This window comes from Helianthus annuus, chromosome 14 (assembly GCF_002127325.2).
Source record: "Helianthus annuus cultivar XRQ/B chromosome 14, HanXRQr2.0-SUNRISE, whole genome shotgun sequence".
NCBI lineage: Eukaryota > Viridiplantae > Streptophyta > Magnoliopsida > Asterales > Asteraceae > Helianthus > Helianthus annuus.
The window spans coordinates 117,076,043-117,148,131 of NC_035446.2; the positions used below are offsets into that span (position 1 = coordinate 117,076,043).

Below are 72,089 nucleotides of genomic sequence, written 5' to 3' on the forward strand. Positions count from 1 at the left end.
AATATAAAGTACTTGTTGATTATGCGTGACGTATTTTGTAAAGAACGTAAATGCTACTCTTATATTAGAAGAATTTACGTAAGTTGAAGATTGTCGGTCCCTATGGAGTTTTCTTGCCCACATGTTTTGAGATCTTCATGACGTATTGAGTGATCTATGAAAAGGTTCTAGAAGATAGTAAGTTTGCATCGTTTTAAAGGATCTTGCATCAAAAGAAGAAATTTGAAGCTTAGAGGTTCTCGTGAAAACGTTGATTCTTTAAGAAGGAATTTAGCATAAGGAACTTAGTGATCTTCGAAAAGAGTTTTAGTAAACGATCGAATAATATTCGTAATGTTTTGTAAGTGTGTGCGAAAAGTTGTTTGATTTCCAGTTGACAATAAAAAGTCTTTAGTATAATGATATGAGGTGAGCGTGTTCTAGCGATTACGTTGAGTACAAATTTTGTGGGCAAGAGATTCATTAGACCAACTAAATTGATATGTAGCATTTCGTAAAATTTTGAAAACCGGTAAACAAAACGTTTACGGTATGATTAAGAATTTCGTGTATGGGATTTATGTGAAATAGGTTGTAGGGTAAGAAATACGTTTCATAAAACCATGTATTTTTTGGAATTGATATAAGTAGGGATTTTTGGAAGGATGATAAACGATTTAGGTATAAAACATGATCATGTTTGCTTTATAAAGTCCGTTTGAAGGAAAATTTTGGTAATGATCACCTAGGTAAGAGAATCACCCCTAACCCGTTGGTGAGGTCATTTTAAGAAAAGGAAGAGCGGAGTTAACCGTCAAGGTAAGGAAACCACTCCTATCTCGATGATGGTCTCCATTTTGGGGTTATAAGAAATGTAGATCGAATTGCAATTTGAATTTGAAAAGAGAGAATTGCATCGTATAAGATCGATAATAGTAAAACATAGGTTTGATTAAAACTTTGATTGTTCCAAAACGAAACTTTGACTAAACCAAGGTGGTCGAAAATTCTTTTGAGTTTGAGAAACATTCTTTGGCCTAATAGGTGGAATACTCTCATCGAAATTTCGGTTAACGGTATTCACCCTTCCAGTTACTACATGTTCCAAATCAATCACTTGGTGGAATTTTCGAAAATCAAGGAATGAGACTAGTCGACAAGATGCGAGTTTCACCCCTAACTTGACAATTTCGTACCCTAAGTGTGGTTGGTACTCGTCGGGTCAAAATCAAATTTTGACACTTTGGCGAGGGTCCACTAGAATTCGAAATGGAAATTCTTCACTAAGGTGAGGATTTCACTCCTAACTTGATGGCGAATTTCATGTAAAACGAATAGGTGGATTGAGAGTGTTTTCGTCTCGTTTGGTGAAGTCGTCTCGTTTGTGTATTACGAGTGTTTTCGAGTTTAGTATTAATCGAGTAAAATGCCTTAGGAAAGGCGTATGTTCGAAATAATAAAACAAGTATGAGCACATAAAGTATTTCAAGAAATTAACACATAAGAGACGTTTCAAGAAATTAGAATATGAATCAAGTATGGTCGAATTTGGTACTTAACTATAGACTAGGTCAAAAGCATAGAAATTTTCCCAATTCCCTATAGTTATGGCTCTGATACCAATCTGTCACACCCCAACTGATGGCGGAAACATCGGAGTGAGACGAAGATAGATTGCTCATCATATATAACACTAGAATTTGCGACAAATAATTAAATAATAAATTTCATTTTATTTCGATAAGGATTCGATTACAACATGGAAAGGAAAATACAATTACAACAACTTGAAATGAAAGGATTACATTACAATAAGTGTACAAAATTTAAAATGAGCATCTATGCATCCTACTATATTCTATGCATCATCAACATCATCGTTAAACCTGTAACATGTTTAAAATAAAGTGTCAATGCGAAAGCATTGGCGAGTACACAAGGTTTGTATAAATATATCATAAGTATAAAAGCATTTTCTCGAATCCACATGACAATTTGTAAACAAGGTAACTAGCAGGCATCACAATATGTCAAACCCAAGTGTCCACTAGTATTTAGCATCCCTCGCCACAAAAGTGACGAGACCGTTTTAGAATAAAGACTTAACAAGGCCCCGACGGGCAGCGTGCTACTCCTATAGCGCTATATTTGTTAAGTTAGGGCTTAGCAAAGTTAATGACATAAAGCATGTATAATCTAGCATGAACCTTAGTAAACAAGTAGCATGCATATAGGATTGAGAGTATAAAGCATGTTTAAGTGTGTGAATGTGAAGTTTGTATATTAACATGTTACAACCCAAAGTGTTTTAAAAGTAAAAATGGTCAAGTGTACTCTCAAAATAGCTAAGTCTTCCGATTATCTAAGTGTTAACGAGTTAATGAGATTAGGAGATTGAATGTGTTTGGATTGGAGTTCAAGGAATATTTAGAGTCGGAATTTTGGTAAAGTAAAATACACCAAAAGTATGTATACGAGAAAATAATCATCTAGCACTTAATACTCGTTTTTGACACTATGAAACCCATAGGGGTTAGAATGATTTCATGAGTTTAATACCTATTAGAATCGTAACGGGGAACTAAGCACTTAGGTGATGTAACTTAGTAACTTGACAAATAACCATTTGGTTATCATCAAGGGTTCGGTTTCTTACATGTATTATATGTATTTTATATATGTCATATAGTATATTATAAGTTTAGTCCAACAATATGACAAGGATTATCATAGAAGTAATGCATAGAGGTAGGAGGATGAATCTTCCATTTTAAAACCTCTTTTGTATATTCACCAATGCACAAGTTTTCATAAGACAACAAGGATGGTCATGAATGAACGATAAGGAATGAAATATACATACTAACTAAGAGAAATCATCAAGTGAAGTGTGGAATGTAAGTAGGATAGCCCAAGCTATCCAAGTAATCACACATACACAAGTTCAAGTCTTGTTCATCACTTGTGGGTTATAACCCTTTTAAAAACAGAAAGTTTAGAGGATTTAAACCTCTGAATTTGTAAGTTACATCCTTGTTTTTAAGCACACTTAATCATAGTCATGATTAGTGGCATAAGGACAGAGGAATGTATGGTTTAAACATGAGTTTAAGTAAACAGAAAGTTGGGCCTCAAAAATGGGATGTTTCACCTTGGATTTCCATGGAAAACCTTTTGAAAACAATCCTAGAGGTATTCCACACTTTGTAGAGGAAGAAGAAGTGAAAAAGGATGAAAGAAAGTGAAGAAAAGTGCTCATTTAGCACTTAGAATAAACTGCCAAGAACTTGTATTTCCAGCTGAAATTAGAGTGTTTTGAGAGTGTAAATGAGTTGGAAAAATGAAAATAAGTGTTGGGAGGCTTGTTTTATAGTTGATTTTAGGGTTTGAGGTCTTAAATGTAAGAAACACCACATAAAGCACCAAAGTTTGCCCAATAGATGGAGCTGATTAAGTATTCTGCGGATCGCACTCTCTCATGGGGCACGAGAGGAATGGTGGAGGGGGTTATGGCCCGCGAGCCACCCTGGATGTTGTAATTGTTTGTTATTTTGACACTTTTGGCTCCCTAAAGTTTCATATATCAGCGTTTTAAGGTGTTTTAAGTAAAAAAGGCAAAGTGTAGGGGTATATAATGTAATTAAAGAATAAAGTATGTATAAGATGAGTATGAATAAGTATGTTTGTTGACAATAAGTATCGTTTACGCATGAATTGAGCATGTATTTCAAGTATTTGTAAGTTAACGCATTTTGCAAGAATTACGAATAAGTTATCATATGTATAATGAATCCAAACATATGAACATGTATGAAATATGTAGAACATGAATTTAAAGAAATACAAATTTTATTTATGATCCAAGTCTCGGATTTTACAATGATACAACGAAAAGGCGATTACAAGAAATACAAGATTTCCAAAAATAGCTTTACGAGACAAGCTTTCTAATTATGGAAATTTACCAAAAAGCAGGGCATTGCAATTTGTGTGTCATGCCGAAAATGAAATTAAAATTTTTCTTTTAAAAATCAATTCATATTATAGAAATGACCCAAACTATCTTCCTGATGACATGTTGGTGTGTGTGTGGAAGAATAGAAATGACAAGCTCTTCAAGAATAGATCGACTTCTATCCCTAAGATGGTGGAGGAAATCAAGGAGGTGTCTTATGTGTGGATTACAAATCGATCGAAGTTATGGAGTATCAATTGGGATTTTTTTTATTGAAAGGAAAACTTCATTAAAAAAGATCCGAACCCGAAAACCGGGACGGGCACCAAACCAAACAAACTACAAATTTACAAATTTACACCAATCTCTAACTTCGCTAAAAACACTATCAACCTTAACATCGGCATTCGAAAAAACCGCTCTATTTCGAGCCAACCACAAACACCAAACTGAGATAAACATAATGCCTTGAACCACATGTTTAACCCCTGAATTTATATTCCTGTCTTTATGGACATCCAACAAATCCTTGACAGAGAATGCATAAATGGGAGCCATACCGCACCACCAAGAAACTTTTTGCCAAAGAATTACGGCCACAATACAAGAAGTGAAGATGTGCTCCACAGATTCGTCATCCGTCTTGCACAAAGGACATACCCCGTTACCAACTTGGATACCCCTCTTCCGCAACGCATCGGCCGTGGGGATACGGTTCAATTCTACTCTCCAAACAAAAACATTACATTTGATAGGGACCCATTTGCACCTTTCAATCACGTACCTGTTATTATCTACCTCGGCGACCTCAAAAAGTTTCTTAACGGAGCGAACAGAGAACAAACCCGAGCGGTCAGGCAACCACTTCCAATCGTCCTTCCTATCCCTCAACGAAACAGCCGCAACCTCTGCAATTAGAGCATCCAGCTCGATGATTTCATCCTCCATAACGGGGTCATGCTTCCACAGCCACTCGCCAGTTAACCGATCCCTAACCGAACAGTTCTTGACAGTCTCCAGCATAAATAATTTGGGAAAAACTTCCATCAACGGGACGTCTCTCAACCACGGATCCAACCAGAATAGGATATTCTCGCCATTCCCAACATAGCCCTTAAAGAAATTGCGGAGCCGAGGGTGACCCGACATCGGTCTATTAATCACTGATACAATATTAGCCCTAACACCGCCAAGGGACTTCTTCAAAAGGAGAAACGCCCAACCCGACCCGTTCGAGTGGAGAGCTTCCACCACCTTAACCCAAAGGTTGCTTTTTTCTTTCTTGAATCTCCATCCCCAGTTGCATAAAAGCGCGATATTAATATTTTGAAGCTTACTTAATCCCAATCCTCTAGATTTCTTAGAAAACGATACTCTATCCCAAGCCACCCAATGCGTTTTCCTCACGTCTTCCGATCCACCCCAAAGAAATTTTCTAATTGTAACATTTCGTATTTTCAAACTTTCCATTTTTGGAAAGTCTACTTGTACTTTCTACTTTTGTAAGTTGTACCTTTGTTGTACTTGATTCAAATTCCAAAATTTTACTCGAGACTTGAAATCATAATGAAATTGCATGATTTTATCCATATTTTGTGTTTGAATACTATGAATCATTGAAACTATGAAACTATGTTAAACACGTTGAAACTATGTTAAACACGTTGAAACTATGTTAAACACGTTGAAACTATGTTAAACACGTTGAAACTATGTTAAACACGTTGAAACTATGTTAAACACGTTGAAACCATGTTAAACACGTTGAAACTATGTTAAACACGTAAAAACAGAGGAATTCCATCTTAATTTCGACTCTTTAATTCATCGTTGCCAAGAGATTACCCTAAACCGTACAAAAATTGGGAATTTATACGCTAATTCGGTAAAATATTGAAGTTTGGGTTAAATTTGATTTTTATATTATTTTATTATTATTTTAGATGAATAAAATAATGATTTAAATTAAATAAAGAATAATTTTCGAAATTTTTATTGATTTTTAAGCAATTCCGTTAGCGAATCTAACCCCGTTAGTGAAAACCGGGTTAAATCAGCCTAACCCGGTTAGTTTTATAAAGGGCAGCACTAACTGAGTTAGAAGACTCAGTTAGTGGCTAACCCAGTTAGTCAGGCTAATTAATAACAAAAAGGTGGTTTAAATGCATCAAACAGGATTCGAACCCGCGACCCTTCACTCAACAAACGCGCACACAACCAGCTGGGCTGGGTCTTGGACTGGTGATAAGTTTGAGATCCAATTATATTTAACATGTAATTAAATGCTGAATTTAAATCAAATGGTAACCGCCATGTCTGTTCTTCTTCTTCGACCCATGACATACCTACCGGAAAACCTTTGATCTTTCATGTTCTGTAACCGACAATCGTATTCCCCCTTATAAATCCGAACACCCTCATCATATTTCGGTCCTTCACTCTCGATCACCGTAACAAACCGAAACCACAACTCGACTCGAACACGATTCGTCTCCGGCCGTCACCTCGCCTCACCGGAACCACCGCCTCACCACCGGACCACCGCCGTCTGCCGCCTTCGCCGTCGGTACCCCTTCGCCGTCCGGTAACCTTCTCCCGATCCCGTTTTCTTTTTTTGTTTTATTTATCATATTTCATGTTATATTATTATTATTATTATTATTATTATTATTATTATTATTATTATTATTATTATTATTATTATAATTCAGAAATAATTATTATTATTAATATCAAATAAACAGATTTAAATAGTCATATACATATATTTCAGAATTTTATTATTTCAGTTTTATAAAGTCCAATCTATTAAAATCAGATTTATTTATCAGATTTATTCACTATAATTGTTGATTAATAAAACTGAATATTAATGTAAATATTATTATTAAAAACAGAATTATATTTTATAAAACAGTTTTGTTTATATAATGAAAACAGAATTATTTATATAAAACAGTTTTATTTAAGCAATTTATAAAAAAAAAAACAGAATTATTCATTTTAAATCTGAAATATTATTTTGAAATCAGATTTATAATTTAAAATCAGAAATTTAATAAAACAGATTTATTTATTAAAATAATCAGATTTATAATTATTATCTATTTATTAAAACATATTTATTATTTCGGAATTTTATTTAAATATTTCAGTTTTATAAAATCAGATTTATTAAAAATCAGTTTTTGTTTATTTATTTATTTCAGAATTTATTTCTGAAATTTAATAAAATCAGATTTGATTTATTTATTTATTTCAGAATTTATTTCTGAAATTTAATAAAATAAGATTTTATTCAGTTATTTATTTCGGAATTTATTTCTGAAATTTAATAAAATCAGATTTTATCTATTTATTTATTTCAGAATTTACAAATCAGAATTATTATTTAATAATATTTAGAAATCATATTTTTGTATATTTTTTTTATTTATCAGAATTTTATTTCAGAATTATATTTTAAAATCAGGTTATTTATTTATTTTCAGAATCTATAAATCAGAATTATTTATGTATTTCAGAATTATTATCATAAAAATCAGATATATTGTTTTTATTAATTCAGATTATTTATTTTAAATGTTGTTTAAATTATAAATTAATTCTGAATTACTATTTAATTATTATTTGATCATATTTATTAATTTCAGGATTTATATTCTTTAAATCAGAATTATTGTTTATTTAATAAAAATCTAGAAATTTTATTTATTTTATTTTCAGATTTATTTATTTGTTTTATAAACTAGAAACTTTATAAATAAGTTATTTGTTTATAAGATTATTAACTAATGTTGTGGTAATTATTTTAGATTGTTAAAATAATTATTTATCTATTTAAATTCCTATTTATTTTATTGTTCCAACACTTTAGGAATTTTGTATTATTTATGTCTTATTATTCAAATTATTCTATAAATTCCCAAATAATTAATCAAATCCTCAAATTAATAGGGTAATTCTCTTGTGCACGATCTTCTTGGAAAATCCCTGATTCTATTATCTTTTTCCAATATACGCAACGCAACCTAAGGTGAGTATACTTGACCCATTTTCTTTTTACACGTTTGGGTGTAGTATGCATTTCCTTATCAAAAACACAATGATAAACACTTTCATTGCACAATCTATCCATACTATTGTGAAACTACTTGATCATTGATTATCTATGTTGTGCTGATGTTAACATCTATGGCTACATGTTCATTAACATTGCAAGCCTCCCCTATCAATGGCAGCGCTGTAGGTTGTAACGCCCCTCCCGTATATACGGGTATTGTTAGGTTTAATCTATTAACTCTATTACCACCCTTTCGAGGGTTAGGCTATGTTAATTGCGTAACTATGGTTTGGACATGTGGATTTCATCGTTACGAGTACAACAGTTAATTAATATCAGTTGTTCACATGGAATAGATTTGATAAACTATTTAACTCTATTATACTATATTCAAACCTGTATACTCGCCAGCAATTATTTGTTGATTGTATTTTAAATGCATACTGCAGGCCGAGGATTCAAGAAAACAAGAAAAGGCTAGGATGGCTTAGAAACCCATCAACTATTTAAATTTACAATCTATGTTATGTACTTTTTCATTTCCATGTATTGTATGAAACTTATGAATATCAATGAAATAAACTTTAATTATTGTCACAACTAGTGTTATGATGTCTTTGAACAGTTTGTACGTCTCATCTCGATGTTTCCGCCATCGGTTGGGGTGTGACAGATTGGTATCAGAGCCATAACTATAGGGAATTAGGATTGCCTTGCTTTACCTAGTCTATAGTTTAAGAGCTTTCTCATTTACTTGCTGTTAAAGACATTATCCTTTGCTTTCTTCTTTGCTTCTCTCTATTCTTTTGGACTTCTAATATACAAGCCTTTCCTAAGGCTAACACAATACACACTTGGAAGCTTTGAAGACACTCTTATAACACAATCGAAATGATTCATCAAGATAGGGGTGATTCCCACACTTGGTGATGATTTTCACTCAGCTATACTTTGATTTTGCACGAAATCTACCCTCAAGTTAGGAGTGATATCCAAATCTTGATGGGAGTTTTCCATTTCCTAATCTAGTGGACCCTCATCTTTGGATGGGTACTAACCACGTTAGGGTACGATGTTATCAAGTTAGAGGTGAAACTCGCATCTTGTTAACTAGTCCCATTCCTTGATTTTCGATCTCGCCAAAGTTTCGATTTACCCAATCGATTAAGGACGTGTAGTAACTGGAAGGACAAACATCGTTAGTCGCTCCTCGATGAGAATGTTTGTCTATTAGGCCAAAGCCCGTTTCCTTAATTCGAAAAGGACTTCGATTCACTTTGGAATAGTCTATGTTACGTTCCGTGACACTCCATATTTATTGATAAAATCTCTTTTTATGCTACCTCAATTATCATGTGATTTATATTTGAGCGTTATCTTCAATTCAAATTTGGGAACACGAAGCACGTTATTATCGCAATCCAAAACAATTAATAACTACTCTCTTTCGTGAACAAACTAAATTTATATTGCTTTCATTATTCTATGTGAAACATCATTCTATGTGTAATACTATGTTAAACTATGTGAAACTATTTGGTGATTCATGTGAGAAACTATGTGCTATGTGATGCATACATGAAATCAATTTTCCTAAACAAAAACATTATGATTAAAAGTCTCATCCATTTCTTGTTTTGAATTTCTAGATATCATCATCTCGTCAGTACTCTCACTCTCCCAGAAAATCCAAGTTCCTTTTTATCAGATGTACACTTTATTATCTTCGATCTTTTATGATGAAACTCTTCCTTGTCAATTTTGAACCATTTTTAGGATTTCACTTTTGCGCATACATCATACGATTATACATCATTAGCATGCATAATTTCACTTAATTTTAATTACACTTTCGTAACAACGAGTGAAGACATATCATCGAGATAGGAGTGATTTCCTTACCTTGACGATTAACTTCGCTTCTTTTCTCATCTTACAACGACCTCACCAACGGATTTGGGGTGATTCCCTTACCTAGGTGATCGTTACCAATACTTTCTTTAATAGATTATATTGCGTAAACACGATCATGTTTATACCTAAATCATTTATCATGTATTTCAAAATGCTTCAGTTATTTAGACGTATCTCCTATTCTATAATCTATTTTCACATCGCTCGCATACACAAAAATTTTCAATGTTACCAAAAACGCGTATTCCTCGATTTCAAAAATTTCACAACATACTACTGTCACCCTAATCAGTTTAATAAATCTATTGCCCACAAAATTTCGTATTCCACGTAATTACTAAAACGCACTCATCTCGCATCACTATACTAAAGAATTCTAAATTTCCAATTGAGAATCAAACCAACTTTTCATACAGAATATTACAAATATTATCCGATCAGTTATCAAAACTCTTTTCAAGATCAACAAAAACATTTTATTAAGGACACCTTTCACGATCACCAGGTTCATATACCAAAATTCCTTTTCCTAAGGTTAAACCTTTTCACTAGAATCTGTAAACTTCGAAGTTAGTAATACAAAAAAAAAAAAAAACTTCTTAAAACGATGCAAACTTTTTAATTCAAAGAACTTTTCAAAACCTCGCTTTATACGTTAATTAAATTCAAAACACGTGGGCAAGGAAACTTTATAAGGACGACAAATTTTCAGCTATGAAAATTTTTTTTAAAACCATAATAGCACTTCCCTTCTTTTACAAAGTATCCTTTCGCATAATCAAAAGATGTTTTCCTTTATATTCTCTTTACAATTCACAAACTAGATTCTACATTCCTGACAACTCAATCTAATTTAACTTCACGTTTTGCACAGACAACTATATATGTATATCATTTTACACGTTTTAGTCAATATCTCACAACAATCTCACGCGTGTCACTCGTTCTCTTTTTCCTTTCATATTCAAAACTTTAAACCTTTTATGCGCATAAACTCATGTATTTTAATTTTATATTATAAACAAAATCATTAATCCCTACGTCCATACTTATACATTTTATGCTTTCACTTATGTTCACACTTACGCATTTATGTTATACTCACGATTCAAAACTCATACGTTTTACGTTTATACACACACTCACAATTATACATTTACGTGATACTTAAATTCATATTCATACACCTTCGTTTTACTTATAATCATATACACATTCATACGTATGCAATTTGCGTATACGCTTATACCGCTATGTTTATACTTGTATTTATATTCAGACACATTCTCACGTCTGTTATGATCCTCGTATTTATATACTCATAACTACCACGACACGTTTCGTGTCTATACTTTGACTCTTATTTACACACGTACTCCCCACAATACGTTCGTATGCTTACACTTGTACTCATATTTATACTCATAGTCGCAACAACATACTTGTACTTGTACTTATACGATCACGTTTACACTCATATATATATATATATATATATATATATATATATATATATATATATATATATATATATATATATATATATATATATATATATATATACTCATACATTCCATTCGTACTTAAACATTCATGTTTTACACTTAATTTTCACATTTACAACCATACTCATGCATCTTATGTTTATACTCATATTTATACTCGTATTCACACTCGTACTTGTGTTCATACTCTCATTTATACGATTTATGTTATACTCGTACTTTTGTTGTACTCTCATTTATACGAATTTTGTCCATACTCACGTCATTCGTTTGTGCTCAAATTGTGCTCACATTTATGCTCATTTTAATACACGTTATGCTTATACTTTTGCTCACACTCCTGGCATGCGTTTTATGTTTATACTCACGTGCGTGTTCAAATTTAAACTTATACTATGCTCATGCTTTTTACTCAAAATTTATACATTCGCACATGTACACGGGCGAAACCCGAAGGATTCGTTTACGTTAGTCTTATACTATTTGGAACGCGAACATGCTTACATGTTACATTTTTATACGCACACAATCTTATTTTCAAAATTTATGTATACCTTGATTCATACGCAAATTAGTACAAGCTATGCGGATCATGCGACGATTGGTATAATCGCGGGTGCACACGGGATTATAGTAATAAGCGCATGAAAACCATAGAGTGTACTACTGTGTATGGTAAGACATGGAACGTAACATGACACGAATAACGAAACGGACGTAACATGGTCAAAACATGGTGGATACACCGCTGGTACATCCTATATATAAGTGTTTTCACCACGTTACCAAACTTTCGTGAAACGTGCCATGAGAAATTCAGTGTTTTGCACACCTTTTTGAACCTAATGCAAACTTTAAACAACTTACAAACGCATTATGTCCGATTATCCAAGACGAAACTCCATTCTTACTACGCAACTTTTGTATATCCAATACTTATGCCATTCTTATACTTGCATCCACTTAGAGTCAATCGTTCACTCCCATACTCCCACTATTCTCTATTATTCCATGTCTTTGATATGACTCCCATTCACAATCAAGTTTCATCTATTCTCTCTGTGGAATCCTTGGATGCCATCTTTTCAACAGTCTTCCTCTTAGATTTCGAGGACGAAATCTCCTAAAGTAGGGGAGACTGTAACATTTCGTATTTTCAAACTTTCCATTTTTGGAAAGTCTACTTGTACTTTCTACTTTTGTAAGTTGTACCTTTGTTGTACTTGATTCAAATTCCAAAATTGTACTCGAGACTTGAAATCATAATGAAATTGCATGATTTTATCCATATTTTGTGTTTGAATACTATGAATCATTGAAACTATGAAACTATGTTAAACACGTTGAAACTATGTTAAACACGTTGAAACTATGTTAAACACGTTGAAACTATGTTAAACACGTTGAAACTATGTTAAACACGTTGAAACCATGTTAAACACGTTGAAACTATGTTAAACACGTAAAAACAGAGGAATTCCATCTTAATTTCGACTCTTTAATTCATCGTTGCCAAGAGATTACCCTAAACCGTACAAAAATTGGGAATTTATACGCTAATTCGGTAAAATATTGAAGTTTGGGTTAAATTTGATTTTTATATTATTTTATTATTATTTTAGATGAATAAAATAATGATTTAAATTAAATAAAGAATAATTTTCTAAATTTTTATTGATTTTTAAGCAATTCCGTTAGCGAATCTAACCCCGTTAGTGAAAACCGGGTTAAATCAGCCTAACCCGGTTAGTTTTATAAAGGGCAGCACTAACTGAGTTAGAAGACTCAGTTAGTGGCTAACCCAGTTAGTCAGGCTAATTAATAACAAAAAGGTGGTTTAAATGCATCAAACAGGATTCGAACCCGCGACCCTTCACTCAACAAACGCGCACACAACCAGCTGGGCTGGGTCTTGGACTGGTGATAAGTTTGAGATCCAATTACATTTAACATGTAATTAAATGCTGAATTTAAATCAAATGGTAACCGCCATGTCTGTTCTTCTTCTTCGACCCATGACATACCTACCGGAAAACCTTTGATCTTTCATGTTCTGTAACCGACAATCGTATTCCCCCTTATAAATCCGAACACCCTCATCATATTTCGGTCCTTCACTCTCGATCACCGTAACAAACCGAAACCACAACTCGACTCGAACACGATTCGTCTCCGGCCGTCACCTCGCCTCACCGGAACCACCGCCTCACCACCGGACCACCGCCGTCTGCCGCCTTCGCCGTCGGTACCCCTTCGCCGTCCGGTAACCTTCTCCCGATCCCGTTTTCTTTTTTTGTTTTATTTATCATATTTCATGTTATATTATTATTATTATTATTATTATTATTATTATTATTATTATTATTATTATTATTATTATTATTATTATTATTATTATAATTCAGAAATAATTATTATTATTAATATCAAATAAACAGATTTAAATAGTCATATACATATATTTCAGAATTTTATTATTTCAGTTTTATAAAGTCCAATCTATTAAAATCAGATTTATTTATCAGATTTATTCACTATAATTGTTGATTAATAAAACTGAATATTAATGTAAATATTATTATTAAAAACAGAATTATATTTTATAAAACAGTTTTGTTTATATAATGAAAACAGAATTATTTATATAAAACAGTTTTATTTAAGCAATTTATAAAAAAAAAACAGAATTATTCATTTTAAATCTGAAATATTATTTTGAAATCAGATTTATAATTTAAAATCAGAAATTTAATAAAACAGATTTATTTATTAAAATAATCAGATTTATAATTATTATCTATTTATTAAAACATATTTATTATTTCGGAATTTTATTTAAATATTTCAGTTTTATAAAATCAGATTTATTAAAAATCAGTTTTTGTTTATTTATTTATTTCAGAATTTATTTCTGAAATTTAATAAAATCAGATTTGATTTATTTATTTATTTCAGAATTTATTTCTGAAATTTAATAAAATAAGATTTTATTCAGTTATTTATTTCGGAATTTATTTCTGAAATTTAATAAAATCAGATTTTATCTATTTATTTATTTCAGAATTTACAAATCAGAATTATTATTTAATAATATTTAGAAATCATATTTTTGTATATTTTTTTTATTTATCAGAATTTTATTTCAGAATTATATTTTAAAATCAGGTTATTTATTTATTTTCAGAATCTATAAATCAGAATTATTTATGTATTTCAGAATTATTATCATAAAAATCAGATATATTGTTTTTATTAATTCAGATTATTTATTTTAAATGTTGTTTAAATTATAAATTAATTCTGAATTACTATTTAATTATTATTTGATCATATTTATTAATTTCAGGATTTATATTCTTTAAATCAGAATTATTGTTTGTTTAATAAAAATCTAGAAATTTTATTTATTTTATTTTCAGATTTATTTATTTGTTTTATAAACTAGAAACTTTATAAATAAGTTATTTGTTTATAAGATTATTAACTAATGTTGTGGTAATTATTTTAGATTGTTAAAATAATTATTTATCTATTTAAATTCCTATTTATTTTATTGTTCCAACACTTTAGGAATTTTGTATTATTTATGTCTTATTATTCAAATTATTCTATAAATTCCCAAATAATTAATCAAATCCTCAAATTAATAGGGTAATTCTCTTGTGCACGATCTTCTTGGAAAATCCCTGATTCTATTATCTTTTTCCAATATACGCAACGCAACCTAAGGTGAGTATACTTGACCCATTTTCTTTTTACACGTTTGGGTGTAGTATGCATTTCCTTATCAAAAACACAATGATAAACACTTTCATTGCACAATCTATCCATACTATTGTGAAACTACTTGATCATTGATTATCTATGTTGTGCTGATGTTAACATCTATGGCTACATGTTCATTAACTTTGCAAGCCTCCCCTATCAATGGCAGCGCTGTAGGTTGTAACGCCCCTCCCGTATATACGGGTATTGTTAGGTTTAATCTATTAACTCTATTACCACCCTTTCGAGGGTTAGGCTATGTTAATTGCGTAACTATGGTTTGGACATGTGGATTTCATCGTTACGAGTACAACAGTTAATTAATATCAGTTGTTCACATGGAATAGATTTGATAAACTATTTAACTCTATTATACTATATTCAAACCTGTATACTCGCCAGCAATTATTTGTTGATTGTATTTTAAATGCATACTGCAGGCCGAGGATTCAAGAAAACAAGAAAAGGCTAGGATGGCTTAGAAACCCATCAACTATTTAAATTTACAATCTATGTTATGTACTTTTTCATTTCCATGTATTGTATGAAACTTATGAATATCAATGAAATAAACTTTAATTATTGTCACAACTAGTGTTATGATGTCTTTGAACAGTTTGTACGTCTCATCTCGATGTTTCCGCCATCGGTTGGGGTGTGACACTAATCATACCCTCGAGAACCTTTATCACCTTCACAGGAGCCTTATAGAGCGAAAAATAATAAGACGGGAGACTTTCGAGGACCGAACGAATGGGGGTAATTCTACCACCAATAGACAAAAGAGCGGACTTCCAAAGAGCAAGTCTAGATCCGAAAATTTCAAAAACTGGCTCCCAATTGCTAATGCGATTCATATTCGACCCAAACCTAAGCCCAAGGTACTTGAAAGGCAAAGACTCTTGCTTACATCCAACAATATCCGCTAGGATCCTAACCTCCTCGCTATTAACCCCTAATCCGAACATGCAAGACTTACCCAAATTTATTCTCAGGCTGGAACACAGTGAAAACACCTTAAAATTCTAACAATATTTAAGGCATTATCCTCATTCCAATCTCCAATGATGAGTGCATCGTCAGCGAAGAATAAGTAGGAAAGCACCGGCCCCCCATCTAGGAGCTGAATGCCAGAAAAAATACTCGCCTCCTTAGCTTTATCAAGAAGGCAAGACAATGCCTCCATAACTACCATGAACAAAAAAGGAGAGATAGGATCCCCCTGCCACATCCCTTTACCACACTTGAACTCAAAGGTAGGAGCCCCGTTGACCAGGACCAACGCCCGAGCAAACGCGAGAAACCCCACATCCAGGAACACCACCTCGGCCCAAAGCCCATTTGGCGGAAGACATCCACCACTATTGATACATATTATGTGGATACGGCTCGACTCGGTTCGACTTGACTACGAAGTGAAGGCCGTAGTCAAGACATCCTCCTGTCTTGACTCGGTATGTTATCTACTTTGTAACATTTGATGTACATTCAACTACGTGTGTGCAGTATGCATGATTAGCTTATGTAGTGTATTGTCTGTTTGTGTTTGGCCCACCATTGAAGAAGCCCAACATGACAAGGCCCAACATGTGGCTGATGGCGAAATCCAATAAGTGGCGAAATCCCCTTGTTGTGAAATCCCCATTTGGGACAAAATCACTTAATTTCGTCTGGTCCTTGAATGTTCGTCGCTGGGATTTCGTTGGCCACTTGATTCCGTCGAGGTGTTACTATATATACACAGCAGAACAGACATAAACACTTAGGGAACACAGAGAGAGCGAAGTCTGAATAGATATCGGAGCGAACACACTGTAAACACACACACACTGAGAGTTTATGAGAGCATCTTGTAAACATTGCTTTGTAACAGTTTTCTAGATTAATACATTGGAGTGTTAATCGGTGAATCTTGTGTTTTACGTGTTCGTAACTTGGTTTAACTTACCCGTTTGGATTCCGCACTCACGGGTTTGTCGGAAAACAGGAAATAGAGGTTACTCGATCCTCTAGGTGGACCTACAATTGGTATCAGAGCGTTTGACTCGATTCCTTGTTAAAACCAAGTAGATTTTCATGTGTTTCCAGATTTGTTCTTGATTTTTGAAACAGAAAGTTTGTATTTTCAGAAAAATCAGGTTTAAATCTTTGAAAATCTTGTGTTTTTGCTGATTGTTCTTATAAAAACCTTGTTAAATCTTTGTTATACATGTTGTATTAAGGTTTTTATTGAAGTTTCTCACAAAAATTTGATTTTTGGAAAATTTATCAGTTGCCGGAAAAGTCATATTTTCATCAGATCTTTATAAAGTTCTTTGTGGCCTTCAAACTGTTCTTGAATATTATCTATGTTTGATCTGATTTGTGATTGAATTATTGTGTTGTTATTATTATAATACAATTGTTTGAATATCTTGTACATTGAAATGATGTGTTGTTGAAAAACAGGTTAGAGTGTTTGACAATTTGGCCATTTGAAGGTTTGTGTCAGTGGATAAGGTTTTAATAGATAAAGATAAGTTGGTGTTTGACAAATTGGGCTTATTGTGTCAGAAGGATAAGATTTAGATTTGATTTGATAATATCTTTTTGTCTAGTCAAAATTGTCAACGAAATCACTTGTGCAACTTGTGCTGGACGAAATCCCTTGTGAACCATATGCTGGACGAAATCACTAGTCTTGAACGAAAACACCCTGGACGAAATCCCAGCTGGACTAAATCCCTCAATTTTCTTCATATGTGTTCAGCACCGAAAGCACACTAATTTCGTCACACAATCCTCGACGAAATCCTCCTTATTTTCGTCACACAAGTCCTCGACGAAATCACTTCTGATTTGGACGAAAACATCTTACAATTTCGTCAAACATATTTGTGATATTATTATCAGAAGCTTTCAAATTCATATTTAACAGTTTTGTTTGAAGTGTGTAAGCAGGTTTTAATCAACAGACTTTCAAAATGAATCCGGCTTGGTGGGGTACTCCGTCAACTGCAGAGAGCAAGTATATAAACACGCGTTTATTTCCATCATGGGCCGAATCTCCCACGCCGTCAAATAAAACGTATACGAGAAAGGACTTAGTAACCGATTTGTATGGAAATCTATTACCACCAGTCGCTTCACATGCTCCACTTCAAACGACGTTTGTCACAAGCACAGATTTGTATGGCAATTCGATACAAGTTCCTGTAAAGCCAGCCCCAACCACATACTTGTATGGAAATCCATTACCACCAGTTGCCTCACAGCGCCATCGTTCTACTGTTGCACCATCATCTCTTGATCCAAGGAACTGTAGTAAAACAAAAACGACGTTTTATGCTAAAATTGTCAAAGATGCTAGCAATGGTGAATCATCGCGAAACGATGACAGTTCTGAACATGACAGTAGTTCAGTTGAAGACGTTTCAACTTCAGTTGAAGATGTTACAACTTCAAGCTCAAGTTCAAGCAAGGATGGATCTGAATATGAATCATCAAGGGAGGTTGTTGATTCTGATGCAGATAGGTCAACATCTGAGAGTGATTCCAGTCAGGTACGTGTCGATGAATCAAATTCTAATAGTTGTGATAGATGTGATATGTGTGTTGGATGAAATGTTAAATTGTCTGATTTGCAAAGCAAATATGATGATTTGCAAAGCAAATATGATGTGACCAATATCCACAATCAACATTTGATCGTGGATCTTTCAAAATGCACATAGGCCAACATGTTTCGTGAAAATTATGAAAAGGAATTTAAAAAGATAATTGAAACATTAAAAGAAGATAAGACCGAGCTAAAAAAATGGTTTCAAGAAAACAAACCGAAATAAACCTTTACATCAATAGGCTCGAGTTAATGCAAAAAGAATTGGCATGTGCTAAGTGTGAAAGTGAGGCGATCCAGCTTAAGCTGAATAGTTATTCAAACTCTAGGTATGTGCTGGATCACATCATTGACATACAGAAAAAGAAAAATGATGTCACGTGCATAGGTTATAAGAAATGTCCACCACCTATTAAACACGATTATTCTTCGATGCCTGATGAGGAAAATAAACCTCATTTTGAGCCCTCGGTTTCATTGAGCCTTGAGGAATTCACATTTGGGCTAGGTTACAAAAAGGAAGTATCCTCAGATTCGGATGAATCAGCAGATGTGAAAGTGTCAATAGCTGAACGAAATCAGGATCCTCCAGTCATTGTTGAGGATGCTGATTCGTCAGATGATGAATCCGAGGATACTAACTCTAAACAGTCAGAAACGGTAACAAAAGAGGAAAACATACCTCTCGAAAATTACATTCTTTGTGATCCACCTGCAAAACCGTTTGTGACTGCTAAAGCCAATTCTGTTGAATCCTCATTTGGAAGTTGTGAAAGCGTGAACTTGCTTTACACGTTGATTGGATCTGATAAAATATACTCAGACAATGATTTTTCAATCAAGAATGTCAATCAATCTTTGATTGATAAAGTTTTTGAAGATTCTACCAGTAAGTTTTTGGGAAAGTCGAGCCCAAGAGTTGTAGTAACTCAGTGTGCTCCTATCCCAAAATCCGAAGTTAGAAAGAAATATGGGAATCAAAAATTGCAAAAACAAAACAATCAACGAAAGCAAAATCACGCTGCCCAAGGAAATGGAAAAGGCAAACAGAGCCAAAACAAGAAAAAGATTCAGAAGGTGAACTTCGTGAAATCCAGAGGGACTGATAAAATTGAAACTTTCGAAAACAAATCCAACACGGATTTTGTTAAACAAGTTAAAATTTTGAAAAGAAACAGTCAAAACAATTACACACAACACACAAACGGTTGTGATGTAGGACCAAGTACCTCAAGATCACGAAGCTCATCATCAAGCTCTTACAGTTATGATACTCCGAGGTTTGTTGAGCGGAGATCATGCTTTGAATGCTGTGAGTATGGACACATTGTTAAGAATTGTCCATATCTCACCAAGGGAAAGTCAAATGTTGAACCCCCCCGTGGTAACAAATACCATAAAAGATCTGTTTCACCAAAACAGGACCCTTGTCTTGTTAAACAACAAGAAGTGAAACAGATAAAGAAACAACGGAAAAATGTTGAATAGGTTTTAAAACCGGAGGTTGTCCAAACAAAATCTGTTGAATCAAATGTTAAACATGAAAAAAAAAACAGATTTGGAAACCAAAATCGGAAACTGTTTCAGGGGGAGCTAGATTAATTCCGAATCATCGGGAAATGGATGTCACAATTCTCGATGATGACGGACGACCCAAGTCTGTGAAGGCTTGGGTCCCCTTTCCAACTAATCTCTGAACGAGTGTGCAGGATGTTCCAGGAGGAACTATTGATAGTCTTAGGATTGTTGATAGTGGAGCGTCCATGCACAAGATTGGCGACATAAGGTTCCGAAACATTGTTGTATCCAAGGAGAATATTGTTGCCTTTGATGGAGAGAAAAGAAAACAAGACAAAAATGTCTGATGAAAGAATGTGGTTGAATGAATTCGAAAAATTCAACAAGATGAAAAATGTGCCAAAATTTGGTTGTTATGGTTTTTGATCGGGTCGACAGGATAGATTCAATCAAAATGTACGCACCTGCAGCACGTCTGATGTTCAAAATCAACAAGATGAACGTGCAGTGTAAATTTCTTCGCAGTGTGATGGAAGAAAATGCGTTTGTTGAACAAACCAACCGGGTGTGCGGATGCCTTGGCGTGGATTGAACAACCGCACAGTACTTTTCAAAGAGAAAGTCAAAGACCTTCGCTGGTGCAATGTGGAAGACCATCCGGACCCAGAGGTCTATGATCTTGTTGCTGTGAAGAGATTTCTCAGTAGCTACAAAATCGACTTTGAAATCCACACCTGGTGGATATCCAGCTTAGGAGACCACTTAGATTCCTTGCAATGCACGAAGCAGTTGTAGGATACGGTTTTGAATTTCTAATCTCTCCTATACTTGTCGATATTTAAGTTGCTTTATGAATTATTATCCTCTCGTACAGCACTCTTTGACCTAATACATCGAAATTAAGTATCACTTCATACGTGATTGCTTTGATAAAAGGCTAATCGATGTTGTTAAAGTCCCTACCGATGACCAACGTGCCGACCTTTTTACCAAAGCATTTGATAAATCCAGATTTGACTTTTTATTATTGGTAAACGGCATTAAGGTCAAGCAAGAGTAAATCCGCATCGGAAAATCGTTTTTGTAAATATCTTTGTGTTTTTAAATTATTGTAAGTTTGTTGATTTTAGGGGGAGTAATTCCAAAAATTTGAAAAATTCAAAAACATCAAAAAATTTCAAAAACTCAAAAACAATAGAAAAACACAAATGAGTTTCCTGGCGAGCAAAAGAGAATATGATAGTACATCAGTGGTCTGTCTAAACCTCTTTAAAGTGAAATGTAAAATCAAAAATGTTAAGCAGCTCTATATAAGATGTATCGGTAGGCTCACAATCATCTTAAAGTGTGCAGGGTGATATAAACTTAAATCGACTGAAGACCAGGTGGGAACCATTCATTGGCATATGGTCTTAGTACCGAAATTTCGTTTGAGAGATTGCCAAGGTTCTGAGATATGTGGTCTTTATGCTGTTTATCATCTGGGTATCATGGTTGTTTCTTTTACCGAAACAAACAGAGACGAAGTCTAGATCTTCCATGATATCATACATACGTGTACATACTGCATACGACCTCAATAAGTGATCAACAATCACATGTCCACAAAATTAGTGATATTATATCACATTTATCCAGGAGTCAAGTTCGTCTTTTTGTTGTACGCTAGTACTGACCTGTTCACGGACTTGCTCTTGTGCCCTTCATGCATCTGAAAATCAAGTTCCTCATCAATAAGTGATTCTATCACATAGGGCTTGTTTTCAATCAAAATAAGTGAGTATCTCACATTTTCATATACGGCAAAACAGATGATAAATGATATACTCACCAGTAAGATGAATTCCCGTGCATACCTTGATACGGGAATGTGTCGTGATGTGGATGAACACCGGTCGGTAAGAATAAATCATACCTTAACGTATCCCCTCGCCATGATTACATCTGATAAGTTGAGTTTATGTGGATAACAATACCGATAATCGTTATAGGATGTTTATCTAAATGTTAACAAAAAGAACAACAAGAGCGTTTGACATGACCGTACACTGATATGATTCTCTTACCCTCGAAACTCGCAAAAAGAATGTTTGTATATATTTACTTTTCTTAGTTTCTGTAACTCTGTATATGTTTATTTACTACTTTCAGTCTTTAAGTTTGAAATATTCAAAATGCCAAAAAGATTAGGTGTATTTTAATTTAAACGTTATAAAAGCCAAAAAGATTTTATTTCTACTTTAGTTTTGATTAACCGATGTTGGAACTCAAGTCTTCGTTGCCTGAAATCTGATGAAAACCAAAACGACTGAATCTTCATAAACGGTCAGAGTTTGCAATTTTTGAAAGTTAATAATCAAAATTGAAAAATCTGTTAACTTTTCAAACCAAATTGTCGGACAGTAGTTGAATGAAAATTGGTCTCATATGTGTCGTTTGTTTATGTTAACTATATTCCAAGCAGTAGTTCTCATTACGCGTTTAGCTTTCTTGCATGTGCAGATACTAAAGGCAAGGAGAACATGTTCGATGACAAGCTTCGGAATGAAGACACGATGTGAAGGCACTCAAATGATAAAGATGATCGAGTTGCCGTTGATCAATTATCAACACCACAAGGATCTCAAGCATTGAAGATCAAAAGATTCACAAGCATAATCAAAGGGGGAGTTTATTGATACACTTCCTAGATAAAAGCAGGAGTTTGTTAATACACTTTTTACGTGCAACACGTGAAGACTTTGAAGATCCTTTCCGAGAAAAAGAACCATCAAGAGATGGAGAACGAGATTACGAACCTCGCAAGCAGCATCCAAGGGGGAGTTTGTTGATACATATTATGTGGATACGGCTCGACTCGGTTCGACTCGACTACGAAGTGAAGGCCGTAGTCAAGACATCCTCCTGTCTTGACTCGGTATGTTATCTACTTTGTAACATTTGATGTACATGCAACGGCGTATGTGCAGTATGCATGATTAGCTTATGTAGTGTATTGTTTGTTTGTGTTTGGCCCACCATTGAAGAAGCCCAACATGACAAGGCCCAACATGTGGCTGATGGCGAAATCCAATAAGTGGCGAAATCCCCTTGTGATGAAATCCCCATTTGGGACGAAATCACTTGATTTCGTCTGGTCCTTGAATGTTCGTCGCTGGGATTTCGTTGGCCACTTGATTTCGTCGAGGTGTTACTATATATACACAGCAGAACAAACAGAAACACTTAGGGAACACAGAGAGAGCGAAGTCTGAATAGATTTCAGAGCGAACACACTATAAACACACACACTGAGAGTTTATGAGAGCATCTTGTAAACATTGCTTTGTAACAGTTTTCTAGATTAATACATTGGAGTGTTAATCGGTGAATCTTGTGTTTTACGTGTTCGTAACTTTGTTTAACTTACCCGTTTGGATTCCGCACTCACGGGTTTGTCGGAAAACAGGAAATAGAGGTTAGTCGATCCTCCGGGTGGACCTAAAACCACAAAACCCCAGTTGATATTGTCATAAGACTTCTCGAAATCAATTTTGAAAAGAAAAGCTTTTTTCTTCTGCTTTTTAATCCACGAGCTTACCTCATTGATAATGAGAGGACCGTCAAGAATGAATCTACCACCCAAAAAAGCCGATTGAGAATCCGAAATAACCGACCCGAGAACTTTCTTGAGCCTGTTCGCAAGGACCTTAGAAATAACCTTATTCACAACACCAACGAGGCTAATGGGCCTATAGTCGTTCAGACCCGACGGATCTCTCTTTTTGGGAACCGGAGCAATAAAAGATGAGCCACAACCAAAATTTATGAGACCCGCCTCGAAGAAGGCAGCCATCAACCTCACAAAGTCAGCCTCGAAAAGCCCCCAGAATCGTTTAAAAAACCTAAAGTTAAAGCCGTCCGGCCCTCGAGCCCGATCATCTCCACAGTCAAACACCGCAGATTTAATTTCCTCCGCCGAAAACTGAGCTTCCAACCACGAGGCATCAGAATCCGAGATTTTTTTCAACTTACGACACCACAACTTAGGACGGTTCACACACTCCTCCACAAACTTGGACCTAAAAAAATTGAACACTTCCTTCTTAACTAAGGAGGGTTTGGCGACCCATACTCCACCGACATCAAGCCCGTGAATGACGTTAGAAGCTTTCCTACAATTAATCATAGAATGAAAGAACGGGGAGTTCTCATCACCCTCCTTGGCCCATCTAACCCAAGATCTTTGTCTAAGATCCATAACTTTATTTAATGTTGTTTTTGCCATGGTTCTAGCTCCTTGATAGAACTTTGTTTGCATCTTTGTTTCATATTATGTATATCATTGTCGTCGTTAAAAAAATCATACAATAGATATCACAAGTTTGAAGCAGTGTAGTTAATTACGGGAGTCAAAGTCTTTGGATTTGATTCAACGTTCGAAAGATTTCGAAATACATGTTGCAGTTAATAAGTAATAATGCCACAATTAGACTTCTCAAGATGTAGAATTTAATATATACATGTGGAAGCTGGGGTAAGTGTGGAACCATCACGTTGAATGCGTCCAAGCTAATCCGAAACGAATTGAATTGGCCAAATTGGAAGCATTGCAAGACTCAAATATAAAAACTCTTATTAAAGACTTGGTGGAGTTTAAAATGAAATTTACAGTTAAAAAAAGAAAAAAAAAACCCTCTTATTTAAGACTTGGTGGAGATAAAGTCACTTATATATATGGTTCCCCACTAGATGATATTTAATTTTCTTTTTACGAACAAAAAAAGAATTGTTTGTTTCATGATGGAAGAGGACTTTGAAAGGTTCTATATTCAAAAACTAGCATTATCACCCGCCGCAATGCGGCGGGGATTCATTAGTTATATATTATGTTACATGAAAGGCAAATGTTTCTCACATGACCACGAGCCTATGTGTAAAACCGATAAAAAAATAATCAATCGCACGTTGCGACAGACCTATCAAACAGGAAAAATAGACGTGCTGCGACGGACATGTCAAACAGGAAAAAAATAGATGAAAAAACGTTGGACCCCACACGCACGTCGCGACGTGTTAACTCGGAAATTTAGAATGACACGTTAAACGGAGAACTTATGAAAAATGAAAAGTATATAAGAGACTAAAGTTGAAATTAAAAAAAAATGTCGAGATTAAATTGCGAAAGATGAAAAGTTTTGGGTTGAAAGTAAAAAAAAATTAAAGGAGTTAAATTGCAAAAAGATGAAAACTTTTGAATTAGAAGTGAAAAATCAAATTAATCAAAGGGTTAAAATACCAAAGATTGAAACTTTAGACTTAAATTGCCAAAGATTGAAACTTTAGAGTTAAAAAAGAAATCAATTTCAGATTATGAAAACAAAAGAGATAAATAGATTTAGTTAAATTGATGTTTAATATTATTATTATTATTATTATTATTATTATTATTATTATTATTATTATTATTATTATTTAATAAAAGAGATAAATAAAAAAATAAAGTTGAGAAATTACCAGAGAATGACACGTGTACAAAAAGAATTTTTGTTTATTAGTATAGAAAGATTTCGAGATCATAACTATAAAAGATAATGTGAGTATTGATAACTATGGTTAATTGTATTTATACCTGTTTAATATAAAATTTTGTTTTTGAATATTTCATTAGTTAAAAGCACACATCAGGAATAGATACCAATTTTAATAACTATTGTAATATACTATTCAATTTATAAATAAGATAATTTGATTAACACACATTATTAACAAAAAATGTTAAATATTCAAACAAAACTTTATATAGAACTTATACATAAATTTATTATAAACATAAGCTGGTGTATCTAAGCGTACCCATCCCCTATTAAAAATACCCCATGTGAGACGTAAATAAATTTTAGTAGTCCAATCACTAATGTGTTCTCGAGTCTTATTTGAGTCTTATTTAACAGGGATGAGAAGGAAAATAAATTAACAGAGAAAAGGAAGGAAAAGATATGATTTTTTTCGTGTTCCCGAGTTTAATTAAAAATAAAGGAAAAAAGAAGAAATTAAGTATTTTATGTGTTTCCGAGTTCGGAGAAAAAGAAAAGAAAGGAACAATTTTACCATTATACCATTTAAACATAAAATATTTTAATTAGATATGAGAGCAATTTAGTAATTAATAATATTTTCTCTCCTAATTTCTCCAATTTAGAAGGATGAATATATGGACAAATTTTCTTCTCTTTTCGCTCCCCTTCTATCCTTAAAAAAAACTCGAAAACATAGATTTTTTATATTTTCATCTCTTTTTTTTTTCTCTTCTTAAATGGGAACAGAGACCCTTTAATAATACCATAAAGATATTGGTGCATAGAAATTTTTTTTATACTAATCGAAAAGAGTGTGTATGTAATCTGAAGCTAGTGATTGGCAGTCAGCATTTTGTTGGACTTTTCATACACTATTTCCACACAGCTATTATATATTGTTTTTTTCTTAACGATCCAGGCTGCTACGATTGACCACCCATGTGAGTTTAAACTCGAGAAATTTCATCTCAAACTAGTAAAAACCACAATCCTGCGCACTTTAATCAGCAATACTTAAGCAACCATCAAAACCCTCTCTTGCTTTTCTACTGAATTTGTTCTGGATTCTCACAGGGCCTGATGACTGTCCTAGTAGTGTTGCTAGTGTTATTGTTGACTGATCCAACAGTTTCACAGTCAACCGACGATGTTAACAATACTAACATTTCAAACCACTGCCGTGGTAGAGCTCCAACCTCAAATTTCATCAGGAATCGAAACTCTACCTTCGATGAAATGAGAAGGCGATTATTGAGCGAAAGAGTACTATATGCTAGAGCACAAGATTTAAGTGGTGGAGACTCGGTTTTCGCAGCAGCCCAGTGCCGGAACTACCTATCTGTCGAGCAGTGTGTGGCTTGTTTTGATGTTGCCTTTTCCGAACTGGCCAAGTGCATAGTAAGCAACGGCGCTTACGTCTTTCTTGATGAATGCTACGTCAGGTAACTAAGACTTTTTTTTTTCTACCTAGTCTTATATGCTAAACTAATCTTAGTTCATTAGTTGCAAGCACCAAATTGATTCACATTCTACTAGCAAGTGGTGACATATCCAAGTTCTATACTTTATTAATAATTAGTTGTTACATATTTTTAGATTGAAACTATATTGTATTTAAATAAATATAGACAAATAAAAAAATTGCAATTAAAAAAAAAGAATTCCAATTCAATTTCTTCAAATTTACGGACTTTAGATTTGTTATTATCAACCCCGAACCCACAATTGGTCTATTCTCACACGTCATTGTTTGTTTTGTTTCTTTGGCTTGGATGATAATTCACTGGAAGAATAGTTTTATATGGGTGGGTTCAAATAGATAATCTTTTTAAAACTAGGAAGTCGTAGAAATGACATCAAATGAATTCCGATTTAACTCATTTTAGCGACATTCGAATTATTTCGTCAAATTCTACGAGATTTTTAGCTTTTAGATTTTAGAATTTTTGTTCAGATCATTATATCTTTTTATTTGTCATTGTGTTTTTTTTGTCGTTATGTCTTTTTTTTCTCAACTTTGTTTTTTTCCGGATACACCATTCCTAAATCTAAGAGGCTGTCTAAGAATAACTCAACCTTAGTTTTATAATCGGAGAAAAAAATGAAAATAGATAAGAACCATATAATGTTTGAAATTAAAGTATTATTAAAAAATTAAGTGTACAATTGTCTCGCTTAGGGGTATAAATAAACCTTGAAGTTGTTTATAAGTAAGGAGCTAATCAGCTTAGGTGAAAAACTTTAGTTGTCTTTTGACTTGATTATAAAACTTAGGTGATGAGTATCTTCGTTCTCCACACCGAGAAAAATATCACAATTAAAGAAACATTCCAATAATTAACGTGATACCTAATTTTGGTGCAATATCACGATTGTGTGTCATCACTGGCTACATACTACTACGATTGTTAAACGGAGATGCGCAATTTGTTTTAAGGACCCATATCAAAAACAAATCCTCCACCACATGACTTCCTCATCTCCCTTTCTTTGTTCTTTTGTTTATTTCAATTCTAAAGTGTACGTAGCCTTTTTTTTTTCCTTTTTCTATTGTAATTTGTTAGTAGGTTTGCTGGATTCCAAATGATGCCATAACTCATCATGTAACATACGGTTCTCTACATCGTAGCAAGGCATTGATCACTTATATTGCCAATTACCATTAATATGTTGGTATTCTTAAGTACGTCACTCATCTTTCATTTGAGTATCATGTTAGAGGTTGATAAGGTTCCCTAAATTATGGATGCCCCAAGCATTGATATGCGCTCATATACATTTTACACTATGAAGTGTTTGTTGACAATGTGGTCGAATCTTGCTTCTAGTGGCTTCTGCCATATCCTCTTGGAGCGTAAGCTTCACTCTACCTTATCCCACGCCACGGGTTAGCAGGCTATTGGTGCGGTCGTGTGAGATTTCGGGTAACATGCTCTCATGGTTACAAGAAAAAAGGAATAGATAGTTCATCACTTTCTAAGTTTGGGTATCTATTTAGCTTGGAAGTGGCATCCATGTCATGGTAGAACTATTATCTCATTCCAGACATGTTTAGAAGGGAAAATGCAAGTGGATGTAGCTACCATCACTTCTTTTTGGTTGTTCACAACCTCATCTCTATTAGCTCTTTTTGTTCTAAACAATGCAGCACCGCGCGTTCACAACAAACACAGCGATGAAAAGAGCTAGGGAAACCATATTGTACAAACAATTGATCGAAGATTGGATTACTGACCGATGTGTATCCATGATATGTTTTAAGAATCATGTATGGTGCATTTGGTTGTCAGCCTTGGTTAATGACAAATAAAAACAGATATATCACCTTAAAAATTTATGTTGGAGCAAAAATCTTGGTGGGTGGAGTTTAGATTTTGTTTTCATTCTTTTCACTTTATATATCGGGGGGGAAGTTCTTGTATAAAAAATCTTAACATACTAAACATACAAATTAAAGAAAAACTCAAAAAGACAAGATGACATTTTTGTAATTATCAATAACTTACTCTACAAATATACTAAGATGCTTAGCCTAAGTTAAAACATGATTAAAATCTAATATTCTAAGCTTGGAGAAGTATGTCCTAATTTTAAATGCTATTTGATCATTAGGTACGAGTCGTTTGATGACTTCTATGATAACCCAAATGCAACAGTGGACGGGGCAAGCACCCAACTTTCATCTTGTGGCAATGTGTCAACAAATCGATCATTAGCAGAATATACACAAAGTGTAGATGAGTTTTTATCAGATATCAGAGATGCTACTCCAAAAACATCTAATTTGTATGTAGCAAACATCAGGCAAGTCACAAGTGGAAATGCAACAGTGTATGCTATTGCACAATGTGCTGAAAATATAAACCCAGCCATTTGTGGAACTTGCATGAGTACAGCATATAGCAAATTAAAAGAGTGTCTTCCCAACACAGAAGGAAGGTTTTTCGATATGGTTTGTTTCGCAAGGTATTCAGAGACTCCGTTTTTCAGTGCTAACCAGACAATAGATATCACAAATATCCTAAGAGGTGAGGCCGCTTCATCTTTCAATTGCATGAAACGTATAATACCTTATCATGTTAACGTGTTAATCCATGGAACTTTTACATGATAGGCCGACATTCAAGTAAGGTAGCCACAATTGGCGGAGCCATTGGTGGTGTAGTTCTCTTATTCCTTATATTTGTATCATGGTTAGCGTATCGACGACTAAAGAAGAATTCTAAGACTGAACAAGGTGATTGTTTATCTACTTCTGTGTGTCCATACTTGTCATGTGGGTTTCTCATATCCTGGTCTTTCCATTATAATCATTGGAATTATTCATTCATTTTCATAATCCCTTACACCCAGAGGATTTGCAAGGGACACTAAATTACAATTACAAAGATCTACAGTTGGCAACCAATAATTTTAGTGAAGAAAATATGCTTGGGAGAGGAGGTTTTGGTGAAGTGTTCAAGGTAACAAAATCGTAAATCTCATATTGGACTACTAATAAATTACATCAGACAATTCGTTGATGAACACGTTCCTTCACAAAAACAACTTCATGAAAAGAAAAGTGTTAAGGTAATCAAATACTTAATTAAGTTTTTTTTCCACAATGACATGAAATAAGACTCCGATGTTTTTTTTTTAAATTGTAAAAATGGTTCTTAATATTGTAATTTAACTTACCACCTCTAGATCAGCACATGAACATGATATCATATTACTTTTTGAGGTAATAAGTCAACATATTCATTTCCTGGATGAAATAAAATTCTTTGTTGGTCTTTCAAAAGAACAAAAATTCATTTCCTTTTGTTCATTGAAGAACAATAATTATTTGGTTGTTTAATTTTAATAATCACAATTTTCATCTTTTGGATGAGATTAACCCAACTAAAGAAATTTTTAAAGACAATCCTACCTTTAAAGGAAATGTTTAAAGATAGTCCATACTTACTAACTTAGCAAGCTTTTGTGACATAAACGATAACTTTTTATATGACATGACATGCTTATGTGACAAAAACTTTAATTTTTTATGACATGACATGCTACCTTATGCGGCAAAAACTTTAACTTTTTGATGACATAACATGCTTATGTGGTGTGCCACGTCACAAAAAAAAAAACTAACTGGATAACACTCGGTTAGTATGAGACCGTTAAGGGAAAATACGTTCAAAGTTATGATTGTTTTTAAACTTTTTTTATTAGTTAGGATTAATCCTGACCAGTAGATGAAAGATAGAATAATTAAAATCCAATAACCCTAATTATATACTACAAAGATGTAGTATATGTACACTGGGAATTAATTATTTTTCTAAATTATTATTTTAACAACTAACAAATTTATTTCACGTTTCTATTGGGTTTTTTTTGTTTAACAGGCAATCATTGATGATAACAATGTTGTGGCTGTAAAAAAACTTCAAATACATAGCGCAAAAGCAAAAGAAGAATTTGAGAATGAAGTCATGTTGATAAGTAATGTTCATCATCGAAATCTTCTACGTCTACTTGGATGGTCGAGTGAGGGATCCAATCTGCTTTTAGTCTTAGAATATATGCCTAATGGAAGTCTTGACAGGTTCTTATGGGGTATGTTGGAGTTGTAAAACTATGGATTGTCATTCAGAGGAAATCTTCTTTTTGAAAATGTTGGTATGATTATAACGTAACTATAATCATGATGCAGGTGCCAAAAGGGGTACTTTGAACTGGAACCAGCGTTACGAAATAATACTTGGGATAGCTAAGGGTCTTGCTCATCTACACAATGAATTCCATATCAAAATCATTCATAGAGATATCAAATCAAGCAACATTCTACTTAGTCATGATTTTAAAGCCAAGATAGCGGATTTTGGGTTGGCAAGGTTTCACCCTGAAGATGAAACTCATGTTAATACCAAGTTTGTCGGGACATTGTAAGTTATATTTAGCATGCATGTATACTTCATTGTATCCTTTTATATTTGAAATCATTTCTTTATTTTAGTATATAATGAACATATTTACAGAGGATACGCCGCACCAGAATATGTACTTTGTGGTACTTTATCAGATAAGGTGGATACTTACAGCTTTGGTATCGTGATTCTCGAAATCATTAGTGGCCGAAGGTGTACCGACATGAACTCAGAGAGACCATCCATGGAATACCTGCTAGAACATGTGAGTTGCCACCTTTAAACTATCTACCATTTTTGTTTGTGAATTTTAATATAAATTCTAACATCAAAGTCAAAAAAGAACCAAAAATACAATTAAACAAGGTAAAATTAGATTGTGAAAGAAATGTCTCCTCAAGGATTTTGACAAATGAATAAAGTGGAAATTGTTTAGAATGATCTTGAATCTTATGAAGAGAAGAAAAGGCAACTTGTAGGCGTAAAAAATTGAATGACACAAATGTTAAAAAAACTAAGATAGAAAATTAACACTCCACTAATGCTCCTAAGGTAACACAAATGAATCTCCTAATTTTTCTAAAATAGCACAACGCTAAATAAAAAATGGTCATCTATTATTCAACGCTCTCTTTGGTTAAAAGATGATGGAAAGCGAATCTCAAAGGGGTCTAAAAACCTTGCTTGAGGTAGCGCTCTGATAAGCATGGCTGTTGTCCTGCATTGAACAAGCTGACTCACTACTATTGCAACCAACTCCCTTATAAAATGATGTTTGATCTCAATATGTTTAAATCTTCAATGTCAAATATGATGTTATTTCACTTCAACAATAGATTCATGTCAAATATGATGCTTTTTCACTTCAACTAATAATTATTTTTTGCATGTTACTTTTAATTTTTCATCTAATGCCCTTTGCGGCCATATTTTTGGTGTTACATATCTGCTTCCGCTATAGATAATGCAACAATAGCTTGCTTTGTGGACATTTATGTAGGGATCAGCATTTGCTACAGGGTACCGAACTGGTACCATAGCCTTTTTTGGTACCAATTCGGTAACCAATTTTTGCATATTTTGGGATAAGCACTTTCTATTCGGTATGGTACGGTATTTTGGGTCGATTTACCTTCGACAACCGAACATATACCATCTGCTTTCGGTACCAATGCTCACTTTTTGCATTTTCCAGGATCGATATTGATATGGTACTGAGCTCATCCCCATATTCATGCGATAGTCCCTTTGAGAACTATTAGCACAATATCCCACTATGACTTTTCTTGTTTTAAGTAGCCAATCCCAAATTTAACTTTCAAATATTCTTATTGCTACTCTAAGATGTTGCTTTCTTGTAAAGTGGATAACACTTGAAGTGTTGATGCATATACTAGTGGGTCAAAGTGTTAATCAACCCATAATTTTCTTTACACAAATATCTATTGAAAAACATCTTGTTCTTAGTGATTGTAGATGGTAATATTTTTTAGACCACGCAAGCATTATTTTCCCATGTGACTACGAAGCTAGATTCAACTACGTGTCTCACAGTTAGTAAATTATGTGTTACCATCGTTACATGATGCACATTGTGAATCATTATTTCGATCAAGTTACAACCACATGTTTAGGAGTCTATGATGTAACGATCAGGTTTCAACCACACACCATAAGCAATCTGAAGAAAAATGAAGACCACAAGATTACGGTTTGGTATAAATTAACATATGTCCACGGTGACAACTAATTTATTTTTATTAAGATCATAATCAAACTACAAGTACATACACTATATTTATAGTGCTATTTAGAGTTAGCAAACTTGCTCCACACGCATGCCCATGTATGGCTTACAAGGCCTACGAACCCAACAATCTTCCACTTGGAGGCCTTAAATACTTTCTTTTGCACTCTTGGATGTACTTCTTCAATCTAAACTCTAAGATCCTCCTACCACCTTCTCCTCAGTACTGTAGAAGGCCCGTTATATAGCTCCCCCGAGCTGCAACACATCAGTCATGGTTATGTTTGCCTCTGACCCATCCTCTATTTTTACCAGTTCCCACTAACATGAATAACCAGATCCTAAGATACTCTGAAACCAAACACTCTCCATATGCAACAGGTAATCCTCTAGAGAGATTTTGACCGTTGGAACATTGGTCCTGTTAACCCACCACTCTCTGGTAACTATGGCTGAAGCTTTGATTGACTAATTGCCAATGTTCCCACTGCCACGAAAAGCCCAGACTTGTTTTTTTTAATCTTATCGAACACATTCAACTTGAATCTGACTTTTTGCTCTAAATTTATCTCCTACACAAGAAACCTTTTTCTACCCGCAGATTCTGTGAACAAGACTTTGGTTTTCTTCTGAATTGGTATAACCTCTCCCTTAGGAAATATAATGACCATGTAAAGCGGACCACTTTTTCTTCCTCAAGTCAAGACAAGATTACCTTTAACCACCTTCCACTGCCTATTCCCGTACCTAACCTCATGTTCCTAATTATCCAAGTGTTCCATAAAAATAAATCTCTTCTTCAAACTTGGAATGGCCCTTACGTTTTTCAAATTCTATGAACCGGCTTAAGTATTCAAATCTAAGTTACCTATTTTCGTAACATCAAGAACCTCATCATTCGCTATTCTTACCTTACGAAAATCACATTGCTTTGGAATCTGTAATGCTTCACTGTTGTTGGTACCATGAAATGAAGCACCCGAATCCATGACCTAGGATTCCACACTACTATTCATAATACATATTAAAGCTTTATCTACTGAGAGTTATGATGTAGTATTAGTTTCTTTCTTCTCATTTGGAAATTGATTACTAAAATGTCCCATTTTCTTACATTTTCAACATATTACATCCAGGGCCGGCTCAACCTATTTGGAGGCCCAAAACGAAAAGAAAATCGAGGCCTTTTCTGAAAAAAAAAAAAACATTTTTAAATGTCCAAATTCATCCTTTCGATTTTGATTTAACTTATATATATGAGAAGGGAACAATTGAGGCATATGACAATATCTTATTCCTTCTATGCACAAAAAATTAGAAAACTTTTTTATGCCTAGAGAGTCTGCTTACTTAAAACAAAATAAAAAAATATTAATTAAAAAACAAAGCTACATGGATTCGAACCATGAATCACTACAGAGACTATTGAATTTCCTAACCACTACAATAAAAGAGAATTATCTCTTTAGGTCATCAAATTAAATATTAATATTCATATTAAACATATAATTTTTTTTAAATGGAGGCCCTAAAATTTTGGAGGCCCAAAGCCGATGCTTCATTTGAATGGCCCATGAGCCGGCCCTGATTACATCATTCTGAGCCCTAGACTGACTTCTCATTATGTTCCTGCTTCTATTTCGTATGCCATTCTTTCTTCTTCTGCCAACATTCAGTAATTCAATTAATGATTCACCACAACTTTTCCTTATGACGTCCTTGCTCAGAATATTTTGAGCAAATCCTAAGTTACTCTCAGGACAAACACTCTACATATGCAACAGGTAATCATCTAGAGAGATTTTGACCGTTGGAACATTGGTCCTATTAACCCACTCTCTGGTAACTATGCTGAAGCTTTGATTGACTAATTATCAATGCTTCCACTCCCACGAAAAGCCCAGACTTGTTTTTTTAATCGTACCTAGCACATTCAACTTGAATCTGACTTTTTACTCTAAGTTTATCTCCTACAAAAGAAACCTTTTTTTGCCCGTAGATTCTGTGAACAAGACATTGGTTTTCTTCTGAATTGGTATAACCTCTCCCTTAGGCAATATACTGACCATGTAAACGAACCACTTTTTCTACCTCGAGCTAAGACAAGATTAACTTTAACCACCTTCCACTGCCCATTCCCATAACTAACCTCATGCTCCTAATTATCCAAGTGTTCCATAAAAATAAATCTCTTCTTCAAACTTGGAATGGCCCTTACGTTTTTCAAATTCTATGAACCGGCTTAAGTATTCAAATCTAGGTTACCCATTTTTCATAACATCAAGAACCTCATCATTCGCTATTCTTAGCTTACCAAAATCACATTTCTTTGGAATCTGTAATGCTTCACTGTTGTTGGTACCGTGAAATGAAGCACCCGAATCCATGACCTAGGATTCCACATTACTCTCCACAATACATATTAAAGCTTTATCTACTGGAAGTTATGATGTAGTGTTAGTATTTTTCTCTCATTTGGACTTTGATTACTAAAATGTCCCATTTTCTTGCATTTTCAACATATTACATTATTCTGAGCCCTAGACTGACTTCTTATTATGTTCTGGCTTCTATTGTGTATGTTATTCTTTCTTCTTCTGCCAACACCCAGTAATTCAGTCAATGATTCACCAGAACTTTTCCTTATGACGTCCTTGCTCAGAATATTTAGGATCATGAATACCCTCAAAAGTAAATCTGTTGGTACATGTTGAAATGGAAATCATTGTAGAAGCTCCAAACCAATTATCTGGATCAGAATAAGATCATGAATCCTCTCTCTTTCAATCTAAACTACTTCTGTGATTGTGATTTCGTACGAAACGAACCTCAAAGAATGGGTGGATATCAAACAGTATTCACAAGCCTGAAGCTATAATACTATTTGTTAGGATCGGGTTGCAAACACACACATATAACTGCAGAAAAATAAAGAACACAAGGATTTATGTAGTTTGGTCTAGACTGTCCTACGTCCACGAGTGGCAACTAGGTTATTCTTTATTTAAGTGATGATCAAATTACAAGTACATACATTATATTTGTATAGACTATATAGGTTTTAGCAAACTTGCTCCACAGGTTAAGCCCATGTAGGGCCCACAAGGCCTACGAACCCAACATAAGACATCCCATGCCAATAAAAGTTGTATGGACAGACAATCTAATGTTAGATGGGTTTACTTTTGTCTCCAAAAATACCGGCAATCAACAGTTGACAATCGCCAATATCATAAGCTCTCCAAATGGTATTTTAGGTCTTATCGGGTTTTGGGAAATATTGGTAGTATGTCCTATCATGTACCTTTACCATCATCGACTAAATCCATCTGATTTTCCATGTCTCGTTGTTAAAGCATAGTTACGAATCAACCGAGTCTAATGAGCTGCCCCTGACTATACCCATAGGCGACTAGCTAACTATTTACAAACCGGAGGTCCTCATCAACATGCAAAAACAAAGGATTGTGAACCTGAACTCCTTATCAAATGTAAAGATCACAACTACTAAAGAATTTAAATCCAATTTCCGAGGTTCTCTAAGGATCTCGAGGACGAGGTCGATTTTTAGGCGGGAAGTAATGATACGGGACAATCAGCCCATGCAGACGTCAACAACTAAGCCCGTGCAAACGCTTCACCAACTAAGCCTATGTAAACACTGAACCCGATCCAAGTTTAAGACCCAAAAGAACCATCTGGAAACCTATGAGATTCAAGGATTATACCAAGTCAAATTGGTTATTTCCTTTAATATGTTTCCTTTATTTCAGCATCTAGGGGTAATTATGGATCACAATCTTCGTGTCCACAATAGAGGGGTTTCCTTTCAGTTAGGTTTATCTTCTCACTAAGTATTTGATTTTCAACCAATAATGAATAAGTGAAATCTATTTTGGTTCTCTCCCCCCCCCCTCTCTCTCTCTCTCTCTCTCTCTCTCTCTTCATAAAGTGTTTCCCTTCTTGAAGGATGGCATACTTTACTCTAACACCATGTGTGATATGATAAAATTCACTATATGAACACCCGTAGTGTGGAGCTTTAGGCGTTTTTTCCCCAAAAACGTCCAAACACGCCCCTTACCCGCCCCCTTGGGCGTTTTTTTCAATTATTTTTTGTCCTAGGGGTTTTTTTCCACGCCTTCCTTCAATTTTTTTGGCCAATGGCCACACACCTTCCCAATCTTTGGCCAATAGCATTTTTATGGTTTTTATTTTTATATTTTATTTAGTTCTATTAGAATATAATGCCCCACAAGATTTCAAGCCCCACTACACCCCTTTTAACATAATGCCCCACAATGCCTCATTGCTGACTGGACTGTCATATGACGCAAAATACCCAAAAATAATGGCATTATTTGTGTTTTCCACTACACATGGCCTAACAACAAGTATATACATTAGATAATAATAATGAGAGATATACATTGACTAAAACAAACCAATTTTGATAAAATAAAGATTTGTCCTTTAGCTTATCCTGAGCATCTCTATCCGCTTAATAGGTGACATATTATTTATCATAATACTTTCTGAATTGGATATGATATAAACTAGTTAGTTTCTGTCTTAGGTTATGTAGGTCCACTTGGAGGATCAAGAAACCTACTTTCTTGTTGTTAGAACACAATTACAACTGCGGAATCCTTGTAAGAATGCAACCAAAGCAAAGTATAAAGCACACACGTAACCAAAGATTCACTATCTTAATTAAATGGAAGAGAACAGTTACAAACACATATACACAGTGTTTACAGACTCACCAAAGCTCTCTTAAATTGTTCTGCACACATATGCTGCCTTATATAGAACCCCAGCCCAGTAACATCACGAAGAATATTACTGGGCCCACAAAGAACTTGAGCCCGCGAAGAACTAGGTTCTTCGTTGATCAGATCCACGAAAAACCATTTGATGCACGAAGAACGTTCTTCGTGAAGATCACATTCCACGAAGAATGGTTCTTCGTGGAGGGCTGCAAACAGCAAACTAACTTGCAGACAATTATGCAGAAACAGTTAAACAAGAGACAAACACTTGCAGACTTGCACACATGCACTGCAATACAGACCAAAACTATGTAAATGCCGTACCAAGTCAAGATATGAGGATATCTTGACTTGGTCGACTCGACCAAAACATACAGACCCGATAAACCAAAAGACCATACATTACATTACATTACATTACAAGCGTAATAAGAACAAGCGACAGACACAAAATGCTGCACCAACAGGTTAAGTTAATAACAATTTATGTATGGACAACTGTTCAAGAAATAAAAATAAAATAACAATTTTATTATGCAATATTCGGATTACAGTACATAAATCAGAAATGAACCAAACGGAAACAAAACAAAACACAATACGAAATCTAAGCAAACACTTATCTCTCCACCTATGTGTGACAAGCACAATTTCCTACATATTTAAGGGTCCACCACACAAACTTAATGCTCAATATCTCTCATTCATCTTGACTTTAAATATTAAATAATCATTATATTAATCAATAATATAATATGATTTATAAAATTTCCAACATTTTATCCGTGTTTATAGATTATGTGATAGCCGCGTAACTAAAACATCAAATATCAATACTAGATTGTGTCGAAATGTAGTTAGAAAAGTTTAGCTCATGAAACTAGCATGTTATCAAATACTTTTCCATACTAAAAATATAAGAATTTATTTGAATTATAAAGGATAAGAAGGTTGCATGTAATTTACAAATTTTTTCTTCTTTTTTTCTGTTATTGTTTGAACTCTTAATAAAGTTTGCTATGCTTTGGTGCAGGCATGGAAGTTGTATGAGAAGAAAATACATATAAAGTTCATTGATGAAACATTGGGATTGAATCAGCATGAACTAGAACATGTGATGAAGATCATTGAGATTGCTTTATTATGCACTCAATCACCTGTTTCGAAAAGACCAACTGTGTCTGAAGTGCTTTTAATGCTTCAAGATGGCCAATCATTGGGGAAAAGAATGTTAACAAGGCCTACTTTTTTGCACAATCAAGATAGGAGGATTCTTATAGGTTCTTCGAAGAATTCTATTAGTGTTCCGTAATGTAATTCAAATACCAATCATCTGCCAGAACACATGTAAGTTATCCACTAAGCATTTGCCTCAAAGGGGGCACATGAAGTATATTGTCCCATTTTAGCAAAAAAAAAAACTAAATAATAATAATAATAACTAAAAAGTATAATAAATGTTGGACTTAACTTTCCTTCTTTTTTTTTAAATTGGATTACACATTAACGTTTGTATAGATTGGATTACACTCTTTTTCCTAAGGAGACCTTAAACCTCATACAGTCCCCCCATACTATGTTCATTAGGTCTTCTATGTCTTATCGACACCCAACTTTTTTTTAACTCTAAGTTGATTCAAATCATTCTCGAATAAGATCAATCTTCTTGGTTGTTTCTTTTGCAATGACTTTTCTACCGTATTCCAATTCATCCACTCCCCATGCCATTCCCACCCACCCACCTAAACAAATCAAGGTTCTACATTTCTTCCACCAAGAAATTCATAGTGAGACATTCCAGTGTTCAAATAATAATTATTACCAGATCAAGAATATACCAAAGCATCTATCTATCTCAACTTCCATCAAAGTCTGTCACAAAAACTAACACACATAGCCAAGTGCTTAAATCTTATGTTGCTTTGACTGTTAAATGGTAGGTGATATGTAGTACTCAACAACAATCTTGTACCATTTTCTTATAGAAATTCCATCCAACATCCTAAGGTAAAGCATTTGTATGTATCATACACAATATATACTATCACATCTGAGGCAAAGCATTTGTGTAACACCCCGCAACTTCGAAGTCAAAGTAATAGTCAAAGTCAAAGGAAGAAAAGATTGCTAATTGCGATCTGTCACTCCTTGCTTAACTATTGACTGTACACCTTGACTTGTAAGCGAATTCAATTATTTGTTAACTTTAGTTGTATTATGTGGAGTATCTATTAATAATCGAGGTTTAATCGCATGTTAATCGCTAATCTGATTATCGCTTTATCGATATCGCATCGCAACTCGAATTATGTGTTCTGGATATTGTTTTACGTGTGTGTGCTATTTACGTGTTACTTGTGCATGTTTATAGTTGTTTTGTGGTGATTAATCGAAACGCAATCGCAATTCTATCGCAACACAATCTAATCGCAAACGCTAAACACAAGTTTATTTATGTTGATTTTATGTTAGATGTAGTATTTGTATAACTATTGTTTAATACTATCGCACCGCTTACTCGCAACGCATCGCAAAATTCAACGCACGGAACGAAAGCACGAAAACCAACTCGCGGCAACCTTTCGATCGAATGACCATTCGATCGAATGGTCATCCGTACGGATGACCATCGGATCGGATGGCCATCCGATCGGGTTGCCATCCGATCCGTCACTTGTGCGCCACTTTCCTCTTTTGGCAGCCTATAAATAGCACCTGTCAAATCACAAACAGTGATGTGACAGCTCTGGTGCGACTCTTCAACTTTTCAGGCCTTTTCCTTCGATTCCTCGCGATTCTTGTAAGTTTCTACCTCAAATCTTGTACTTCTATGATCTATACGCACTTCTTCATCATTTTTCCTTTGAATCTCAACTTTTAACCATGAAATCAACTGATTTGAGGTGTTCTAGGATGATGTCATCATGAAGTTCTTATGAACTTCAAGATGAACTTCAAGATTTGGCCTCATTCCACCAAGAACAACTCAGATCTAATGGATTTCAACATGTTTAAACACTGATTTCGCAATAATCAAAACATTTTCAAGATTAGAAGGATTGAAAGATGGTTTCATAACTTTCTTTCAGCTCTTTTACACTCAATGCACTCAAAATCGATAGAATCGGGACTCATTTAGGCCTTCACTTATTCTCTAGTGATGTGTTGGTCTGAGATCTGATTTCTATCAACGAGATGACCGACTCAGTGGGTTGAACAAGAACAACCGTCACGGACAGTCAAGTGAACGGACTCTGGTGGTTCCCACTTCGATCGAATGGCTAGGACTTGATGGGTTCCCGTTGTTTAACACGTCGTCATACCGTCTCGATCGAACCATAATCTTTCGAACCTAACGAATTTCAAAACGAACCAGTCAACCAAACGGACTGCCCTCTGATCGGATTGCCATCTGATCGAATGACAATCCGATTGGTTTGACTTATGGTTCCAACACTTAAACATTTTTATAATTTTCAAAGATCATTTGTTTCTAACGGATTGCCATCCGATCAGTAGACCATCCGATCGAATAACAATCCTGCTGTGAACTTGTTCTCTGAGAAATTCCTCGCCGGAGGGATCGCCGTCTGATCGAACGACCGTTCGACCGGACGACCTGAAAAGTAGAGATACTTCTCTGATTTTAAAATGCTACAACGAAAACTTTAAGTCCATCATACACAAACACATCCATCCAAAACGAGTGGCAATCCAACCAAATGGCCATCCGACCGAATGACCATCTGAAAGGATTGTCATCCGATCGAATGACCATCCGTTCGGATTGTCATCCGATCAGATGACCCCTCATCACTTGTTTCATTTGCATCGTTTAACGCGCCGTTCTTCGCTTACGTTATCGTTCTGTTCAGGCTAATCTCTCAGCGCTCCCTTCAATCCAAGAGAGTGTTTACTTGTTAAACGCTATCTGTGACTATACTCGATCCCTTTTTGCTTTACGCACTTTTGGGTGTTACATACATTACTTATATTCAAATCACAATCACCACACAACGCAAACACTTTTATACGCTAAGCGTTACTGCATGTTATACGTGTAACTCGATGAATGCTTGTATGTTATGTTTACACAGTGATTGTTGCCTGACACCTTAGCAACGATAATACGATAGTTTGGACTCAACACCTGTCGTGGACGGGGGTTGCTAAGTGTATTTCTTCACGTGTCACAGTGGTGATATGTGTTGCGCACTCTACAACTCACAGTCACGTCTGTGCATATTTCATTGTCGATAACCTACTAGCTTCACATTGCTACATGTTACATGCTGGTTATGCGTAAACGCTTTTCGCAATCTATTATACTATTAAACTTGTATGCTCATCTTTACACTATGAGTATTGACCTCTATTTTAACGTATGTGACAGGTGTTTAGGATGCTTTGCTTGTTACTTGCTGGAATCAAGCTAGGATGGAGTCTAGAAATGAACATTTAATAACTTGAGTGGTCGAAACAATGTTTTGTCTTGAGAAATCTATGTCTGTAATAACTGCTTTATTTAGATAAGTTATGGTATGGGACATGATATGAATTATTTGGTAAATTAGTTGTTATGGATTTCTCCTGGACAATCTGTTTCGCTCAGTGCCTCACCCAGATGTTTCCGCCATCGGTTGGGGTGTAACAATTTGTATGTATCATACACAATATATACTATCACCTTATTCTACTATTCTCTCTAATGAACATGACTCATAGATTGGCAAGAATTGAACTCTTCTTGTTAATCAATAAGTAATAACCAATGTAGCATCATACTCATGGGTGTTTTTGCCTTTTCATGACCAAATACTTAGCAACGTATTAGTTATTCCACATTTAGATCTGTAACACTTAGATCGAGCTTTGATGATCAACTTTGTTGGGTGATTTTAGTATTTTTTTTTCAACATAAGAAAAACATGATTCACTAATAATTTCGCTCATGTTGAACCTGTAAAATAACAGATGATTGCAAAAGCTAAAATATATTATTATGATCAAGAAATAAAGACAAGTTATGAAGATCAACTTGTAAGATTAAATATATTACGTATTAATATTTAATCTATAGCCATCTTAATCATTTACATTATAGAGATCAAAATATATAATAACCTATTATTTAATTAGTTGGTAATTGTTGATGGACCATATTACCATTAGTAACTAATTAGGTTTCCTCCTGGGTGCTTATATAAGGAGAGTTATGTGGAGGTTTAAGGGTTACTCAGTTACACAATTCACACACCCCATAAGCCATAACATCATCACGAAACCTCCTCTCCATAACCGATACCCTTTTCGGTTTCTAAGTCCCCATCATCAGTTAGCACCCTAAGGAGGAACCAGATCAAGATGACAGGCATGTCGAACTCCCTCACAGGATTCTCCTCTGCACTATCTGCTGTGACAGGTATGATTTATATTGTTTTCCTTCATGAACAAATAGAACTGAACCAGCATGTGGTATCAGAGCATATGTTGATTAGTCAGTTCTGGTTTCGTATCCATAATTCTGGGATTGAAACTTGGAAAACGGAATTTTGAAACCTTTAAAACCTGAACAGCCGGTTTCGAGTCATAAGTATCAACTCGAAATCATGATTTTCGGAAAAAGATTAATGATATGTTCATTCGGAATTAACTTGTTTATGTTTAGCCGAAATCTGTTTAGAAAAAACTATTAAAATTCAGGTTTCGGGTTCCAGAATTTATGTTTTATGTTTTAGGGTTCATCATGTTCTTGAGAAAATTCGAAGTATTCTGTTATGATTTGGAATATGTTTCGGATTATTAAGTGTTTTTTCCTGGTTTTGATCTATTTTGTCCTCTAAAGTTTTTAGAAAACTGTTAAAAGATAAAGAGATTACAATTTTGAAATCTGTTGACAAAATTAGATCAGCTTAAAACAGGAAAGAATATCTCTTAATCCCTTAGATTTCGAATTTTCGGTTATGATATCACAATTAACAGCTGTTAGCGAGGTTGCTACTCGAGACCATGAGGTTGCGACTCGCAACCAAAACGTGATTAGTCGAGACCGTAGTTGCGACTCGCAACCATAACGTGATTAGTCGAGACCGTAGTTGCGACTCGCAACCATAACGTGATTAGTCGAGACCATAGTTGCGACTCGCAACCATAACGTGATTAGTCGATCCGCGCTAACGGGTAGTTTGCTATTAAATAAATGGTTTTGTAATTTACTTAGTTAATTAATCAGAATCAGATAATGTAATGTTTTACAAAACCAGAATAGCTTAACTTGAATGAGCTTTGATATATCATTTCTGGCCAAAGCTGACTTGATACATCTACTTATCATTCAAATATTACGAAAGCTATGCTAAGTGTGCATCATAAGCATGAATGTTTTAATATCTGGCCAAAGCTGATTTAATTCTTTCATAGATGGCATACTTAGCAAGTGCATAACTAAAGTGATTGTTTCAATTTCTGGCCAAAGCTGATTTGTTACAACCACTTTGCACATATGCTTAAATGATTACACTTCTGGCCAAAGCTGTTTTGTTTTCGTTTAAGTAGAATTTTTTAGTTAAGTCTATTATTTTGATGTTAGTAATAGACATTATCACAGCTTCATTATGTAAAATGGTCATTATTTTGCCTGCCTTAGTTTAACGTGCCCATAGATCACATTAGTTTTTCTTCCTTAGTATCATAACTTGCTCATCTTATTTCCACTATCAGCACCCAACTGCGGGATTCCACCTTTGACTGGTGATAACTTTGCTGCATGGAAGGATGCTCTCATGCTTACTCTCGGCTTGCTTGATTTTGATTATGCTCTAAGAGAGAAAAAGCCAGCGGACCTTACCACTCAAAGTACTGCTGCTGAGCAGTTAACTCATGAAAAGTGGACTAGGTGTAACCGCATGTCTCTCATGTTTATGAAGCAATCCATAAGCAATGCAATCAGGGGAGCTATTCCTGATTCTGAAGATGCTAAAACCTATTTGGAACATGTGGAGGCGCAGTTCAAAGGGACGTCTAAGGCGCACGCTAGTACTCTTATCCTCAAGCTGGTGACAACTAAGTATGATGGGAGGAGCGGCATTCGCGAGCACATCATGATGATGAATGACATGGCCAATAAGCTGAAGGGGCTGGAAATGGAAATCAGTGATGGTTTCCTTGTTCATTTCATCATTACTTCGCTTCCTTCGTCTTTTGAAGCATTTAAGATCAACTACAACACTCAGAAGGAAAAATGGACGATGAGTGAGCTGGTCGCCATGTGCGTACAGGAGGAAGAGCGCATGAGGATGGATCGCACTACTGATGTTGCCAACTTCACCACCTCCAACTCTAAGAAAAGGAAGAACAATTATCATAGGAAGGATGCTTCAAAAGTCCAAAGGCCTAATCCCAACTCTAATACAAGTACACCTTCCAGCTCTAAGAACTCCTTAGGCAGTATCCACTGCAAGTTCTGTAAAAAGACAGGACATATGCAGAAGGAATGCCCTGACTTTAAGGAGTGGCTGGCTAAGAAAGGTAACGATTATTTTATGACACTTGAGTCCTATAATTTAAGTGTTCCTGCTAATTCTTGGTGGTTTGATTCTGGTTCTATGGTTCATGTTACCAATTCTACTCAGGGATTCCTTTCAATCCGGAAGCTGGAAAGAAACCAAAGAACGCTTAAGGTTGGGGATGATCGAGAATTAGAAGTGAAGGCCATTGGAACATTACAATTAGTTATGAAAACTGGTTTATGTATTAAACTTTATGATACCTTATATGTTCCTGAGGTAACTCGGAACCTTGTATCAGGACCAAAGTTAGACATGGACGGTTTTATTGTTTCCCATGGTCATCGCCAACTCTCTATCCATTATGATTCTGTTCTTTATGGTACTGGTGTTCTGGATGGAGGTCTCTATAGATTAGAACTAGATGATGGCTTTTCCAAATCTTTGTTGTCATATAACATTAATGAATCACTCACAAAGATGGAAGAGAAACGAGACTTAGAGACTTCATCCATGTTGTGGCATCAACGTTTAGGCCACATTTCAAAAGAGCGATTAAATCGTCTCGTGAAGGATGAAGTCTTACATCCTCTCGATTTCTCTGACTTTGGAACATGTGTCAAATGTCTTAAAGGTAAAATGACATTAGCGAATAAGAAAGGTGCCACTAGGAGCTCTAATTTATTAGAACTCATTCACACTGACATTAGTGGCCCCTACCAAATCGCTGGCATAACAGGACATACTTCATTTATCACTTTTATTGATGATTATTCTCGTTACATGTACTTGTATCTTATTAAGGAGAAATCTAAATCTCTAACAACTTTTAAAGATTATAAGGCTGAAGTTGAAAAGCAATTAGATCGTCAGATTAAAGTTGTGAGATCAGATAGAGGCGGTGAGTATTATGGAAGACATACTGATGTGGGTCAAGCTCCTGGTCCATTTTATGAGTTTTGTAAGGGCCAGGGGATTGTGAACCAATACACCATGCCTGGTACACCTCAGCAGAACGGTGTCGCTGAAAGAAGAAACCGTACCCTTATGAACATGGTGCGCAGTATGTTAGCCAACACTAACTTACCATTATTCCTCTGGACTGAAGCATTAAAAGCAGCTGTTCATATACTCAATAGAGTTCCTTCTAAGTCTGTCCCTAAAACTCCTTATGAACTTTGGACAGGAAGGAAACCGAGTCTTAAATATATGAAAGTATGGGGCTGCATTGCTGAAGCAAAATTTTACAATCCTTTCCTAAGGAAACTTGACCCTAAGACAGTTACCTGTTTCTTTATCGGGTATCCTGAGAACTCTAAGGGTTATCGTTTCTATTGTCCTTCCCATGTCACCCGTATTGTTGAAACCAAGCGTGCCGCGTTCCTGGAGGATTTCAAGGTCAGTGGGAGCAGTACCAACCCTTACGAAGAATTGCAAGAAGTACAAGACGCGGGGGGGAGAGACTCGTCGCTTACCATTACTCCGATTACTCCTCTTGTACCCAATGCAATTATTACACCTGAAGCTACTGCACCAACTCCAAATTCACCTCTACAATCAGAACCCATTATACCTCATGACGAAGGCACATCAAACGCTCAAAACCAAGACAACGCTGAACCCGATAATCTACTCAGGAGGTCATCCAGGCAAAGAAGGCCTCCTAATTGGGATGATTATGTTACCTACCTGACTGAAATGGATCCTGGAAAGCTCAATGATCCTATCTCTTACAATGAAGCCATTAGCAGTATCAGTCTTCTTCTGAATTGAATAAAGCAATGATTGATGAGCTTGATTCCATGAAGAAAAATGACGTTTGGGATTTGGTAGAATTACCCAACGGAGTCAAACCCGTAGGATGCAAATGGGTGTTCAAAACAAAACTGGATCCGAATGGTAACGTTGAACGCTACAAAGCAAGATTGGTTGCAAAGGGCTACACTCAGAAAGAGGGAATTGATTATCAAGAGACGTTTTCACCTGTCTCTCGTAAAGATTCATTAAGGATCGTCATGGCCCTAGTAGCTCATTTCGATTTGGAGTTACATCAGATGGACGTTAAAACCGCTTTCCTTAACGGAGATTTGGACGAAGATGTTTACATGAAGCAACCTGAAGGCTTTGAGCCTGAAGGTCAGGAGCATCTAGTCTGTAAGCTGAAGAAATCCATTTACGGGTTAAAACAAGCATCACGTCAGTGGTACCTCAAGTTTGATGAAGTCATGAAGAAGCAAGGTTTTATGAAGAATCAAGTGGATCAATGCACCTACCTCAAGATGAGTGGGAGCAACTTTACTATACTTGTCCTTTACGTTGACGACATTCTATTGGCAAGTAATAGTTTAGACATGTTGCATGAGTCGAAGCGGTTACTCTCGCATAACTTCGACATGAAGGATCTCGGAGATGCATCTTACGTCATTGGCATCGAAATTCACCGAGATAGAAACAAAGGGATTTTAGGATTGTCCCAAAGGGCCTACATAGATCGTGTCCTTACACGATACAACATGCAACAGTGCAAACCCTCCGTCGCTCCAGTAGTTAAGGGAGATGTTTTCGGTTCATTTCAGTGTCCGACAACAGAGGTTGAGAAGGAGCAAATGAGCTAGATACCTTATGCATCAGTAGTCGGGAGCTTGATGTATGCTCAAGTCTGTACTCGTCCAGATATCGCTTATATTGCTGGAATGCTAGGCCGTTATCAGACTAATCCTAGCTTAAATCACTGGAAAGCAGCTAAGAAGGTACTTCGATATCTGCAAGGGACGAAAGACTATAAACTGACTTATAGAAGAAGTGATCATTTAGAAGTGGTGGGCTATTCTGATTCTGACTTTGCCAAATGCAAAGATGACAAGAAATCCACTTCGGGCTATATCTTTATGTTAGCAGGCGGCCCTATCTCTTGGAAGAGTCATAAACAACAGTTGACCACAACTTCCACAATGATGGCAGAGTACATTGCTGTTTATAACGCAACCTGTCATGGAATGTTGCTTAGAAACCTGGTCACTGGACTCAAAATCGTTAATTCCATTTCTAGACCATTGAAGCTTTACTGTGATAATTCAGCTGCCGTTAGTTTCTCGAACAGTAACAGTTCGACTGGAGCTGGTTTATATCTCGATACGAAATATCTATTTGTACGTGAACGTGTTGAGGAAAATAATCTTTGTATCGAGTATATTAGTACTAAGGATATGCTTGCGGATCCGATGACTAAAGGTCTCCCTCCTAAGGTTTATGAAGAACATGTTCGGAATATGGGATTATGTAAAGACCTTATTTGAGCATATTGTACTAGCTTATGTTTTATGTTTAATGAAATTTCCTCAAAGTTTGATTTTGTATGTCTGTTAGAATATGTTCAACCGGTATAATGGCATATAGACAAATAAAAGTTACAAATCAAACAAAGGGCTTACGCGTATTTTGATCATGATGATTAGGTTTTAAATTAAGGCTATAGTATGATTAATGGGGGTCCTGAGTCGCATAATGATTCAACGGCTGTATTTTTCTGCTATAGTACTTGTTTAAGGCTAAAATGAGTGTTAACTCCTGATCAGGCTTATCTAATACTCATAGTAAATGATTACTCGGCTAAGTGGGAGAATGTAAGATTAAATATATTACGTATTAATATTTAATCTATAGCCATCTTAATCATTTACATTATAGAGATCAAAATATATAATAACCTATTATTTAATTAGTTGGTAATTGTTGATGGACCATATTACCCTTAGTAACTAATTAGGTTTCCTCCTGGGTGCTTATATAAGGAGAGTTATGTGGAGGTTTAAGGGTTACTCAGTTACACAATTCACACACCCCATAAGCCATAACATCATCACGAAACCTCCTCTCCATAACCGATACCCTTTTCGGTTTCTAAGTCCCCATCATCAGTTAGCACCCTAAGGAGGAACCAGATCAAGATGACAGGCATGTCGAACTCCCTCACAGGATTCTCCTCTGCACTATCTGCTGTGACAGGTATGATTTATATTGTTTTCCTTCATGAACAAACAGAACTGAACCAGCACAACTGCTCCCAAAGATAGTGAATCTTGAACACTAACAAAAGATCCGTTTGAAGACTTAAAGATCTGTTTGAAGACATAAAAGCTCTGTTGAAGAAGTATAAAAGTATGTTCAAGGAGAAAGCCCTGTTGAAGGTTAAAGCACTGATGAAAAAAACTAAGCCCTGTTGTGTTACGGTTTCTCCCTTAACATGAGCGAATGTCTCATACTGTTGATTAAGAATTTCATGAGTGTTTTTTTATCACATCCACTATTCCACCAAACTGTTCTTTTAATGCAACCATAACTCTCTTGCACTATTACAATGTAATAGGCCAACATAGATTTTGTTTGGTTGAGCTATGGCCACAACACTAAAAGTCTTTGCATCTAACTCAAACTTTTGGAGATCTTGTTCATAATATTTCTCTGGTTTCTTTGGCTCTTGAATATTTGGATTTTCGGAACTTGGTACCATTGGAACTTGTGGTCCGAATATCACGGACTTCCAACATCATGTGTTCTGTTGAGCTAGCACATGTGCCATATGACATTGCCAGATATTGTATTCTAATCTGACAAGCATCGGAGGTTTATTGCTGAAACAAGTGTTGTGGGGATCATGATTGTTTTGCGAAATCCTTGCGATCTTTGTGAAAAACAGAGTACGTACAAAAACGTTTTGAATTTGATACTTTAAACACTGAATTTCGATACAACAAATAGTTGGTTATCAATTTACGAGCTGGTCTTTTTGTATTAAACTAATTGTGAAAACAAATTTAATGTGACCAAACTCTAATACCAATTGTAGGATCTGAGTTTTAACTTTTGTGCTTTGGTGTGTGAATAAGTGAAGTATTTAATGAAAATGGAAAGATGAATTGCAACAGATATAAAGGAGCACACAAAAATGGAATGTTTTATCAGAATTATTTTCTATTCAAACCAAATGATTACAATTACAAAAATGATTTTACAGACTCCCCCTCAGCCTAATCACTTTCTTAAGTTAGTAAAATGAGGATGTCAAGTGAAGAAATAGATCTCTAACAAGTGAGATCTATTTATACTAAGTACAAACATTTGTTCGCAATCAGGGTTGGCATCACACTGATAGCGAAATTTAGCATTCATAACACCGTCACATTGACAAGGTATGTTCTTTAAACCTCTGTTGACTAGTTCCAAACATTTGTTTAGGCTTAACAAATGTTTGGTCATCTCCATCAGATCTTTGTCTTCAACAGGGCTTCGGCCTTTGAACAGATGTTCTTTCTTCTTCAATAGTGCTTTCCAGTCTTCAAAAGTGCTTTGCAGTCTTCAAACAGATGCTCTGTTAGTCTTCAAGATTCACTATCTTTAGGGAGAGCTATAGATCATGACTATCTTATTTTATGATCAGAGAAGCATGTTTTGGCTTTTGATATCATCTATTCTTTTATAGGTCCAGCAGTTTTTATTTGTCCAGCTATACATATGTGAATCTGCTGACACTTGTATCAACTATAGAATGCAACCAATACATTTTTACAAAAGTATATGTAACAGATCAATAAAAAAATTAAATGTTTTTCCACATCATATGTAAAATCCAAATTATATCGGATGTATATGTTCTTAACCTTAAATGTCTTCTCAATAATAAGCCATGATTGTCCACTCATTAATTTCAATCATGGTTTATATGGACTATACAACTTTACTTACCCCAACGACACCAACTTGATCGATCCCAAAAAAGGTAAACATTATGGAAGGCGGAGATGGATAGAATTGCTACTCGTGCGGCACTGTGCGGTGACCAAGAGGAAACCAGTGAACATTTATACATTTATTGACTGCTTGCTTATTTGCTTCCTTTCGAATCAAATCAGCAATTGGTATGGTGTGCAATCGGTGTTCGCATTCACGGTGCGTGATTTACTCCTTGTTTACAAACACTCTGATATGGGGTGGCAAAAGAGGAAGATTTTCCTAGATGTGATTTTGACGCGTGTTGGTGTATGTGGAAGGCGAGGAACGAGGGAATATTCGCAAACAAGACGACAACCATACAACATACCATAGATCAAATCAAGTCGCTTGGGTACCTTTGGATTAAGAATAGATCTACGCTTAAGTCTTTAACCTGGAACAATTTCTGTAATTGTTCGTTGTAATTTGTTTTTTTATTTATTAGCTCATTGCTAGTGTCTTAATGAAAGTTGCCGGTCAAAAAAAAACCTAACTTCCTTGTTCACATCCTCCTTCTCAAAAAGTTATGAATGCCCTTAGAAAACTTTTGTTAAGTCGTACTAGTTATAATGACTTGTATTTATAACAATTTATAATTGATTGGAAAATGTGGTCTTTTGGTATTGTACTTGTTTTTGATAATCATTTTTGGTATTGTCCATGTGTATACAATGTTGATTTGAAAGAATTATGTATATTTTGGTTTATACACATTGTTTTGCTCATCACATAATACAATAGTATGTATTTTTCTCGGTCACCATAATGCATATACAATTATCTTCGTGAACCTTTAAAGATGGCTTGAAACCTTTCACCACACCAACAAATAACCCTAACTAAAACTTTAGCAATTGAGAGACATGTGAAGGAAAATAAGAAGGCAATATGACTCTCACATGTTTGTATTTAACGAGCTAAATAGATGGGTGTTAGTGTGAAGGTTTTAATTGCAGCACACTAGTTACATAAAGGGTATTCAATGTAGTTAGTAAAAATAAATGTTAAAACATGGAATCCGGTATATACATATAGGGCCGGTCCTGTTCGTGTACCCTGTTCGAACTCGAAAAAATATGCCCTTAGGCCTTAACGAAATTGGGTATTTGGCTCACTAAAGGTCTAAACCTAATGCCAAAGGGGTTAATAACTAATCTAAACCATAAGAATAGTTTTGTGAGGGGGCCTATGTTTGTGTTTGCATGGATGTACCCGATTAAAAAATATTTTACATATACATATCGGGTTTTTTCATAAAAAACGTGTCACTCGAAATATCAGGTCCTGGCCGGTGGTCCTCCCCGCCCAACCCCAGGGCCGGCCCATAAATGTTGAAATTTATAATGTTCACTTATTATAAGGCTATGTGTTATGTTTACAGGAGAGGGGTAAAGGGATTGCATCCCTTTCAAGAGACGTGGTATTCCCCTCCATCCCTAACTTCCACCCCCTCACATTCTTCTTTATTTCGCATATGAATAGGTCCTCCTTCCCCATCAGCCCGTCGCCCCTCTCTCTCGGGCATGGTGTTTCCCTTAATCCCCACCTCCACATTAGCAGTACTCCCCGATCCCTTACTGAACACCGCTATAATCTTCTATGTTTTTTTTTTTTTTAAGTTATGATTTGTGAAACAATTGTTTGAGGAGATCAAGCTTTAAAAGATGTAGCTTTTTAAAAAAGAAAAAAGCCTTAAAGACTTGCTCCCAAGACTTCAGAGAAGAGTCAATTGTTTAGATCAATTATGAGTTCGTAGAATTACAACACTTCTACAACTTGACTAATTAATGGGAAAATGAAAATTGACTACTTCCTGAATTCATGCATGCTGATGTGGAAATTATAGCTGCCACGCCTCATGGATTAAACGACCGGGTCAATGTGGGTGCACGTATCAGTATCACTATGAGTTGTGGGTTAAGAAATACCAAGTCTTTAATTAGTATTTATCGTACCAAGGATTTTTTTTTTTTATTTAAAGTTACATAAGTTGACCAAGAATAATTATTTAGTAACAATTAACTTTTCTTCTGACGCACTCTGTATGATCGTAAGTTTAAATTCGTTTTTCACCCTAGAAGTTATAGAGATTTTATTCTATTTTTATATATATTTTTGTTTAGATTTATCTCAAAACATTATTGTGTATATATATATATATATATATATATATATATATATATATATATATATATATATATATTTGAAATGTGTGAATTATTCGCGAATGTTGGGAGGTCTAGCATACGTTGTCTTAACCGGGTCCGCGCTATAGAGCCCCTCGCACAATAGATCCCCAATTTAAAATCCTCAATGAGAAATACCTATCACCCAGACTCGAACTTGAGACCTACAGAGGTAAAACTCACCCGGATCCACCATAGGTGGAACTTAAATACCTATCACCACTATAGCATCACTAGGTTAAAGTATATATATTTTTGTTTAGATTTATCTCAAACATTATTCAAAATTAAAGTATATATCAAGTATATACTAGTAATGCATAAAAGTATTTAATAGAGCAAGGGCCATAGATAGTAATGTATCAATATATATATTTTCTGAAAGGTGTATTAATATAAATAGAAGTTAACCTTTATTGACCGTTTTTTGAAAGGTGTATAAATATATATAGAAGTTAACCTTTATTGACCGTTATTGTCTATATAATGACAGTCAACACGTATGACACAAATGACATAAATCAATAGCTTATTTTGTCTACACCTCTAAATTTCAATGAAATTTGTATCTACATAACACCTCTAAATTTCAATGAAATTTGTATCCACGTGAAAAACATATCGATGGGGCCAACTATAACAACCCCTCTACGCCCCGACACTGATGCATTCCAAGATATTTCGTATGCCCTTGGAACATGTGAATGTACACTTTGATATATAAGCTAGTCTTACTTGCTCCCTTATATTAATCGGATATTTTAACATTCCGAGTCGTTTATCGGATCTCTTTCTAGACTACTAACATCTATTTCATTAATGTTAATCGGATTTTGAGGAATATCATGATGCTCTTGTTGAATGTTTTGATTCGCTTCATTAACCGGTTCATTATTGGCTTCATTAACCGATTCGCTTGTTGAAGCTGTAAGATTAAATATATTATGGTGTTATATTTAATCTAGTAGTCATTATAATCATTTATATTGTAGGATCGTTTGCACGACCAAACGAGTCGTTCAGAAGAGATCTCGTCCAATACGAGTGGCGGAAACAAACGTATCGGGGTTATTTCAGCTGGTTTGCACACAGAATCACTTAAACAGTCTCTTGTATTGATATCAGATCATTTTACAATGCTGGAGACACTTTGGCAGAGCTTCGCTACCGGAATTGAATCGTTACAAATGAAATCACCAATGCACGTATTTATAGGCCAACCATTCCGCACGAAACAGTTCACACGAAATGGCCATCTCCATTTCGTGCGAAATGGCTTATCTTACATGATTTCCCAATTTTCTCGTATATCGTGCCCTGATCTATCTAATCTAATACAAGACTTCATACAAGATGAAGTCGACAGACATATGCACCAACAGACTCCCCCTTGGATGTTGACGAAGTCTTCGGTGTCGAGTCTTCGGTATGTCACATCTTCAGTCTTTATCAGTATTCTCGCTCTCTTCAAAGCATTCTCCATTGTAAGCATCCTCAATCAATCTCTTTCTCTCCTTCTCTCTTTTTCTTACAAAATCTCAATCTGACTCTATCTTCTCTTGATCAGATATCTTGATTCCTTAAGTTCTTTAGCATCAGCAGCTTGCGTGGACAATAGGATTTCAAATCTGGCTCATGCATCTTCAGACTCCCCCTTTCGATAAGCTGGGATCGCAGTCTGGATTTCACAATCTACAGGCCTTGGATCAGAAACCTGGCTCTTATAACTCTCACAGGTTCTAAGATCGTAACCTGGCTTTAACCTGCACAAACTCTACCTCAAAATAAATTTCACAAATTTAAAATTTGACAAATTTAGAAACCACATTGTAGATATCGTTCAAATTATGATTTTACACTTTTAATCTTTGATGAACCACTTTGTAAATTATAATTTTTCATTTCAAAACCAACTCTCCCAACCATGTTGTTCGTCATGTTTAGCACTCAGATTTTTGAAAATCAGCTCTACAACATCGGTTGTCGAAAATAAGATGAAGTAAAATCTTTTTGCATTTTCAAAATTTTATGCTAAAACCCACTGAAAATCTTTTTGGATTTTGTTTTTAATGAAAAACTGTTAAAGCAATATTTACAAACAATATTTTTGTGAGTTTGTGTAAGAGGATCATATCAGTCTTTGAGACAAATCACTAACACCGTTAAGCTTTAGACATTTTAAGTTTTAAACGATTCACGTAGATTGTCAGTATACTGATCCACTTAAATTTTCACACAAAGTTCAACTGTTCCAAGATACGAGATTAGTGTTTTAAGCACTTAAACTTATTCGCGTGTACCACCTCAGAATATACTCCCGTATCCAGACTTCTATATTCAGTCTTACAGGTGAATATACACTAATGATATCTGTAAACGGGTAATGCGAGACCATGAGAGCTCAGGTTAGAACTTCCGTTCAGACAGATAGATGATGGCTCGACTTTAGGTGTGTCTCGTTTGGGGATCTTTTCTTCAACAGCACATGATTAGCATTTTTCAACGTTTTTGAGATTAAAGCAATGCAAAGTATTATACGAGGACTAGGCTATTGCTCCCGTAAAATCAGAAGTCCTGGTATAATACCCCAGATATCATCATGCACAAAGACCTAGTATGTCAGAAATAAAAAGTCTTTCAAACAAGATTTCGGGGGTTACCCAAATATCCGAGAGATGTTACCCACAAGATAAGTAAGTATTTTTATTTAGATTTATATCTCGAAAACAATCTACTGAATGTAGAAAAACCTACTGGCATATCATCCGTGAGATCGTTTATCACATTTGACTTTACAATTCTTTAGCATGCTGTGAGAGTCCACTGTTGTACTATCATTTCCTCTTTTTCACAACAAAACTCATTTTTGAATTTTTCAACGTTTTTGAATTTTGAAATTTTATCATGTTTTTGGATTTTTCAAATTTTCGAAATTTTCTAAATTTTTACTCCCCCTAAAATCAAAAATATGTTTCAATTTTTGATTTTCAAGGAAAATTTGAAAACAAACTGTACAAATAAAGTGACAGCTGTTGTAAATTGCTTCAAGTCTCCATCCACTTGGCTTAAACAATCAGAACTCTCCCTGACAACAAACTATTTTCCCATTATGATTTCAAAACACTTAAGATTATTTTAATCAAAATGGTTTTTCCGGAAAATAAGTTTTGTTGATTTTACAAACCACTTGTAGGTTAGGGGTTTCATCACATTGTTTTTCAATCACTTGTATGAAAGTTAAATCAAGTTCAACTTAATGACCTTGATTAACCACATGAAGGTTCACTTGCAGGAACTTATCAACATTACCACATGTAAATCAAAATATGATAATTTTCAAGAATCACTTGTAGGCTGAAATATCAAGAAAGATGCCGATTCCTACTCCCCAATTACCAACCTGGGAGTTCCGGCAAGTCCAGAGTTTAGTCATGATAGGTACTATCCCAGTTACTAACCTGGGATGACCCATCTTCATCTGGTTTCTTCGTTTTCTTCTCATAAAATTCCTTTACCCCTTTGACCTTCCCGTTAATCATTTTTCCAAAATATCTTGAACTGTGGGGTTAAAGGCCTTTTCAACATCAAATTTTTTCTTTTCAGAAAAAAAAATGATTTGAAATCTCAACTTTTCCAATTTTTTATTTTAAATTTTCAGCCCGCAATGGTGGAAAATTTTCATCATCCAGTGGCGGAACTGAATTTTCACTCTTTATCTCAATTTGTGACTCCTCTGACTTTGATGAGTCAGACTCATCGCCAGAAAATAGCTCCTCTGATTTTGACGAGTCAGAATCATTGCTAGAACTATCATCAGATTTCTTAACAACCCATTTTTGGTTGTTAAGCTTCACCTTTCTTTTGTAAAAACCTTTTGAACACTCACCAACCTCAAATTTTGAACTTTTGAAAACAATAAATTGTTTGGTGGATGGTTCGTTATCAACCATCTTTTCTTTGAGTTTCTCAGAGACTCCCTGTTTTGTGTTGGATGCCTTTGAACAATTCCTAGCAATATGACCAACTGTTTTGCATTGAAAACAAGTTCTTGTCTCTATCTTCTGAGCAACTTTCTTCTTCATTTCCTCTTGCTTCTTAATAAGGAATTCTTTGTTTGTCTGCTTCATGAACAAGTTTTCTTTTTCTTCTTCTGATGATGTCCCTGAAACAAATACAGTTTTTGATTTATAAATTTTCTCATTTTTATGATTTTTAGGTGGAATAAAACCCAATCCGTTCTTTTTGAAATTACTGTTATGGTTTGGTTTCTTTTGATAACCTGAACCAGAACTGTAACCCTTTTTCTTGTTTAACCTTTATTGATCTCTTGAGGTGTACTTTTTAGATTTTTTTTAGTAAGATTTTCATCTTTTATTTCAGAAATATTAATTTCTGTTAGTTTGAAAACCTTTTTGATCATTTCAGTTTTAAGACCTCTTATTGGAAATTCTTCATCTGAATATAATTTGTCAGAATCATTCAAAGTATATGCTACTTTGAATGTTTCGTCATTCAAATTATTTTGAGATAACAGAAATTCTTTATTATAAATCCGTTTGTCCTTTTTGACTGATGGACTTGACGTGTCGGATTCAGACTTTGACTCTGATTTTGACTCCTCCGTTTCATCTTTATCCAACACCTGATCGACCACTTTCTTTATTAACTCGGACTCATGATCAGTGTCGGATGATGTGAACGTGACATCAATGTTGTGTGGCAATTTATCTGAAGGCTCAGATTCCCACTGTAAGTTGGTTGCCTTTTTTACTCTTTCTGAATTTGGATTTCGTGGAGAATATCCATTTTCAAGCGGGGTGGACATTTTTTGTAACTAACACTTTGTTTCTTACCAGAAATCTTCACTTCAGTATCCTCTTTTGTTTTGAACTTCTTCACTTCAGATATGTGTTCTTCAAATACATTCATGCCTTTAACTGTGGGGTAAATCATGTCAATCACATAAGAAGAACATGAGTAACTTTTCAATAATTTGTTTACTCTCTCAGTTTCAATTCTCCGAGTTTCCAATTTCTGTTCAAGCTCAACACACATATCAATATAATAATTGACCATTTCCTGCTTTATCATGTATGTTCCATTGAGTGTCTTCATGGTTGTAGCTTGTTCACTGCTTGACTCGTTGTATTGATTCATGGCTTTGATTAAGACATCATAAGATTCTTTCAACCTTTTCATGTTGTGAATCAACTCGTTGTTGTATTTTTTTTCAGAGTCTCACAATTTTCACAATTTTCAAACACCTTTTCTGCATCAACTTCCTTTTTAATCTCGAAAGTTGGAATTTCTTTCTCCTGCTTCTTGATCACATGAACCTCTTCTTCATCATTCTTATTTTTCCTTCTTTCTGCATCTCTCTCGGCTAGAAATTTTAAATGCTCTTTCATTTTATCTGCCCAATAATCATCTTCACTATCATCTTGTTTTTCAACCTTCTTCTTTGCCATTCGAGCATTTTCAGCATCTCTCTCGGCTAGATGTTTTAAGTGCTTATTCATACTATCTGCCCAATACGAATTATCATCATCTTCAACAACTTGAGCAACAAAAGCTTTATGATCTGAAGTTCTGTTAGGGTCAAAATCATCCCAACTGAAATCTTTTGGGAGCCTTTCATCATCTTGATCTGTCAAACATGCTTTACTCTCAGCCGAAATATATTTATCCCAACTAAATCCTTTTGACGATCTTCCATCATCTTGATTAACAAGATACACTTTCTTTGATTCTTCAATCTCCTTCCTAGCATATGCAGTTTGTGGTTGTTGTTGATACGGCTGTTGAGCAACTTGATGATAAATCGCTTTCCGATAATAATCATTATTGTTGAAAGGATTTTAAGCTCCACTTGCTTCGCGGTTTGTGCATTCTCACTTGAAATGCCCTTTTTCCCTGCAACAAAAACAAGTAACTTTAGATTTATCAAATCCTAAAGTAGAAACATTAGCATCACGGAAATCATATCTTCCCGTAATTTGTTTAAATTTTTCAGCTCTTCTCAACACGCTCGCCAAACACCACTTAATATCCATAAGTTCCATCTCCTCAGCATCAATCTGATCGTAATCCTCTTTTGTCAACATTGGATTTCCGATCCTTCCGCAACTAAACTCCCATAAGACTCTAGTACAGTCACCAATAAAGACATATGACTTTTGGCTATTTCTTTAGAGTAATTTTGATCATTCTCAAGATTTAACACAATGTTGCATTGTAGTACTTTTCCACTCTTGGTTGTTGAAAAATTTGGATCAAATGATGGATAAGAAGAGAATCCAGTTTTGCTACTTTATCCTTGAGATGAACCTCCTGAAGAACTCTTTGCATTGAAAGCAGTTTCAATCTTTGGTGCAATGTTGGTCTTATCACTAATACCTCCTTTGTAATACAGAACAATATCTTGTTCACCATCATAATTCTTCATTCTCGCTATCTTTCGTTGTTCCGTCTCTTGAGCTTCGAGTTGTTCAATAAAATCGCTTAGCGTTAGATTGTCAAATTCGGGTTTATTTTTCAACATCATAAGATACGTGCCCCAAACATCATGTGGCAACGCATCGGCCAACTTTTCAATCAATTCTTCTTTATCTTTATTGATGTTCAATCTTTTCATATTCATTCACCAAATTGCAATATCTTTCAATATTCTGCTTAGTATTTTCAGTTTATAGTCCACGAAATAGATCAAATTCTTTTTCTAAACGTGACGTTTTGTTCTTGATCATCTCTTTACTTCCAACAAACTTTGATTTTAGTTCTTTTCATATTGAATGTGCACTTCCGTTGTGTTGAAGTAAAATCAAGATTTCTTCCTTAATAGCTTGCTGCAAGAGACTAACCATCAACTTTTCATTTTTGTATTTCTTTTTCTCATCAACACTCAGATCTTTAATATCAACCTTCTTTCCTTCGTCCTTAACCGGACTAATATATCGAAATTCAGTATATTCCCATGCATCTAGATAATATGCTTGAACCCAGTTTTCAAAACGTTCTGCCCATCCACTATACTCCTCAATACTCATGAGCTTAGGCGGTTTTTGAGTTGTCCTCGTTTCATTTTCTAGCATCGTATTCTGAGTAATAGTCTTTGGACTAGCAAAGGTATTATAGAATTCACTCTCCATGATTTAGTTATCAAAAGTTCACAAACACAGACTTTCAGACGAAATGGATGATTCTCAAACGAACTGGAATGCACTCTCATACGAAATGGATCTGATACGAAATGACACCTTCAAGCGAAATGAACTATCTTTCACAAGAAATGGAATCTTTCAAACGATATGATCACTGTTCAAACGAAATGGAATCTTTAACCCATTTCGTGCGAAATGGAATATATGATTCAATCGAAATGGATCCACTACTTTCAATTCATGCGAAATGAGGTAACTTTCAAACGAAATGGCTCTTGGTGCGAAATGAAGCCTGTTTCGTGCGAAATGGAAACAAAGTCAAACAATCTGATATCCAATTCGTGCGAAATGGATCTGACGTCACACTTTCAGACAGTTTTTGACAAAAATGATCAAGTTTTACTTCGAATTAAGGTTTGATTCTTTCAAGGGTTTGATAAAACACTGTTTCGCACGTAATATGTGAAAATTAAGCCATTTTAACTGTGAAATCTTGTTTAATTTTGAAAAATGTGAAGAAAGTGAGTAGAAATCAGAAATTTTCAGCTGAAAATTGTAAGAACACTTCCTCCTGTGCTCTGATACCACTTGTAGGATCGTTTGCACGACCAAACGAGTCGTTCAGAAGAGATCTCGTCCAACACGAGTGGCGGAAACAAACGTATCGGAGTTATTTCAGCTGGTTTGCACACAGAATCACTTAAACTGTCTCTTGTATTGATATCAGATCGTTTTACAATGCTGAAGACACTTCGGCAGAGCTTCGCTACCGGAATTGAATCGTTACAAATGAAATCACCAAGGCACGTATTTATAGGCCAACCATTCCGCACGAAACAGTTCACACGAAATGGCCATCTCCATTTCGTGCGAAATGGACTTCTCCATTTCGTGCGAAATGGCTTATCTTACATGATTTCCCAATTTTCTAGTATATAGTGCCCTGATCTATCTAATCTAATACAAGACTTGATACAAGACGAAGTCGACAGACATATGCACCAACATATATTATATAGATCAAAATATATAACCTATTAAATAATTAGTTGGTAATTCTTGATGGACCATATTACCCTTATTAACTAATTAGGTTTACTCTTGGGTGCATATATATGGAGACTAACGTAGAGATTATAAAACCGGGGGGTCGAAAACGTATGTTTCTAATTTTTTTTAAACCGGGGGTCGAAAACGTATATACCTAAAAAATTATATACGAAAAGTACATACGTAACACTACTGCGCGAAAAGTTCGGAGGGTCGGACACCCCCCCCCCTCTCTTCAATGCTGCGTCCCTGTCCGGTGGCGAAGATTGACCTGAATGAAGGGGGGTTGAAAACGTATATACCCAAAAATTTCTATACGAAGACTACATATATAACACTACTGAGCGAAAAGTTCGGGGGGTCGAACGCTCCCCAGCCCCTCTATACTTCGCCCCTGCTCAACACCTTCAGCCTTATGAATTGGTTTACTATAAAAAAAGGAAGCATGCAAACCTGTCATGTGTACTTATTTATATCTAGAAGTATAGAATAAGATATATGTTATGTTAAGCTATATTGATCGAACACCATATAATGTACATATTTTCACCAAACATTTTGACCCATAACTAGCTACTATTCTAGTTTGATTGAGAGATTTTCGTTATTTAAAATGTAAAACTACAATTCATATTAATACAAAGGTTTTACTTAGAGAACTTTTGAACTGTCTTTTATATATTACCATGGGGTCTGGGACCCAGTTCTCCTAAGTTATTAATTTTTTTTTTTTTTTTTTTTAGCATAAATAGCACTCTTTTATATCATTCCACATGAAAAAGGGTAATTACAAAGCAATGGCAGGTAGTCGGGCAACAATTGACCAAATAAAAGTTTCTTTTTTTTTCATTTTTTCTTTAACAGCGAATTTCATTAAAACAACATTAGCAAGAAGCTAGAGGAACAAACTAGACCTATACAATTCAATCTATTCTTTATACAAAAATAACTTAGGGATTTGATGTCCTCAAAAACTCTAGCAATACTCATCCTCTTAAGATAACAATGCCAACTCGCTCCTTGACTTCCATATACACCAACATACGGAAAGAATAATCCCATATAGTGCCTCCGGACCTTCTCTGGAGAAGGTCCGACAAAGAAAATACGAAGATGGGAGGGATGCTACACCACATAGAGATCAAGTGTCAAATCTGGGAAGCAAAATAACAAAAGATCAAGTGTCAAATCTGGGAAGCAAAATAACAAGAGATCAAGAGGTTCACACACGTTTCCTCTAAGTTGGAACAAAGCTTTTGAAAACTACCGAGCCCACATTCACCCTTCTTTTGCTAAGCTCTGTCGCAGTGGAGATTCTATTTAAAACCGCACTTCATATAAATATATCATGTCTTATATAATATAATATAATTATAATTTACTAACCTAATAAACAGTTTCAATATTAAAATGACCTATTCAACTCTACTTGCCCCTCTATCAACTAGGGCTGTAAACGAACCGAACAAACACGAACAAGGCCTTATTCGTGTTCGTTCGTTAAGAATATTATGTGTTCACGAATGGTTCATGAACACTTACCGAACGAGATTTTTTGTTCGTGTTCGTTCATTAAGAAAATGAACGTATTCATGAACGGTTCACGAACAAAAACGAACACAGATAAAATCGACGAAGTTCAATTGTATTTTTCGATGTGAATAATACGAAAGAAAGGTGGAGGTAGGGTTTCCTATTTTATTTGTTTAGGTAATGAGATAAATAAGAATTAAGGAATATAAAAGGTTTAGATAAAATAAATAAATGCTAAAAAAATATTTAATGAACAACATAAACAAACGAACATGAACGAATGTTCACGAACACGTTACCGAACGTTCATGAACACAATTGAACGAACGAGACAGATGTTCGTGTTCGTTCATTTAACTAATCGAACGGAATTTCTTGTTCATGTTCGTTCATTAACTAAACAAATGAACGTAAACGAACTTCCCGCCGAACGGTTCACGAACTGTTCGCTGAACGTTCGGTTCGTTTAAAGCCTTACTATCAATTTTATGCATCTACTTGGTCGGTTGAAATAGGTGATTATATATGTGTATATATATATATATATATATTGATTACGAGCAACCGTGAATAGTAACTTTTAATTTATAATAATATATAGTTTTTTTATATTCAATTACTTAATATTGTAATAATTTATAACTATATTTAACTTTATATTTTATCATATTTTTATTTTTTATTTTATTTTTAAACGAAACTTCCTGTCATTTATTTTTTGTTTTAGTAATTCTTTTTTTTTTAAATCATATATCCTTTATCAATTAATTTAATATTTCTTAAATAACTAACGTTTGTTAATTTTTTTCTTTTGACATTTCGGTATGTTTTGTTTGATTACGAGCAACCATGAATAGTAACTTTTAATTTATAATAATATATAGTTTTTTATATTCAATTACTTAATATTATAATAATTTATTACTATATTGAATTTTATATTTTATCATATTTTAATTTTTTATTTTATTTTTAAACGAAACTTCCTATCATTTATTTTTTGTCTTAGTAATTCTTTTTTTTTAAATCATATATCCTTTATCAATTAATTTAATATTTCTTAAATAACTAACGTTTGTTAATTTTTTTCTCTTGAGATTTCAGTATGTTTTGTTAAAAACGAAGTTTTATTTAAAATAGAGTATTATTATATTATACGTATGTATTAAAAGAGCTCATGAACAGTCAGTGATGATGAGCTTTTTAAATATATTAATTTAAGTTTTAAATTAATTTCTTAATACTTTAAACAATTCACGAATTTAATCCGTTTTTTATGATTAGTAAATCTAAAGTTTTAATATTATATTTATTTTGATTTTTTCTGATTTAATTTTTGTTGAAAATCGAAATTGTGTCGTTATTGTAACAAATCGAACCCAAACTGACAATGAATAGTAATTCATTTATTTTTATCAGAGTAAACTATACGAGTGCCGATAATAATATTAAAAAAACACATTTTTAATAGTAAACTATACAAATATCGATACGTGACGAACCAAACCGATTTCTACGGAGTATCGGTACCAATATTGGTAACATTGGAACCCGTATTTTTCTCAATTGATATAAAACATGTGTCGATATCTTTTTCGTCATATCACGACTCTATTTTGTTAATGTTCTCTTTCAACTGATATAGTGAGTGCCGATATCAAAACAAACCGAACCGATACCAACTGAGTTTTCGTCGCATTGCGTGGGAAAAAAACACTAGTTTGATTCAATTTTTATATCTGTTTAGGTTCATCCAAACATTATTTAATATTAAACGTATATAACAATGCAAGCAAAAAGTATTTAATTAATACGTGGGCCACAGGTATGATATTAGACCGTAAATATCCATAACCTTGTCCATGTTCTGTGAGGATGATATAAATCATCTTTTTATGTTTGTTACATCGAAATTTCTACAAAATTTGTATCTTTGTGTGGAAAGGATGCCGATGGGGGCCCAAGAATAACTTTTCCAGTCCCGGACAACGACTCGCATCCCTCACGTCATTTTTGAAATAATTCATTTTTAATAGAATGAAAACTCGAATTAAAAAAATGGTAGTGTTAAATATACCCACAAGTCAACTTTTTTATATATATTATTTTTCTCACTCCTAACTTTATTGGATATAACACGATGCAATAAATGCATATCATTTTCTCACTCCTAACTTTATTGGATGAAATATACCCTCTTTTATTACTTTAAAATACCCCTATTTATTGAAGTATATTATTGAACTAGGTTAGAGCCCACGTGTACACGTGGTTTAACAAATGAAAATACTTTGAATTTGTTTGGTTTTAATTAAAATAATAAAAATAATTTTAATATAAATAAAATAAACTTAAAAACCCATCTGATAGGTAAAAAAAATACAACGAATAATTCAGATTTCACTAAAAAAAATTAGTACACCACATTGGTTGTCTTATTTGTAATATTCTCATTGTTATCTAATTTGAATGTTTAATGGTCTTGATTGAAACTAAAATTAAACGTGCATAAAAGAAAGTTGCATATACATACTACATAAGTCTAATGACAAAAACCAACTGGGGTGTCCCAATTGGCCAGTCCCACCTCTACTCTTCATAGAGACCCGGGTTCGAGTCCAGGCAGGGGGTATTCTGCCACCTTCTTCCCAGAGGGAAACGGACTCAGCTCGGGATGGGGTATTCACCGCCAGGCAGCATTGGGACGTTGCTAGCTTGTGGAGTGGGATCACTCCAGCGGCCGGGAGGTCCGTGCAATAACCCCCCCCCAAGTCTAATGACAAAGTGAAAGTATCTCAGCTCGTTTGTCGCTCGGTTGTCGCATCCCCTTACCATATGGAAGTATACGATCTCGCCTATAAAAGCAACCAATTAAAAATGATTAATTTGTAAAAATAACTAACAATAAAAAATTCAAAAAAATTCTAAACAAAATAATCTCATATGGATTACACCTACCAACTTTAGTTCTTATATATTTATTTTATTATTACTTATATTTTATTGATATTTTTACATTAAAAGTCTAAAACGTTAGTAAAGCCATTAGTTATTTACATGTTTATTTTATTATAATTGAATTTTATTAATCTCTACTATAAAGCAAAGATATGATAAATACAAATGGAAAATAAAATGGTAAAAGATAAAGTTTATGGATTAAAATAATATATTTTTTATTAAAAAAATTCAAAAAAATTCTAAACAAAATAATCTCATATGGATTACACCTACCAACTTTAGTTCTTATATATTTATTTTATTATTACTTATATTTTATTGATATTTTTACATTAAAAGTCTAAAACGTTAGTAAAGCCATTAGTTATTTACATGTTTATTTTATTATAATTGAATTTTATTAATCTCTACTATAAAGCAAAGATATGATAAATACAAATGGAAAATAAAATGGTAAAAGATAAAGTTTATGGATTAAAATAATATATTTTTTTATTTGAGATATAATCTATATATATTTATTTAGGGTAAAGGATAAAAAGATAAAATTCATGTATTAAAATAATATTTCTTTTATTTGAATCTTATTAAAAAAATATTATCTATATCTATTTATTTAGGAGGGAAAAAATAATTGAGATCAACTCATAAAATGCCATGTGTACTCATGTGATTTACTTTATTATATGTATAGATTTATCAAGAGTTAAAGAAAAAAATAATAATAAACTTTAAGTATATAGATATGTTGTTTTAATATTTTTTCTTAATTGGAAACGTTATAACCTCTTTTTTTTCTTATATTGATAAGTTTAAAACAAATCACGTATATTCATTCTTTTGTGTAGTTAAGTTTCATATGATTACAAATGTAATAAATAGAAACGTAGTAAAATATTTTAATTGAAATATAGTTTTTATTATTAAAATGTATTTTTTATATTTATACATTTGGATTTTTTGTTGTAAAAATGAAAAGTTTCATATTTAAAATGCGAAAAAATAAACAAATTAGGTTAAAAAGGGTTGTGTTAGTGTCAACCCACAAATATTCATGTTGTGTTCGGATTTATCTGTCGGACAAGATTTTCGGGTCCGGTTTGTGTTTGGGTTCGGGCTAGGGTTCGTTTCGAGTTGGACCCGCTAACTTGCAAACACGGCCTAGGACACCCCTAATGAAAGATAAGTGAAACATTTAATATAAAATGGGTAATTGTGTGATATGTATTTCTTTTTTGTTATACAAGACAAGTAGTAAAATTCAAAATATAAAAAACTAATAAAAGTATTATAAATTAAAATAACATAAAAACATAATTATTGCTTTTGACTTTTATAATAAAATAATGTTTTTTTTTTTTTTTGAAACGTAAACTTCATTCACAAAAAGCCAACCCAAATCGGGCCGACCACAAGAACACTACAAACAGATTACATATTTACAAATGAGACCCAATCTTCCCAACTAACCCCTTTGTGCTTAGATCTATTACTAAACCAAAGAAAACTAATGGCTTTGACTTCGCTCAAAATCCTATCAATCCTAACCGGGCAATTAGAAAAGACCAACTTGTTCCTAGCTCGCCAAAGGCTCCAGCACACAATGATCACTATGCCGTATATCGCCTCTTTCTTCTTTGCCGAGACAGGAAGAACAGAGTGGATGCCGAGCAAGTCCTTGATCGAGAAAGCGTAAATAAAAGGAATCTTGCACCAAAGACTGATTCCGTTCCAGACTTCCGAAGACACCGAACATGCAGTGAAGATATGCTCTGCAGACTCAATAACAGAACAGCAAAGAGGGCAGCTCGGATCATCGATATGCACGTTCCTTCTCCTTAGCGCAGCCCTAGTGGGAATTTTTTCCATTTCCGCTCTCCAGATATGGATGTTACACTTGTCTGGAATCCATCCGCACCAGTCCAGCACAAAATTAGATCCCGGGACCCTATCCGAACTGAGCAAAAGCTTAACCGCTTTAACAGAGAACATACCGTCTTTTTGGGGAGACCAAATCCATTTGTCACTGCTATCAGAAAGCTGAACCGTGGCCAGAATGTCACAAAGCTGCGAAAATAACCCTAACAATCCCGAATCTGCCAAGTTTTCTTTCCAATTCCACACATAATTAGCCCCCGAGCTGGAACAAGTCACCCGCTCTGCAACTGAACATTTTTTTTCAGCCTCAATACGAAACAGCTCAGGAAATTTATTCCTGAGAGGAACATCAGAAATCCAAGTGTCCAGCCAAAACGATATGTTGCTACCATTTCCGATGACCCCTTTAATGAAGTTCTTAATATGTAAGCCCCCCACTTTAACGTTAATGAGGATCTTGACAATATTATTCCACACTCTGAACAGAGATTTTTTTAACGGATATCCTTCCCATCCAACCCGGCTAGAATGGAGCGCAACAATGACTTTATGCCAAAGACAATTGTTCTCCGTTTTAAAACGCCAACCCCATTTGATGAGTAGAGAGTTATTGACATCAGAAAGTTTGATTAGACCCAACCCTCCCTCTTTTTTAGGACACGATACACGATCCCAATTAACCCAATGCATCTTTTTATCTTCTATGGAACCTCCCCATAGAAATTTCTTAATCATAGCTTCAAGGTCCGAAATTACCTTTTTAGGAGCTTTGTATAGTGAAAAATAATAACATGGAAGGCTCTCCAATACCGACTTTATTATAATGACCCTTCCGCCAATCGAGAGTAATTGAGATTTCCACCTAGCCAATACCGACTTTATAATAAAATAATGTAATAAAGTAAATAACATAAAAACATGAGTTAACTGCCATTTTCCTCCCTGTGGTTTGGTCACTTTGGCCATTTCAGTCCATTTTTCAAAAATGCGCCATTTTCCTCCCCGACGTTCTGGAAAGGTGCCATTTCAGTCCAAAAATCATAACCCAGTTAAGTCAGTTAGTAAATAAGGGCTGATTGTGTAAATTTGTAACATAAAGGACCATTTAAGTAAAATGTATAAATATTAATATAATTATAAAATATATAATATATATATATATATATATATATATATATAATGTATACACACCGCCGCCGGAACCGGAGCTCCGGTGGTCACCACCGCCGCCGGAACCACCACCATCAACGTCATCATCGTCATCATCTGTTATCATCATCATCGATCATTGTTCAGCAGATTGTTCAATGACAGCAGATTTGTTTATACGGCTAATAATCAGCAATGACCGAACACCTCTGCAGATTCTGCAGACTGAAATTCAACCAAAAAATCATTCGATTTAGTCCGAAATCAATCCGAAATTCGTTTTCGTTTTCACCGAACCTGATCAAAATGAACAAACTTTGATTTGAAACAGATCTAAATCAGTCCGAAACGTATCGAAAATGTGATGATGATGAAAATCGCGATGATGATGATGAAGGTCGATGATGATCGATGATGATGATAACAGATGATGACGTTGATGGTGGTGGTGGCAGTGGTGGCAGTGGCTGTGGTGGCGGTGTGGCTGTTTTCTTTGGATTGGATCCTCACACAAATAATTTGTTTTCTTTCTTGTTGGTGACAACATTATGTATTGGTAAGAACCTCAGCTAAGGTTGATCGATAAGCAAGACTACAGGACATTATACAACGATGAACTATGGCTTGTAGTTCACATTAATTGCAAATGCCACGAGCCCAATGACAGTTGCATGAATGTCTAAACAGTTGTTTTTTATTCTTTGGTGAAAATGGCCGGATAGTGCATTATATAAAAGGCAAAAGCTAACTTGGAAATTTGAGTTCTTTATATACCGAACTGCTGATGATGGCGAAGACAATACTCCTATCGATCGGTTGTAAGCATCCCTTGTAAACAATAATTAAGTTTGTGGAACCAACATCAATGAAACATCAGTCGTTTTGTGGAACCAACATCAATGGAGGATGCAGACGATGGAAGTGGTCGATTTGCCTGAATTCGGATGAAGTTGCAGGTTCCGGTGAAGTTGCAGGTTCCGGTGACCGTGGCTGTGGTGGCGGTGGTGGTGGTGGTGGCAGTGGCTGTGGTGGCGGTGGTGGCGGTGGTGGCGGTGGTGGCGGTGGTGGCGGTGGTGGTGGTGGTGGCAGCGGAGTGGTGGTGGTGGCAGGGCTAGTGGTGGTGGTGTTACAAATTTACACAATCAGTCCTTTATGTTACAAATTTACACAATCAGTTCTTATTTACTAACTGACTTAACTGGGTTATGATTTTTGGACTGAAATGGCACCTTTCCAGAACGTCGGGGAGGAAAATGGCGCATTTTTGAAAAATGGACTGAAATGGCCAAAGTGACCAAACCACAGGGACGGAAATGGCAGTTAACTCTAAAAACATAATTATTACTTTTGAATTTTATAATAAAATAATGTAATAAAGTGTTTAATCATTACTAAGTTTGACTAATAGGTAGATTTATCCTTATATTGGGTGTATTTATCACACCCCTTAAAATAATCAAATTTATTTTTCTGAACTGCAAGTGCCATCAATTTAGTATGATACTAATTTCCTTCTACCTTATCCCAAAGAATGAATCCAACCTTTTAATTTATAAATAAAACGAGATTAAAATTCATCCGGGATACTTATAGAGTGTGGTCATGACCCTCATGACCATCATGATCATCCATGTCAGTGACATGTCATCCACTTCTAATCCACTATTCAAAACCAATACTCTAAGGGTGGGGTCATCACCCAAACCACTATCCACTTATTTATTTTAATTTATTTTTGTTTAAAGAAAAACAAAATGATTACTTAAAAAATGGAAAGGATGACCATGGTTTCCATGGTTTAATCTATGCAAACTATGTTGGATCATGCAAGGGGGTGGTGTAGCCTTCCTTTTATGTTTCTACGTGACGAATCATGTACCAACCATGATCCCCACACCCTTTAGCCAATATGAAATTCTATATAATCTATATCTGATAGATTAAATAGTAGCTGGTTAAGGCTATAAGGTGTGGTCATGACCCTGATGACCACAATGACCCTCTATGTCAGTGGCATGTAACAAACCATCCAAAACCACTATCATAAGAGTGTGGTCATGACCCAAACCACTAGTCTCTTATTTATTTTAATTTATCTTTGTTTAAAGAAAAAAGAAATGATTTGTTGAAAAATGGAAAGGAGAACCATGGCTGTCATGGTTTAATCCATGCAAACAATGGTGGATTAAGCAAGGAGTGGTGTAGCCTTGCATTTATTGTTCCTAGGTGACAAATCATATTTCAACCATGACCTCACACCCTTTAGCCTAAGTGACGATTGGTAATTATACGTTTGGTGATTATGTGAGCCAAAATTTATTTTTCCCACTTTTTCTATTTCTTAATTTAAAAAATGTTAATAAGAACAATACTAATAAAACATAATATTTTCTAATCCACATTTTATTATGTTTATAAGAACAATACTAATAAAACATAATATTTTCTAAATCTATATTTTATTAACTATTTAATATTTTCTTACACATTATCTCAATTATATATATATTATCTCAACATACAATTTTATGCTTCTGAAATCATTTATAGCTATTTAATATTTCCTTAATTAACTCCTAAATACACGAGTGTGCTTGGCCGGTTGCGGGCAGGAGCGC

General features: G+C 34.7%; 2 protein-coding genes across 4 annotated transcripts; one reads left to right on the plus strand and one right to left on the minus strand.

The window, feature by feature from the left end:
* Positions 1-4,273: 4,273 nt before the first annotated feature.
* LOC110942593 lies at positions 4,274-5,083 on the minus strand. The gene has a single exon (XM_022184368.1). It carries the CDS (start codon positions 5,081-5,083, stop codon positions 4,274-4,276), a length of 810 nt encoding a protein of 269 aa, XP_022040060.1.
* A 21,572-nt stretch (positions 5,084-26,655) lies between these two features.
* On the plus strand, positions 26,656-42,788 carry LOC110939847 (cold-responsive protein kinase 1). Of its 3 annotated transcripts, XM_035982799.1 has the most exons (9): positions 26,656-27,297; positions 29,468-29,883; positions 29,970-30,092; positions 30,209-30,318; positions 31,240-31,450; positions 31,548-31,779; positions 31,873-32,026; positions 39,314-39,627; positions 42,674-42,788. In XM_035982799.1, exons 1-8 carry the CDS (start codon positions 26,936-26,938, stop codon positions 39,590-39,592), a joined length of 1,887 nt encoding a protein of 628 aa, XP_035838692.1. In that variant the 5' UTR covers positions 26,656-26,935; the 3' UTR covers positions 39,593-39,627; positions 42,674-42,788. The 3 variants fall into 3 exon arrangements, with proteins under 3 accessions (XP_035838692.1, XP_022037113.1, XP_022037114.1); XM_022181421.2 differs by lacking the exon at positions 42,674-42,788 and having other exon boundaries at positions 39,314-39,723; XM_022181422.2 differs by lacking the exons at positions 39,314-39,627; positions 42,674-42,788 and adding an exon at positions 32,957-33,194.
* The last annotated feature ends 29,301 nt before the right edge of the window (positions 42,789-72,089 follow it).

Excerpts from the sequence above, each read along its gene's own strand:
- LOC110942593 (XM_022184368.1), bottom strand. The coding sequence starts at position 5,083 with ATGTCGGGTCACCCTCGGCTCCGCAATTTCTTTAAGGGCTATGTTGGG.
- LOC110939847 (XM_035982799.1), top strand. The coding sequence starts at position 26,936 with ATGACTGTCCTAGTAGTGTTGCTAGTGTTATTGTTGACTGATCCAACA. Across the intron at positions 30,093-30,208 it reads GAATTCTAAGACTGAACAAG|AGGATTTGCAAGGGACACTA; the intron begins GTGATTGTTTAT and ends CCTTACACCCAG. Across the intron at positions 31,780-31,872 it reads ACCAAGTTTGTCGGGACATT|AGGATACGCCGCACCAGAAT; the intron begins GTAAGTTATATT and ends ACATATTTACAG.